The sequence below is a fragment of the Lycorma delicatula genome, chromosome 1 (genome assembly GCF_047948215.1).
Source record: "Lycorma delicatula isolate Av1 chromosome 1, ASM4794821v1, whole genome shotgun sequence".
NCBI lineage: Eukaryota > Metazoa > Arthropoda > Insecta > Hemiptera > Fulgoridae > Lycorma > Lycorma delicatula.
Window position 1 is genome coordinate 65,286,791 of NC_134455.1, and position 72,089 is coordinate 65,358,879.

Here is a 72,089-nt window from a genome sequence, read left to right on the forward strand (position 1 = left end):
AGAAAGGAAGGAACAACATAGTTGACAATGAAGGACAGTTGGTAGAAAAGCAATCAGCCAGAATTAACTATTAAACGTGATCTTACAGTGGCCCCGGTGGCGAGAGAAAAAAAGTACAACTTTAAAATTATTTTTCTAATCTGTAATGTGATTATTGCTTCTGTAAGTTATTAGCTTCTTTCAAGTTAACAGGTGTTGTTATTTAAAAAAATATTAATTCAATATTGAAAATTCGAATACTTTTCGTAAAACCTCTCATAAGAATTTTTGTGATACTCATTATTCATTTTAGTAAAAAAAGTCAATAACGATAATTCATATTAACAACAATTTTTGTAGGGACTGATTTTTTTTTTTACAAATTTTGAAAGCTTCTCCTCCCTGAAGGAGATAAGAAACAGATAACAGATCATTAAGTAATTAATCTAGTTTACTATATGTTTTTAATATATCATTTACTTAATTAAATATAAACTTACATAAAGAAAAGTTATGTAAAATACCTAGGAATACTTTACAAGTATAATGTAATAGGGTTATGAATTTACTTTTATTTTGATTTTCAGGCATTACAGAGTGTGACTGATAACATTATATAAGGAGTGTTATATGGTTACAAACAATTTATAAAAAAGTAGAATTAAAATAACAATTTTCTGAAACGTAATTTGATTTAAGGCAACTAATAATATACAGTACGGACACTGAATTTAATTGCCAGTATATCACCCAAGCAATTCCAGATGCAAACTGGATGGGCAAATTGGATTTAAATTTCCCGCAAGTAGTTTTATTTCAGGTAAAAAAAAACCGTCACATTTTATCTAGTTGTTCATTCTAAAATAAATATTTCAACTGATACTAAATTCTCCTAGTTATATACTTAAATTTACCTAAATTTTAACAAGTACGATATAAAGAGGAGTTTGCAAAAAATAAATTAATGTTAAAATATGAAAACACTTTTAACAATAATAATCATTTTGTTAAATTGAATAATTTTGCAGCTACATCTGAGAAATCTACTACAAAAATTTTAAGTTTTAGTGTATAATGACACATTTTATATTTACATTATTTTTACATAATATTTTATGCTAAATCACTGTAAATATTATTTGAATTAAATAATGAAGTAATATATCATTTATATACGTATATATTTCTCGTTACTTTCTCCAATCAATTTGCCAGCTTCTGCCAGGTGTGGATGCGTGTGAAGAGGCAAAAGCAGTTACCGTTACCGACTTGCCAGGCCTAACGTACCGGCAAAGATATTGCAATGAAAGTGTAAATGTACAGGTAAACATGTAGTCTGGTCGACCACTCCTAAGAAGTGTGATTAATTGAAACTCAACCTCCAAAAAACACCGGTATCCACACCGTAGCATTCAAATACATATGAAAGCATCTGTATTTTCAAGGACTGGAACCTTAGAACTCTCGATTTCAAAAATCAGCTGATTTTGCGATGACGAATTTAGCCACTAAACTAACCCAGCGGGTTATATGTGTTGTAACTGGACCAGTATAACAGACCAGGGTAACGGATATTTTCCAATTAAGAAGAAACAATGAAAAAATAATAATAAAAAGAAGAAACTAAAAGGGATTCTTTTGTCAGAGAAACAGATCAACAGATTTAACAATATGTTTTTTTGCGAAACAGACAATGGTACCTCCAATAGCTGATGATTGACCAGAAGGGTTACCAGACAGGAATAAGAATTTATAGAGAAAACGTAAGGGCGCATACGACGAAAATTATTACGTTTCAACAATTAAAGTAATGAGGCAGGTACTGGTTCTGCAGGCCAGCGGATAGTACGGCTCGTAGCTAAAATTAGTGGGGGTGTGCTCCAGTAAATGTTTTTCTGAGCCTCTTCAAGACCACGGCTAAAGTTTACTGTAAAATAAAAGAACCGAAAAAATTAATCAAATAGAATAGCTGGAAGCAGGATGATAATCTAATTCTACAATTTATCACATTCAAGAATATGGTACACGGTTTTTACGCACTCGGTTTAATCGAATAAATAATAAAATGTTAATACAGATAATATTTTTTAGTATTATTACATAAGAATGAAATTATCCGCTTAAAAAAGCTATAATACAACGGTGCTTAATTTAATTTTTATGAACACAGAAACAAACACCTAATTAGTTGTTAATAATTACCTTCTCTTTCACCCTTCCAGCGTGTTTTCGGACGGATTTAGCAGTCAAAGAGCCCTTGATTTCCACCATCTTTTAATCATTACTGAAAAAACAACTAAAGCACTTTCATATTCCTTTCATCGACTAAACTAGAAAAGGGAACGAACAAGAAACGTTCCATACACACGCAGAGTAAAAAAAACTACCTGCCACCAGCGCGGCAGGGTCAGCACTGACCCTGCGGGAGCGTCAGTGATCTCTCTCCCTCGCAGCCTCGCGTACAGCTTCCAACATATGGCACAACATCCAAACACCACGCTGCTGGAACTGTGAAGCGCACAATTCCACACAAAGATTTTTGTATCTTTATCATAAACTGGGGTACGGCTACTTACATTATGCCATTGATTATATATTTTACAAGTATAACGAAACAATTAAAGAAAAAGGGATCCATCATATTAAATGTTATCGATAATATCAATTGGAAATAGTGAATGCTGCAGTTCCACAGTGCCTAGCCGCCCCTAGCAGTGGTAAATAAATACCGCCCGGAACCAGCAATTGCAGTCAGCAGTTCTGCTAGGCCGTGTTCGGCAAAGTAGTCATAACAAACGATGTCAGAATAGTTTCAAAAGCTCGAGGTCAAAGCCGTTGCGGTGACAGCGATATCAGTAAGCGTGTGGTAACAACGAGTGAAGCTTACGTCACAATCATTTCATTGCGGACATTTCGTGAATCCAAGAAGTTGTTCGATGGATTGCTAGTAAACAGTAGCGAAATTTTTAGTACTATTCATACACAAAGTGTAGAGTAGTTCTACTGTAAACAGTTAATTAATAATATTTGCAGAAAATTGAAATGTATTAACTTTAGACTTTTTAGAGTAGTCGTCTTCTTGAAAAAAAACAATATCAGGTTCTAGCGGTCATTATAACGTTTTTAGTAAATCAAACTATTCTGGTTTTTATAATTTAACTGCTAATAAACAGAGTTTTTCCTTTTTCTGAATTACTATTTTGTAAGTAATATACTCATTATTATTATTTATTTGTTTTATATTCTATATTTTTAATGTAATAAATGGTATTAAAAAGAAATTTTTAATTTGTTAGTTTGTCAATATCCTGGTCGAGCCGTGCCCATGCGAATATATATATATATATATATACTCTGACATGATTTGTTCTGAATTGTCAAAAATATTAAAATATCGGAATTTTAACTGTCTTTAATTTTCCCATATCTCTAAATGTCAATAACCAGAATTACCACCAGACTAATCTGTTTCAGTAATGATACAGATGACAAGTTGCTAGAATATATTTTTCAAACAGTTGAGTAATTTAGTCACTTGTCAAAACAATCAATTTTTTTTTATCCTAATAATTATTTAATACTTTAAGTAAGGAAATTTAAATTTTATACGATGGCATACCAGAGAACACTGTAAACAGAATGGAATAAAATTTTGCTGTATATTTAAAACTATAAACTGACATATCTCGAATAACTTTTAACAGAAGCTGCTCTATTAAAAATACTAAAAATTAATCATTTTTAGCTACAGCCTGTAGGTTTAAAACATGTTCATTTTTTTTTTTTAATGTTAATATGATTATGAACATGTCTGCTTAAAAATCCAATTTTAAGTGTCGTAAATAATCAAATACATCAGTTAATACTGATCAATGACCATTTTAAATTTTCTAATTACTATGCAAGCTGCGTACTCATTTACTTTCTTTGATACTTATGCCTAAATGGGGCTATTATCACCAAAGAACTTTTTTCGCATGTGTAGAGCTGTGAATACAAATTAGTTTGATTTTACTTTAATTCTAATTTATAATTTATTTGTAATTCATAAAATTTATTTACTTAGATATCGGATTTCGAAAATATAAATGAATTAACTTTTTTCACAGAATAATAAGTAATTTCGAAATTATTATTATATATGCATGAAGGAACCTTTTCAAAAATTTTAAACGTGATACAGGTGAAAATCTGTTACGCTATTTATATGATTTTTATCTAATTTTAGTTGAATTAATACTGTGTTCTAATCTAGAAAATCTTCAAAATGATTATTTAATATTTAGATATATAGAACCATTTTGTCCTTTTAAAAAGACAGTAAAGTAGGAAATTACAGGAAAAATTTATAACTAAACAATTTTTAATTTTAATTTTTAAAATTATTTGTTTTTCCCTGGTGTATTTATTAATTAAAAGGCATTATTTTAATTATATGTACAGATTAATTCAGTATATATATATATATGAAGGAATTGAAGATCATTTCAAGATAAGACAACACCTGAAATTCCAATTATGACCTGATTAGTACATGTGCTCTTAAATTGTATACAGTATAATTGTATAAGTATAACTGATAGTAACTGACAGTATAACTGATGGTAACCCACCGAGTTGGTCTAGTTGTGAACTCATCATCGAAAATCAGCTAGTCAGTTCTAAGGTTCAAATGCTCAAATCCTAGTAAAGGCTTTTATACGGATTATAGTACTATACCGGTGTTCTTTGGTAGTTGAGTTATAATTAACCACACATCTCAGGAATGGTCAATCTGAGACTGTAAAAGACTACAGTTCATTTACATTCAAACACGTCATCCTCTTTCATCCTCTAAACATATACCTTACGGTGGTAGTTGAGGCTACCGCAGGAAAAAGAGAAAGTATAAAGTATACAGTATAGTTTACTTACAATGTATGTAATTTAAAAAAAATATCATTTTAGAAATTAAAAAAATTGTAACTTTTTTGAAGTATGATATCTGTAGAAAATGAAAAAATGAGTACACTTTTTTTAATGTTTTTTATATGTATATATATATATATATATATATATATATATATATAAAACATTTTATAAAACTGAAATTGTTAAAATAATTGTTTAATATATAAAAAAAAGAAGGGGATATTTCATTATTGAAGGATTTTAAATATTTCAATTGCTATAAATGAAAAAAAAAGGTTTCTTCTTAACTGTTTGTCTTTCTCTTTAAAAAAAACGAAGATATAAAAATGATAGATGAGAATATAAAATGTAGAATTAAGACAATGATTAAGGTTACTACGAACTAACGACCGTTCTGCGTGGGTTAATATAATCTAAAATCAAATATTCTGTTTTAAATCAAAGGGCTGCGTTTATTTTTCAGTTGATAACTGTGTTTACATAACTCACCATTTTCTTTTTTTTTTGTCTTCAGTCATTTAACTGGTTTGATGTAGCTCTCCAAGATTCACTATCTAGTGCTAGTCGTTTCATTTCAGTATACCCCCAACATCCTAGATCCCTAACAATTTGTTTTACATATTCCAAACGATGCCTGCCTGCATAATTTTTTCCTTCTACCTGACCCTCGAATATTAAAACGACTATTCCAGGATGCCTTAATATGTGGCCTCTCTCTTCATTTAACTATATTTTTCCAAATGCTTCTTTGCTCATCAATTTGCCCCAACACCTCTTCATTTGTCACTTTATCCACCCATCTGATTTTTAACATTCTTCAATAGCACCACATTTCAAAAGGTTCTAATCTTTTCTTCTCAGGTACTCCGATCGTCCAAGTTTCACTTCCATATAAAGCGACGCTCCAAAAAAATACTTTCAAAAATCTTTTCCTGAAGTTTCAATTAATTTTTCATGTAAACAAATTATATTTCTGACTTAAAGCTCGTTTCGCCTGTGCTATTCAGCATTTTATATCACTCCTGCTTCGTTCATCTTTAGTAATTCTACATCTCAAATAACAAAATTCTTCTACTTCCATAATGTTTTCTCTTCCTATTTTCACATTCAGTGGTCCATCTTCTTTCTACTACATTTCATTACTTTCGTTTTGTTCTTGTTAATTTTAATACGGTAGTTCTTGCGTAGGAGTTCATCCATGCCGTTCATTGTTTGTTCAAAATCCTTTTTACTCTCAGCTAGAATTACTATATCATCAGCAAATCGTAGCATCTTTATCTTTTCACCTTGCACTTTTACTCGGGATCTAAACTGTTATTTAACATCATTAACTGCTAGTTCTATGTAAAGATTAACAAAGTAACGGGTATAGGGAACATTCTTGTCAGACTCCCGTTCTTATTACGGCTTTTTTCTTATGTTCTTCAATTATTATATCTGTTTGGTTCCTGCAACTCTTAGGAATCGTTCTTCTATCTTTGTATTTGAACCGGAATTTTTTTAAATGCTGAACATTTTATTCCAGTCTACGTTATCAAATGCCTATTCTAGGTCTATAAATGCCAAGTATGTGGGTTTGTTTTCCTTGTACTATTAATTTGAGGCCTATAATTGTTTCCCTTCTTCCTATACTTTTCCTGAAACCAAATTGGTCTTCCTCTAACAATTGTTCCATTGTCCTCTCAATTCTTCTGTACAGAATTGTAGTTAGATTTTTGATGCATGGCTATTTAAACTAATTGTTCTGTATTTGTCACATTTATCTGCTCCTGCTTTCTTTGATATCATGACTATACACTCTTTTTGAAGTCTGACGGAACATCCCCTTTTTCATAAATATTACACACCTGTTTGTATAATCTATCAATCGCTTCCTCGCCTGCACTGCGCAGTAATTCTAAAGGTATTCCGTCTAGTCCAGGAACCTTTCTGACATTGAAATCTTTTAATGCTCTCTTAAATTCAGATCTCAGTATTGTTTCTCCCCTTTCATCCTCTTCGACTTCCTCTTCTTCCTCTATATCACCATTTTGTAATTCATTTCCACCGTATAACTCTTCAATATATTTCACCCACCAATCGACTTTGCCTTTCGTATTATAAATCGGTGTACCATCTTTGTTTAACACATTATTTGATTTTAATTTATGTACCCCAAAATATTCCTTAACTTTCCTGTATGTTCCGTCTATTTTACCAATGTTCATTTCTCTTTCCACTTCTGAACACTTTTCTTTAATCCACTCTTCTTTCGCTAGTTTGCACTTCCTGCTTATAGTATTTCATAATTGTCTATAGTTTCTTTTACTTTATTCATCAGTAGCATTCTTATATTTTCTATGTTCATCCATTAGGTGCAATATATCATCTGAAATCTAAGGTTTCTACCAGTTCTCTTTGTTCCGCCTTAGTTCGCTTCTGCTGATTTAAGAATTTCCTTTTTAACATTTTCCTGTTCTTCTTCTACATTTTAACACACCATTAAAAATGAATAATAATCTACAATTACAAAAAGTTCATTACGTGATTTGACAACGATTGTACCATTCTATAGATTGGTTTTAGAAATTGAAACGCTGATAGTAAATAATGTTAATACTGTGTTTTAGCTGGAGATTAGCGTATCGTAGAATTTGCCTGATTATATAAGATAATTTGATTAACATTTCATTAAACAATACCTTAACAAAATTAACGTTTGACATGATACGGCGTTTACACATCGGTTGAGTACATAAAATCGGTTAGTGTGTTGCGGTCTCATTATACAAGCAGGTGATCATGAAGCAAGTAGTGTGTATATTTGTTTAATCCCTGTTATCTCCAAGTACATATACAAACACATACACACACAAATACGTACTTCAATCAATTCTAACACTGTTGTGAATAATTTTCTCTTATTAATGATAATGATAATGATCATTACAAACTAATCAAAATTACTAGAATATTTTTGAACGGTAATAAAAATTTTTACTATTAAGCAGAACTTGCTGTGTCAGTAGTATATGTAATAGTATTTCAATAATGAACAAAATTCATTATATTAATAACAAATTAACGTTTAAAACAAAACTTATCATTAAAGTTACCATTTTTAACGAAAATTCTACTGAAGCTTTTTCAAATATTGACTCATTTTAAAGTTACATACAATTAGTTTAATAACAGATTAATCTTAAAATAACTAAAATGAATTATAAAACTTAAAATAATTCAGATACGCCTGTGAAACACTGTTCAACTAAACACCCAGTCATTCATCGAAAAACTTAAACAAAAAAAATGGACAGTAGAATATTAAGAACAGCATTAAATTCTAATACCAAGTTCATGGTAAATGGTGGATAATACCTAACAGCATAGTTTACAAGGAAAACGAGTCGATTATAGAAACAATGCGAATAAGGAGAGACGACGTCACCTCTACAGAATATATGATAAATATTTACTAAACAGCTCCTAAAGTATGAACTCAAGAACAAGACTCAAAATAAATGGATCCAGGAAATAAAGTCGATGTGAAGAGCTTACTGTAAATGAAGAAATGATCAAAAAACGAGAAGGAAAGAATGTCTTAAAAGAAAATAAGCTAACACAACTTCTCTTCAGTAAAAGAAAACAACCGAACATAATCACAATAGAAAAAATGCGGGCTGTCAGATCGAAAAATATGAAACTGATGTGCGAACGGAAGAGACAGCAGCAGCAAGTTAAATACTTATCTCGTTCTTTGAAGACTTAATGGACATGCAACGACTTAAGTGCTCTAATTGAGGCGAAGAAAAAAATAATAATAATTGAAATTAATTAATAAAAAAAAAATTAAAAAAAGATATAGCACTTTTACAAGATGAGTGATTTCCTTTACAAAACATGAGGTGTGATAAGTAACAGGAATCTTAGTTTTTATCAAAAAAATTCTTTTAATTTTTGTTTTGCCTGTCTCTACTCTGAACTATATTTTTTTCAAATGCTTCTTCCTTCATCAGTTTTCCCCAGCACCTCTTCCTTTGTCACTTTATCCACCCATCTGAGTATTAACATTTTCCTGCAGCACCACATTTCTAAAGCATCCATCTTTCCTTCTCAGGTACTCCGATCGTACAAGTTTCACTTCCATATAAAGCGACGCTCCGAGCATATACTTTCAAAAACGTTTTCCTGACGTTTAAATTAATATTTGATGTAAGCAAATTATATTTATTACTGAAAGCTCGTTTTTCCTGTGCTATTCATCATTTTATATCACTATTGCTTCGTCAATCATTAGTAATCCTGCTTCCCAAGTAACAAAGTTTTTCTACCTCCTTTCTTTGTTCCTCCTATTTTTATATTCAGTGGTATATCTACATTATTTTTACTACATTTCATTACTTTTCTTTTGTTCTTTTTTATTTTCATGAGGTAGTTCTTGCGTAGGACTTCCTCCTTGCCATTCATTGTTTCTTCGAAATCATTTGAGCAAATCGAAGCCTCATTACCTTTTCCCCTTGCACTGTTACTCTGGATCTAAACTGTTCTTTACCATCAATAACTGCTAGTTCTATATAAAGATTAAAAAGGAACGGCGATAGGGAACATCCTTGTTTGACTCCCTTTTATATTATTGCTTCTTTCTTATACTCTTCGATTGCAGATATTATATTGTTACAGTTTGGTTCCTGTAAATGTTCTTCTATCTCTATACTTTGACCCTAAATTTTTTAAAATGCTTAACAATTTATTCCAGTCTACGTTATCAAATGCCTTTTCTATGTCTATAAATGCCATCTATATTTGTATGCTTTTCTTTAATCTTCCTCCTGAAAACAAACTGTTCATCTACCACTTCTTCCACTCACTTCTCAATTCTTCTGTACAGAATTCTAGTTAAAATTTTTGATGCTTGACTGGTTAAGGTAATTGTTCTGTATTCTTTACATTTATCTGCGCCAGATTTTTTTGATATTATAATAATAACACTCTTTTTGAAGTCTGACGGTGCTTCCCGTCTTTCGTAAATATTAGACATCTGTTTGTATAATCGGTCTATCCATTCCTTACCTGCACTGTGCGGTAATTCTTCAAGTATCCTGTGATTTAAGAATTTCCTTTTTAACATTTTCCCATTCTTCTTCTATATTTTCTTCGTTATCTTTTTTACTCAGCCTCTTCCGATCTCCTCCTCAAAAATTTTCTTTACCTCCTCTTCCACAAGCTTTTATAAATTCTACTGATTCATCTGGCACATTTTCTTCAGGTTTTTAAACCCAAATCTATATTTAATTTTCACTACATAATGGTCACTATTAATATCTACTACTTGATATGCTTTTCACTCGACGAGTTGATGTCTAAATATTGTCTTTACCATGATACAATCTACCTGATATATTGCAGTATTTCCCGGCTTTTCCCATGTGTGTATTCTTCTCTTATGATCTTTAAACTGGGTGTTGGCAATTACTAAATAATTTTTCGTGCGGAACTTAATTAGTCGGTCCCCTCGTTCATTCCTTTTGCCATACCCGTATTCACTTACAATATTTCCCTCCTTGCCTTTTCCTATTATTGTATTCCAATCTCCAACTATTGTTATATTTTATGTTTTTAATTGAATCATCAATTTCTTCGTGTACACACTCTACCTCATCATCGTGGGCACTTGTAAGCAAATAGACATTAACAATCGTTGTCGGCTTAGGTTTTGATTTTATCCTGATTACAATGATTTTATCGTTATGTTTTTGAAATACTCTACCCTCTTCCCAATCTTCTTGTTCATTACGAAACCTACTCCTGCCTGCCCTTTATTTGACGCTGAGTTAATTATTCTTAAATCAGCTGACCAAAAGTCGTTTTCCTCTTTCCACCGAACCTCGCTAATTCCTACCACATCTACATTTAACCTATCCATTTCCCTCTTTAAATTTTATAATCTACCAACCGTTTTTAGACCTGTAACATTCCACGATCTGACTCGAAGAATGTTTTTTTTTTAATTTTCTGGTGACCCCTTTCTTGGTAATACCTACCTGGAAATCCGAATGGGGGACTCGTTTACCTCCGGAGTGATTTAACAAGGAAGACACCTCCATCTTTGTTACATGAATTTATTATTTTATAGTGATATTCATCCTTTCAAAGTAGTCTCCCATAGATGCGACTCCGTTAAGCTAGCGTTTTTCCAGATCCTTAAAACATTTGTTGAATTTAGAGCTATACTAAAAGAAGGAAAGTATGTTAATCAGTCAAGAAATGGAGTATGGATTTCATGCGTTTTTCAACATTTTATTAGTCAAGGACAGATATAAGCAAAAAAATAAATTCGTTTGCTGGCGTGTTTGAAGGTTAATAATTTTTGACTGGTAAACCGAATTTCATGAAATTTGGTACAGAAAATCGTTTATGTTGAGCAATACATTGGTAAACATTTGGGGTCAATATCTTGAGAAGGTGATTTAGTATATAGTTTTATGTGGTCAATTTTCTCAAAATTTTGCAAGCATAAGCGCACTTTATATTAAACAGACTACATGCGTAATTTTTGATTTAACAATTTAAATAATGTTACCCCAAAATTCTCCTCTTCCCTACAAATCGATAAAGTTACTTTTTTATTTATTGTAAATTTTTTACTCAAATTTTTTTATGTCTTTTTAGGCATAGTAGTAGTGCAAGTGGCCCCCAAAAAATACTTTGGGACAATGTTGTGGGAGTGAGCCGACCGAAGTTTAAATATATAGATTTTTTAAATTTTTAACATTTTTTCATACATCGCATTATTTTTCCACTATATAAGAATAAATGTCAGGAAAGTATAACAATTTTGTTGTTAGATATTTTTAGTATAAACTTAACCTCACTTGGAAAGTTTTTTTAACTTTATCTATCGTCTCAAACCGCCTTTATATACAATCTTTATTTGCGGGAAAAAGAAAAAGATCACTATATTTGTAAAATACGAAGGCTGTGGTATCACTTAAATATAATTTTTGGCTACATAATCACCAATTTTCTGCGGATTGCCTCACGTAAACGTTGCAACCTTGTGGTAATAATTCATAATGAAATATATTACTGTGATAGAAAAAAAAATAGTTAGGAGAACGTTAACATTCGATTGAAATTATCGTGCTTGTTTCAGGGTGCGTTGTTCTGGTTTCTCACGAAACTTCCATTAGGATAATCGAAAGGATCAATCCTTCGTTTTAGTTTCATAACCATACACCCTACTTCGTCGCTTGGCACATTTGAGTAGTTCTGAGTCATAAGCTATGTCAGTAAAATAAGTATTCTTCGATGGGTTTTTTAAATTCAACAGTTTGGAACATATTTTGCTACTACCCATTTCATAAAAAAAATGTAAGTCAAAATCGTTTCACACGAATCAATTAACCACAAATTTTAGGGACAGTCCGACTTAGTCTGTATAAGAATACAACTTATTTACATACCATACAAAATATCATCCTCATTACTTCTGCTGTGGTGGGAGGGGGGTTGACTTATTTTTCACTAATTAAACAGATTGCAACGTACACATTAGGAGTAACATTAATATTTGATCACAGCTAGTATTACAGCTATGAAACAGAAAGGAAAGTAAACTAGATTATTACAGTTAAACTAGTTTAATTATTGAAAGTGCCAAATTAAATTCCTAGATAGAAATTTGGAAATATTTTTGATTTCTAGAAGGATAAAATATTTAAAAATATTTTTAGGAATATTTAAAAAATCAGTCCTAAAGTAAATAAATTAATACAAAAATTAAATATTATTTAAAAAAAAAAAATAATATTATTATTTAATTATTTTTAATTATTATTTTAAATAATCACATATTTTGTTTGATTTTTTATTAAATATTTATGATTTGATAGAATTTTTTTATTAGTAAAGTTCCATTGTGGTTTTTTATCAGAAAAACAGGAAACAATCAGCCATTTAATGTTAATATCTACTAAATTGCATAGGAATAACGAATCTATTGAACGCGTAAAGTAATTATTTTCCTTATTAACTAACAGGTAGAAGGTACCATATGATTTCTGATATTAAAGTTATCTAACTAGGGTAAATTTACCCATCAAAGATGGGTAAATGTTTTACTGAAATTTTAATATTTTCGTTTTTATACAAATAATATTCAAACCATATTTATTAATTTAATATAAGGGTCTTTTTACTTTTACTATTTTTTCAGTATTCATTTTGAAATTGTTTCTCAAGAATTTAGAGTTTAATTGAAATTAAATTTAATAAAAAATTACATTCACTTTCTTACTGGGGTCATTTGGAAAGTTCTCTATCTGACAGAAAAATAATCAAATACACTCATGAATAATCAAAAGATTAAGATAATTTATCAAAATACCCCTTTAGGTGGCGTCGTGAGAAGTTTTTTACATGGCTTTGTTTAATCTTGTAAACAGGGAGATTGCTAAAACCGTTTGTGGCAATCGAGTGAAGCACATTCCTAATAAATGTAAAAAACTGAAGTTCAAGGTGTTATAAACTACTTTGGTTTAAAAGTATTAAGCCTTTTTGACACACAAAAAAAAGTTAGATTGCACTTTGAAGGATTCTTTTCCTTCATTTTCATGGTAAAAGAAATGAGCTGCTGGATTTAAACAAGGTTGTACATTCATTCAAGAAAATGAACGATTGAAATGCCAAAAAACGGCTTCCACTGGCTAAACCGCTCAAAAATCCACAATATCGTATTCAGTGATCATCAGCTGAAGGTAAGTTAGCTTTTTGATATCAAAATATCTCGAGTGGACGCAGTAGACACTTTCGCTGGTCATCAACGGATTTATTAACACACATATATGACTATTCTGATCGTCATTACTTCATTCAGAAGTCGTACTTACTAAAACTGAAGCCAAAAAGAAACTGAATTAATGCATTAATACCATGGATTCGCAGTATAATACGAAGACTAATAAAAACCTATGTTGTATGAGATTGTTGACTTTGTTATTGACTCTGTTATGAGAAATGTAATTTTTTCATGAATATTCAGAGCACTAAAAAATTGAACTAAACCTCTTTTCTCCTATACACGTCGTTTATTATTCACTTTTCTATAGTTAAATTTTTAAAGAAAATGATTGTAAAGAACATGCTTAAAATTATCTTTTAGTGGACCAAATAGTCTCAGGTATAGAGGTTAATCACAAATTCTACTTATCAGTTTCAAGTATTTATGTACATAAAAAAATTCTCGTAAAAGAGTAAAAAGGATTTTTTTTACGGTGCACCACTGTAGAATAAAACAATTTTTTTATGAGGAGGTATAAAATCAGTTGGGCTAGTATTTCTTACACAAACCCACCGGGTTGGTATAGTGGTGAACTCAAATCAAGTCATCGCAAATCAGCTGATTTCGGAGCTCGAAAGTTCTAAGGTTCAAATCCTAGTAAAGATAGATAGTAAAGATACTTTTATATGGATTTGAATATTAGATCGTGGATACCGGTGTTCTTTGGTTGGTTGGATTTCAATTAATCACACATCTCAATAATGGTCGACCTGAGACTCTACAAGACTACAGTTCAATTACACTCATACATATCATCCTCATTCATCCTCTGAAGTACCACAATATAAGAACCACTTTATGGTGGTTCCGGAGGCTAAACAGAAAAAGAGAGTATTTCTTATTTAATAAAAAAAAAAATGTACAGCGCAGAGTTCTACTTTTTAAAAATGAAACCTACACCAGCTACAAAAAGAAACAGACACAAAATGAAAAAAAAAAAAAACATATTTCGTTACAAAGCAACGAATAACAATGTTAAACTTTTGTATTAAAACAACACTGTAAACACTCAGCATGAAAGCGGATGTAAACCATCATTATTCGTAGAACATTTAAAAACAATTAATATACCATTTTAAAAAAATGAAATTTACTAAAAAGAAAAAAATAACAAAATCGTTAATTCTAATGCAAAATACTATGTTTTTACACATTAAATAAATCCATATAACGTTTGTAAATCATCAAAACCATAAAAAAACACACCTAAAATATTACTTTGTGACATAGTTTTAATTAAAATTTAATGCATTTATTTTTTATTAAATAATTGTATATAGAAAAATTTTTATTCACAATTTGATAATACGTATTTAAACAACATAGAAAATTATTTATAGCTCTTCTTCAAATTGATAATTGGATTATAAAAACAAAACTCTATAATTAATGTTATAGTATTAGGGTGAGAACATCATGGATTATGAGGTAAAATGAGGAATGTAGTAGTTTCGTTGTCTTTTTCACTGAGCCAAATATACGGCATGATATCAGCGTGCAAATGATCTAATAAGTGATACCTTCATTTTCTTCAATAAAAGGATTGGATGAACAATTAACAACATTAATCTCATGGGTTTGTCTAACAAATAATATCCCAACTTATCAACAATACCTCCTTATCAAGTAGTAGTTAACATTAATCTGAAGAAAGCATCTCTTACTGGTGTTTTTTGTTCCTTAGGTACTTTCTGTGAGTCCCAGTCGTAAGAATAACTGTGGAAAACAGTCTGAAGCAGCAGATTAATGCACCATTTTTTATTGTAAAATAATGTGATATACGTATACAGTGATGTACAACTAAGCAGAAAAATAATATTATTTTCATAAAAATCATTATATAAATTATAGAATTCTAAAGGGTACAATATTTTTCAGTATCCTTTATTTTTTAATTCTAGTTATTTGTTTGCCTATGACAAACTGACAATTTTTGGCATATAAATATATTGTAAATAATCTTTTACAGAAGCTAATACAAACCCAAATCTTGAAACTATCTCTTACATGTATTATTGAATGAACACAAAAAGGATGCATACAGTTTAGTAGGATTTAAGTCGAAATTTATCTTATAGTCTTAATACAAAGCATTACCAAACAACGTATGAAATATATTCACCGTTAATTTGGAATGCCCTAAACTCAATGTAAACGGAACTGAAATTAAATGATTTGTTTATTTAGTGAAAAATGTTAAGAGTAGAAGACAGTCATTTATGTAATTAGGCCATACTCAATTCTTTCCCATAAAAACTATGATGTGGACACCACATGACTTGTACGACTTACGGAGAATATTGTCCGACAATATCAGAGCACTAATGAACAAAAAGATAAGAATTTTTTGCAATTTATTACAAATCGGCCATATATGCCTCAGTGTATATGTTGTTCTTGTGAGAGTCTATTTTTGAGTCCCTCTGTAGTTAACTTTAACGTAGATAAAATTAAACAGAAATTGTAGAATAATTAAATAAAATTAAAAAGAAATTAAACTAGAAAATCCAATAATATTACGAAAATTATAATCTAAAAATAATAAATAATCAGAGGTTTCACCAACTCTATTACATATGCACATATGTAATAATGCCTATTAAATTATATATTCAAGTTTTTAAAAGTACATAAAATTTTATTTCACTAATAACTTCTGATTTTTTCATACATTTTTTTATTGTTATTATTGATTATGTATTTATTATAAAGATTTTATTTTAAAATCACGGGTAAAAATTGTTAATAAATCAATGTATATAATAAAAAAAAAACAAATTAAAAAATGTTAAAAAATAAAATAGAAGTCTGATTCGATCCGATGTGCCTTCCCCTTATAAATCCAAATATTTCATTAATTACAATTTTGTTAGACTATTACTGTGGATCCAATGAAAATAAGTACAACTTATAATACACCTTTGAAAACTTCTCAATGAGGACTTGCAGTTAAAAAAAGTTCACAATCCAATTTTTTTTTTGACTTTTGGAGATTTTTGGTTCAGTCGATCGCAATCAAAAGAGACGGTACACAACTAGATGTTACAACAGTCCTAAACCCAATATTTCAGCTTACTACTGCTAATCGTTTTTGAGTTATGCGAATACGTACATACAGACGTCACGCTGAAACTAGTCAAAATGGATATTTCCGTTGAAATCTGAAAACCTAATTAGCCGATCACAATACTTCCTCTATTTCGTCCAAGGAAGTAAAAAGGACGGTGCGTGGCTTTAAATCGTGACTAATTTCAAGCTTTTGAATTAAATGAGGAGATTTCTTATTAGATATAGAAAGAAATTCGTCAACATCCTCTGCATCATCTTTTTCATTTCCAGATTGTTCTTGTGGCAATGTCGGATTAGATGGTGGTGCAGGTACACAGGTAGCTCCTCTTCGTGTGGTACCGGCTTTAAAGCTGAAGATAAATTTGCATATTTTATGAACTTTCTATTTTTGAATGAAAATCCAAATATATTTGCCATACAAAAGTAGCAATCGGTGAAGTGCTCCTTAGGTTCACGCCAAACCATCGGTACAGGAATTGGCATGGCTCGCCGTTTTCTCTTCACCTATTTGGTGAGAGTTACTGGGCACGATGTGCAAATAACATGAGGCGCCCAGATTCAGTTTTATAGCAAAACACTAATAACTCTGTGAAACGTAACACACAGTATAGACAAGTGAAGCTAGACTGAATAAGATTTAAAGCTCTGTAGTAGGCAACTACAGATATCTTAATTTTTTATCATATAGACATGTTTGTACGTGTCTACTCCTCACGATACAGTGCATATATATTTTTTCTTTATTAAGCATGTATGCAAATTGTTTAAAACTAAAAATGCAGCAACTATTCTTAATTGTAACCAGTAGTTGATCAAAATGAGTTTATTATAAAAAACATTTACGAGTTTACGATTTACGTAAAACCTTTACCTGGTAACATAATTTCAGTAACACATTTGAAATCAGCATCCAATTTACAGTGATAAAAGGTGTGTAACATGTAGAAACAAATTTTGTGTTGACAAACGTTATTAAAAGTTTAAATAATTTTTAATAACGCAATTAAATTTCATCATAATTCATTCCCAACCCCGAATAGGAAATCTTAGGTAACTTTTTATTGGTGGTACATTTTTCAATAGATATATTTTTTTAATCTTCCATTGAACACAGTAAATGTACGGAAATCAAAAAACTTTCTTGGAAGCTGATTTTGGTGGAGGAAGAGCTGAAAAAAATAACGGAATTTTTAAATTTTTTAAACTTTTTGGTTTATTTAAATATATAATGATAATTTCCCATTAACGTTTTATCGTAAATTATTACCAACCTAAACCGGAAAACTTAGGTAAACTTTTTTATGTATCAGTATTTTTCCACCATATCAGAATAATCAACCAATGCTAGGAAAATATTACAACTTTGTTGTCAACTTTTATTTATTTTTACATATGTTATTAGAAGCATGGCTAGAGCTTCTTGGTTGTAGATAACAAAACTGATGAGAACACTATTTTTTATAGTTCTCCTTCAGTAGAAGCTATATTTATCTGCGTATATAATAGCCTACAAATCTTTAGAGCGATTTTTAACTGTTCTTTAGTAGACGTCATCATTCGTAGTTTGTGTTTATAAAAACCCACCTTAAAGAACTAGATTTTAATATTTGGCGTAATAATCCGTATCAAACCTTTAGATCCTGCTTAACTGTCTAAGTTATGTAAAATGCGATTAAAATATTTCAAACCGTCAGATTATGTTTCATTTTACGGTAAAAAGGCTAATTTTAAGAGAAAATTGGTAAATAACTTAAATTCTTGTAATCGGATTAGGTTGAAATTTGAAGTTTATTTTGTTACAAAGATAAAGGCATTTCTAATTTTTGGCCAGCAAGTATTCAGCGGTCATTTCTACATAACCTTTTTCCAGTCTATTTTATTGAAAATGTATTATATTTGCATTTGTATATAATAAATTTACAGAATAGGCTGTAAAAAGAAATGTTCTTTATTTTCTTCTTTTACTCATTAATTTCTACGTCATAAAACAGTGAATGATTATATCTATTTAGGTCTCGTTTTATGCAACCACCGGATTGGTCTAGTGGTGAACGCGTCCTCGCAAATCAGCTGATTTCGAAGTGAAGAGTTTTAAGTTTCAAATCCTAGTAAATCCGTACTTTTATACGGATTTGAATACTAGATCGTGGATACCGGTGTTCTTTGGCAGTTGGATTTCAATTAATCTCAGTACATTAATCATTTATATTAATCTGTAGTGGTCGACCTGAGACTGTACAAGACTACACTTTACTTATTCTCATACATAGCATCCTCAGTCATCCTCTGAAGTAATACCTGATTGTGATTGTGTCTAAACAGGAGAAAAAAAGTTCTCGTTATATGTAAACAAATATTCAGTTTGTCAGGTAACATTAAACAGATTTCACACTTTGGAAAAAATTAATCGAATATATTTACTGATTAATTAGAACAAAGTAATTTAATCTTGAATATTGCTTAGGTTTTGATCTGAGAGCTTTTCTGTAACTGTATTAAACCGGGGTCGATATAAATCATATGTGCCTGATTTCTGTTTTTAAATATTTTTAGAAGATAAGTTAATATGTAACTCTATATCCATAAATTATAAGTTTGAACAGGTAATACATATAGAATGAGAAAATGGATTTAACCCCTTAACGGTTTCTTTTTTTACATAAATGAATGTCATCTTAACCCACTGGATTATTTTAGTGAAGAATTTGTCATCGCAAATCAGCTGATTTCGAAGTCGAGAGCTCTAACGTTCAAATCCTAGTAAAGGCAGTTACTTTTATATGGATTTGAATACTAGATTGGGAATACCGCGGTGCTCTTTGGTGGTTTGTTTTCATTTAACCACCCATTTAAGGAATGGTGGATCTGAGACTGTAAAAGACTACACTTCACTTACACACATACATAGCATCCTCATTCATCCTGTGAAGTAATACCTTACGGTGGTTCCTGAGGCTAAACAGAAAAAGAAAGAATGCTATTTTGCTCTATTATTATTATTATTATTATTTATTTTTTTGGTTTAATATGTAATAATATTATATAATATTTAATAAAAATCTATGTATTTTTATTAATAATTACCTAATACGTAATTTAAAAACAATCTTTTTTGCACGCAAAATGTATTTTATTACACACACACACAACATACGCAAAATTGACAGAATTTTAGTCACACGTATATACAATATATTTACGAAGTTAGTTTTATAATTTTATCTACACACAAAATATTTACGTAATTACACACTAATATGCCGATATATTTATAGAATTTCCGATATAATAAGAAATATAATGCTCACTGTCTTGACTACACAGAACACCACAAACAAACAACTCGCTATAACAGCGGATCATTTGATTACGGTCAAATAGGAATGAAAATTCCTCACTTCACACTTTATTAAAACTAACAACTAGCGTTACCTACCACTGCAGAATAATATTAAAAGAAAACTTCGTAAACGACAGTATATTATGACAGAGAACGAATTAAAACCGGGCAAAAAGTTGACGTCGGAATATTCCGTCAAAGACTGGTAAGGGGTTGTTAACCATCTATAACAATTGTATAAAATTAGAATATCCATCTACGGTGCAAGATGATAGTTTCTTACTAAATAAACCGAATAAAGCATTCACAAGTTATGTAAATATTGCGGGAACCAGAAGCAAAATAAAAAGTAAGCAAATAAAAAATAAAAGTATTTTCAATCCAAATCATAGAATAAATAAGTACAGGTAAACATTGGGTGAATCACATGAAAAAAGATTATGAATAAAAATCTAAGCTAATATAAGAGAACAATAAAAACCAATCAGAAGAAGAGATTTATGTAATCCACAAAGGTGAGGTGTAATCCAAGAGGGAAAGATCACCTTGTTAAAGATCAGTAAGCCAAATCATATAAAACAAGAAAGAAAAGAAAGAAGAAGAAAGAAAGAGAAGAAAAAATGATGAGTAAAAGGTGACAACAGAGTGGTAGGACAATCCCGTCACATGGTTATTTTCTGATGCACAGTTTACACACACACACACACACACACACACACACACACACACACATACACACCCAAATTAATTTAATATATTTAACATTTTATTTAAATGTAATTACAATAATCTTATACAATTTTACACTTTAAATATTATTCATTTATTTAATTCTACCGCTCATCTGTGACGTTACAACATTGCAGACCAACTACAGCTGCTGTACGTTAGTGATACACTAGTGCTCCTTGTGCTGTGAGGGGGTATCAATGACGCACTAATACACCCAATTAGCCACTAGTTAATTTAGAGAATATTTTAGTGTTGGGCTGCGATTTTGCAAAAACTTTTTTAAAAAATATTATTCCTAATTTTTAATAAATGCGCCTAAAAAAATAAGATCTTAATTAGGTGAAATTTCGAGATAAGGAGGGTGACATTGCTTTATAGCCTTACCTCCTTGACCTATAAAATTGAAAATTTAATGGCATCAATGCCCCGTATAGAAGTAGTCTGGCAAAGTTTGGTCAAAATCGGTCGAGTGGGTTAACATATAAAGTGTGAAATAGAATACATATACACACACATACACTCGTATATGAGAACATTTCCATCTGGTTTTTGGGTTTTTTAGGATCCTTAGGTGTCAAAATGTAAAGATCCATTGAAAACCGCATATGCCCAAATTGGACCGATAACAATACTTTTCTTTCTAAAGATACATCTCTGCTACAGCGCTGGACGGAAAAGTAAAATATTTATATAGGTATACTTAATTAAATAAGGTATACTTAGATTTTAAAATAATAATAACTGAAATTTTATCATTTGTAAACAGACTGAAATGGAATTTTAAACAATTCAATATTAACGACGGATGGTAATTACCAAGTACAGACTGGTTATATATTGTAGAGCAGACTACCGAGATTATTATTTATTACAGATTATTTATTTACATTTACTGATTGATATCAGCAAAAAATATTTATTACATCAATGTTGGTCTTGTGAGAAAAAAATGTAAACAACAACAATATCGGTATCATGTTATGATCTATAATATAAATAATGTATTGAAGAGTTATACTTAAATATTTCTTCTAAACATTCTTTTTTATATTTGCATCCTTATAAATAAAAGATTCTTTGATCAAAGATAAAAATAATTTATTCAGAAGTATTTTAAATCAGAGCAGGAGAATATGCTAATGAAATCAATGGTTATTATTAAACTAATTTATAAGTGATATGCACATTTCTATGGTTTAACATAGATTTAAATGTGAAAAATTCTATTGATTGACGATACATTAAAGAATATATAAATTTCAGTAAAGCGAGCAAATAATTAGTAGGATCGAAATATTCAGATTTTTTTTTGTTACCGGTAGTCGGACAGAATTAATGACTGTTTAATGTTCCTTCTTTCTACGTGCAAGATAGAATTAGCACGTGTAAATTCAAATTTAGTTTTTAAGGAAAGAGGTTTTTCTTATCTGTATAGGTACTAAAAAGTATAATCTATATATTTTTATTCATTTAGTTATATCTGCTTAGGACAATTATTTTCAAGCGTGCAATTAATTATATGTAGCTATAACGCAATGGAATAGTATTAAAATTATTGTAATACAAAGTATAATTTTAAAATAAGTTTTACATTATGTATAATGTAATTGTAATGCAAAAATAAAAGAAGAACAAATGTAAATATAAACAATATACCTGAGAATAACAGTGTTTCAAAAAAGGAAATATACCAAGAAAATACGAAGCTTTATTTTCTATTCTTTTTCTTTTATATCACGCTCAAATGCTTTAAAATCCCTTAGGAAGATCTGTCGCCCTTTCTCTAGTTTGATGTTTATATAAAGAAGATTCTTTCCATATCTAAAACCTCGTAAAACCTTAATATACGTCAACTATAAAACATCTAACCAAAATCCTTAAAGCTTATTAAGGAACAACAAAAAAAAATACGTTCAAAGTTTTTATTTTTAAGTCACTTAATCTGATTTCTCTACCTTTTTTTATCAAAATTGAATTGATAGATTTTGTTTTAGACTTAAATTTTTAATAATTCCATAATATAAACTATTTTATTGTACAGTAATAAAACTATGTAAATTAAATGAATAAATGTTTTATGTTTTCTCTTTTGTTTTCTTATAAATGTAGAACTTTTTGCAAATAACAATTGTAAAAGTTTAAACGGATGGTAGATTACGATATTTCACTTTTTTAAACTTTTATATTTCACTAATGTAACTTAGTCGATACAATAGAACTATATAAAAGTGTTAATCATCAGCACGAGATAGCTGCAACAACGCCATAAAAATAGTTATAATTAGTTAAATGGAACTTTCGATTTCAAAAATCAGTTGTTAAAGAGCTGATTTGCGTCGATGACCACTAATTCACCACTAGACCAGCCCGGTGGGATTATGATAATCGAAATCTGAAGAAAAAATATTTGAAATGAAAAAAGCTGACAACGACGTTGCAATACTTTTCAGGCGTTAGTTATTTATTGTTGTATAGAGAAAATATCTGATGTGGAAATCACGGGACTTCCTTGTACTTCTTTTAAATTACATAAACACATTTTTTGCTGCACTTCATTTAAATTTATTTCATTTGAAAGTGAGATACGATCCTCCAATTCTATAAAGTAGACAGCTGCACAATTGCTGAAATACTAAGATAAAGTATAAGTCCCTTTATTACTTTTTAAATAATTATTTTATCAACTAATCCAATAATAAAAACTGATTATTCTACACCGAAGGTCAAAATTAATATTTATAACCAGCATACCGGAATTCACTAAACGATATAATTATTAAATTTTATTTATACGACGCACTAGAAATCTTGTGCTAATTACGTACAAGTGAAAAAAATTTTCAACACTCACTTTAAATTGAATGCAGTTCAATACTTTTTTTGATTTTCCTACGTGTTCTATACTAAATGGAGGAAACTAAAAAAAATCCCACTGAAAAATATTCAAACAATTACTAAAAATTTCTTTTTTGTGGGTAATGGGTGAATTATGATGAAATTTTATTACGAAAATTATATTAATTAAATTTTAAATAAAAAAATTTTCAAAAATCAATATTTTTAAACTTTGATTGGATACTCCTCAATATTGCTCGAAAAGTATTCTTTGGGGGTCACTCCATTAGGACAGTGCCTACGAACATAAAAAAAATCTTCGGTTAAAAAATATCCATTAAACTTTTTAGATGTTTGGGAAATGAGGAATTTTGAGGCAAACGGTTTTTTTAATAATGGTAAGATAAGCAAGCGTACCTATACTGAGTTTAATATAAGTGGAATTTGCAAAATTTTGAGAAAATTAATTCTACAAATCTATCTACTCCACCACTTGGAGATATTGACCCCAAAACTTTATCAATAATATGCCGTTTGTAAATGAGACTCAAAAAAATAAATAAATAATTGGAGTAATGTTCGTGCAAACGTACGTATGAATATTACCCCCAAATTCTTTTGTGGTCTGTGAGTAATGAAACGTTGAGAAATACAACAAATAATGTTTCTTAAACGAAAACACAAATTTTTTTCTTCAAGTTTCATTATAACTCATATTTTCTTCAAAGATTAAGGTACTTGAAGTCATATTTAAACAAATATGGTGTAATATAGTTCATAATAAAATTGTTGTTTTATTAGAAGCTATTCAGTAAAAATATGAAACCCCTAAAAGTTTTTAACGTGTTTAGTCTAAACATGTGCAACAGCAAAAGTTGAAAATTAACACTTCCTATTAAGCTTTAATAGCGATTACAAAACTGGTTTATTTTAATTTTATTATGTGGTTATATACGTATTATTGAATCAAACTACGTATCGATCGATATTTTGTGATAGTGGAGTTCTCTATATTTATTACAGGGAACATAGCCAAATTTAACACAAATAGAAGAAGAGCAATGAGATTTTGAAATCAGTTTTAAAACTCATTATTTCGATTTATATCACAATTTCATGTATACACTGACATAACAAATTACCACTGAAATAAAAACAATTAATGCAATTGTTAATTAAATCCTTCTTTAATGATTTCAAGAATCCTGTTAAAAGAGTTCCTCTCTGAATATTAATAGGTAAATATAATTATTCAGTGAGTAAATTCCAAATAATTCGTTACGGTAATACTGTTATTTAACCCCTCAATACGAGATGTGTATATTTTATGAGGGAAAATATTTCTTAATTTAGTAGGAAAAATATAAATTTGTCTAAATGGCGTCATACTTATGCATTATTGCTAACTAATCCACTTAATGGCTGTTATACTTTTACGGATGGAGAAGCTTCCAGAATAAGAGAAAGAGAGAACAAAATAAAGAACAGAATTCTAAAAACAGATTGAAAAAGAAAATTCCAGACGAAAAAACAAAATTATTCTTTTAAGAAAGAATTTATCGAAAAATGTTGAAAGTGTGGACAATAGAAAGCATTACGCTTGAACAACAATGGGGGTTCGGCTGCTGTAACTACGGGTTAATCCCTAAACCGGGAAGTACAGATTATGCAAGGACTAGTAAACTTTATTTTCAGCTCAGTGTTCGATAAACACCAGTTCAGTGTTCGATAAATAAGGGTACCGTTTGCGATAAATGCGAGAGCATTCGGAGTAATGTGGGTAACAAACAAGCGAAGAGCCCGTCAGGAGTATTCCATTTTGAGACAGTGCTGTTGTCTGCGATTAGTACCAGAATATGTTTGGTGAGTTCTTTGTGAACAGGGGAAAAAATAACATGATTAATTGATAAAAGGGTAAACTAATAAAAATAAAAGTGTAAGCTAGTTCCGTATATAAACATGAAAAAAATTATTCTTTCACCAATATGCAGGGAATTATTGATTTTTTAATTGGTACTTTATTTGTTATCGTAATGTAATTTAACTTTTAATGTGTCTTAATCAGAATTGTATTTTGTGATCTATAATTGTCTTATTTTGTGCATAATACTAGTTAAAGAATAAATTAATTGTATTTATAAGAATTTTCACATATTCCATTTCTCAATTATCCTTGTAAAACCACGAACATCTGAAAACATTATAAAGATTGGCGTATAATTTGAGAAGTTGCTATCTTATGAATGTTTTTTTTTTTGTTTCATAATTGTATTCACATTAGGTTTGAGTAAGAAACCACAAGAAAATTGGGTTACAAAAAGTACTTGAGTTGTTTTCAGCAAACACCTAAATAAAACCTTCATATATAAAGATATAAATAAGCTACATATGTAGAATACAAAAAAGTGTGTAAGTCCCCAATTATGTCCTAAGTCCCCTATTATGTCTAATATGTAAACAAACCAAAAAAGAATTCATACAATTATTAAACAATAGACAGATAAAATCAGAATAGGAACATAACAAGTTCATGGGTATAAATAGAAGGAACTATCCTCTTATGGTATCGTAAAAATGTTCATACGTGTCTGATAACTGCGTTTCAGTTAAGGGACATCTTCACAGTTGTCTACCAGATTAACTGCTACAAAGTTTACAAGATTGTCTAATCGCTGTCTGTAACTTGAACTGAACCGTTTGATCTCATTACCATCATAAGAAAATCCAAAGTCATGAATTCCTCCTTCGGAACGAACCAACGTGCCTCAGACAATCAAACTGTCAGACACAACACGGAAGTGCGTGTTCCTACCTAACAACCAATATATTATATTTGATTTTAAGTTTATCTTTTTATCTTGCACGATCATGTTGGAGGCCAAGGTACCAAAACCGGTAAGAGTGCTAGATGAAGATGCTATCCAGATGGACTCGGGCACACTCACCCCTCCTTATTTCAAATTGTTGTGACTACAACAATTTGAAACTACAACAATCTTGATTTATTGGGACTACAGTATTACTTCCCCCTCAACGGCACTGCAAGGGAGTCCCCGATCATCGAAGGTGAGACGCCGGAGCCTCCACCCCTCCCGGATGAGGCTGTCTCTTGCAGATACTACAGCTATGTACATATTCATGATGTTGGCGCAGCTGGGACAAAGTTACATCCTCGACCTCCGGGTGGATGTCCGTGCGATCTACATGACAGACAGCAAAGTTCCTGTGTGCAGTCCCTCCACACGAGGCCGGCCATACGACAGGAAAAACAATGACTACTTTGGTCTGAACCAAGACAAAACTTGGCCCTACGCTCTGCACCCCAACACCGAAAGCAAAGGTCATTTGAGGCACGTCGAGTCACCCGGCAGGCCACCCAGAGAATGGAGATACGCCTGTCGGATAGTAGTTTCTCCGCAAGAACAGGTGGCACGGCCAAAGTGACCGCCTGTGTTGACCCGGATCCACTGGGCCTTGCAATAAATCTACATATGTCACGAGTGATCGACGCAAGCAGCCACATCCAAAATCCATGACGACCCCCCCCCCTCCCACCACAAATTAATATCCTGTACTAGAGTAGAGGATTGGAAAACGTCTTCCGGCCAGCCTCTCAAGATTAGCCGCTCACCATCCGCGTCCGCCACCCTACTGTCAACCGTCCGGCAAGGGTCATCAAGTGTCCAAGACACGAAATGCCCTAAGCCTCCGTCCGGGGTCTGTGACGCCCCATCGCTGATTATATGGTACTGATTATATGAGTAGCCTTCTCCGTTATCATCAGCCGGGTAGAAAGTCTCGCTTGTGATTCCACAGGTACCGCATCCAAAACACCCTAAAAAAAAGTTCTACATACGAGCACTCTTTTTCGGTCGGTAAGAGCACTCTTTTATTTCTACCTTGGTAGTGTTGCTTATCAAAAGTGCTCAACACAAGGAAGAGAAGTATTAGATTATGTTAAAAGAATCTCTTCCGTGACGAAGTCGTTCCTGCGGGTCCTACAGCACCAATTTAAAATTTCAAACAGCACCAAGTTGGAGTGGTTTCCCCTTCTGTACCAGAAGGGGAAACCACTCCAACCACCATGATTAGATTTTTTCATCTCTTTACCAGTAGGCAGGGAGCAACACAGCTGGCGCTTCTCCGAGGTTGTAAAGGAAGGTCGCTCTTCACCGGCACTGCCATGGGGCGTAGTCGGGTGAGAAATTAACCTTCCCCAAGTTCTCAACTGTTAGAGACTACCGGATTGACAGTCTTCCTCCACCGCCGAATCGACTTATCCCCGCCTTCTACCAAGAATACCTGGAGATTAAACGGTCCGCACGCCATAACTCTTCCACAATCATGTCAGCAAAACTCTCAGCTGCACTGCTACCAGAGATTGCAGTGAGCCCCTCCTCTTCCGATGAGGCCATCTCCTTCTATCGATGCGGGTCGGCCAGCTTGACAACAGTAAAATTTTCTATGCACAAATGTAAATAAGCCGATGTAAACAAACTTGCAAATGTAAAGAGCCTTACAGCCAGTACCAACGCAATCAAAGTTCAAAATTGCAAAAAAATTATTCTAGCAAAACAGAACAGGTAAACTAAAACAACTTAACACAAACATAAATTCCCAAACAAAAAACTCAGGAAATCAAAAACCACAAATGACAACAAAAAATACCAAAATACAACCTATAATCACAGAGCTGCTATACAGACAACCTATTCCGTCGACGCCAGCTGTGGTTCTCCCATTTTATACGTTTAGCTTAGCTTAATAATCATGTTGTCTTTATCTTGAGATAAACTTAGTGTATCTACCAACCTATCTTAGAAATGAGGCTTCTAATAAATCGCTGTGGACAGTCTGAATTTGAGATTTAAAAGGTGTAGATGTTTTAAAAGTAAATTAATTTCTTCTGACGTCACTGCCTGTTTGCCAACAGATATTTGTATCTGTATATTTATTTACATAATTTTCTTTTAACTATTCTAAAAAACGGGGGTAAGAAAGTATTTTTCTAATGTTTTATAAGTAACATTATTAATTTATCAATTAATATATTTCCTACTGGAAATTAATTAAACACGTACAATATTTTTGTATTTCTGGGTTATCCAACCTATTTTTAACTGTTTTCCTCCTACATAAAATGAGTGTTATTTACAAAACCTTTGAGAGTTTAGTTTATCGTTGAGAAAGTGCCCAGCTTTCTTCTTCTTGTTACATTTTCATATTATTAGCTATTTATATGTTTCTGTATATTTCCTGTGCGATTATAGAATTCTTAATAATGGATTTCCAAGATGATGCATGTTTGATAATCTTTGTTAGGCAAGCTTCCAAAACATAAGTTTGACCTTCACAAAGATCTTCCAGAGTTGAATTCAATGTACATAACTCAACGCTTCGTTGGACATTGTTGGAAATTGGTTAGGCAGATAAGTAGACTTTATACGGATTTGAATACTAGATTGTGGATACCGGTGTTCTTTGGTGGTTGGGTTTCAATTAACCACACATCTTAGGAATGATCGAACTGAGACTGTACAAGACTACACTTCATTTACACTCATACATATCATCCTCATTCATTCTCTGCAGTAATACCTTAATGGTAATTCCCGGAGGCTAAACAGATTGCTGGAGTGGAATGTGATATTAGAATTTAAAAAAACTTCAGTCTACTGGATCTGCCTTATTTTATTAAGAGCTCACACGAAACCAGGTATCCATAATATAACCATATGATATAGGGATTTTTCCATGATATAGGGATAAAAGTACTCGACTATTCTGGAAATTTATTGGTCGTAATCCGATTGAAAAGTTTTAGTAGATTTCTAAGGACATACTCAGGAAAATAAATTACAGGAAAAAAATATGATTTTTCACTTATACGGACGTGGTTTCACGAGATAGAGATTTGCCTTTAAACTAACTAAAGTCTAAGTACTAAAAATTATTTTAATGAAATTTATTTTAATTTTTTTGTCAATAAAGAAAACAACTATTATATTTTTAAATAATTTTTTTTCAATTAATTTCCACAAGAGTATATGTATAATTTTCATTTATTTATTTATTTAAATATTATTATATATAAATCTTCCTTAGTGTCTATAATGATTATTAACGATCAAAATGGCAATTTACGTTTACATTATAAGTAAAACCTTTTTAAACGGTTTTGAAGTGAAATTTTTTTTTTTAAAGAAATAAATTCTAATAACATGTAGGTCGCGGACCATCGTTAAAAAATTTTATATTTTAATAATTAAATAAATACATGAAGAGTAAACAGGAAAATATAACTGGTAAACACAGCAATTTAATCGAAAATTGTACATTCAGTTTGTTGTTCTGCAAAGAATATGAAGGGAAATAAAATAAAACCTAGAAATTCTAATTAAAAATAAACGTAATATATAGAATATATTGTGGTTGAAGAAACGATACTGTTACAAAATCGACAACTCCCTCTTCGTTGATAACATTTCATACTTTTATTGAAAGTAAATTTACTATGTATTTATTTGTTTATTTAAAAATATATTCTATCCATAGTAAATGTAATTCAAATAATATTTTAATATACTAATAGTTCTAATAAAAGTGCGTCCTCTGATTATATAAAAAAAAAATGTGGTAGTGATATATTGTTATTTAGAATATAAAGTAAGCAAAATTTTTGATGATCTGACCTTGTAGTTTTGAAATACTTGTACAGCCTTTCATGTAGCTGATTATGTAAAGTTTTACCAAACATAAAAATCTACATACTCGAAATTTATAATTAGAACTATAGAATGAGTAAAATTATATTTTTTTAAATTATCATTTTTACTTACCAGTCTAGATAGCGCTATAACTCTAGAAGGGAAAGTATAGTAATCGTTGCCATTTGGGCATATGTCGTATTAATCGGATCTTGATGACACCTAAGGGACCCAAAAATTAAAAAAAAAACCGGATGGAAATTGTCCGGATATTAATGTTCATATGTACGTGTGCGAGTGTGTGTGCTCGGTGTTGTCCTTAAATCACTTTCTATCCTCAAAACGACTGAACCGATTTTGACCAAACTTGGTGAGATTATTTCTATACATGGGTTATTGATGCCATGATGTGAATGGTATAAATTAAAAAAATGAATAACATTTAAAGTGTGAAAAAGTAACTCGGTTTGGCTGGGTCTCAAACTCGATCGCCCGGATGACTCGATTCCTGGTGCATTAAGCCTACGGCTACACCAGTCTGCCCCGACCGAACAAACACAATTTGTTCAATGTAAGTTGTGAAATTACGTTAGTTTAGTTGGAGCTGACTGTCGCCGCTAGTACCGCCACACTCGCGGCAATTAAATACGGTATGTGTGCGCGCTTTAATTGGAATCATTGAATTAAATAAAATGATAAATATTTTAAATTTTGTTGTGTGTGCATGTGTGTGTAAGCCGTGCATCAGAAAAACCCTACGGTTGTAGCACTAACTGTAAGACTTTTGTAGGAGGGAAAATCTTACAACTTTGTCAGCTTTTTTTTTATAAACAGAATATTATTTTGATAGCCGAGTAAGAAACTATTTACACGTATTGTAATCTCAACTAATATTACATAATATTGAACACGCGTATAATTTAAAAAAATATTCAAATAAACTGCTTTTATTGATTCTTTTATTGTTATAAACTAAAATAATATATTTATTGTGATTATTTTGGTAATAAATTATGACCAAACTCAAATGTAATCTTACAGTTTTAAAGAACAATCTTTCTATCTTTAAAGGTCGAACCAAGGTAATATATAGGCTTTTGCAACACCTAAGAAGAATTACAGTCCTAAATCTCCAACCTCACTTACCCCATTAAGTTGATCCGTGGATTAACTTGTTCCTTACAACTGTTCCATTTAACTGTCGTGTTAAATGGAATTATACCTTTAGCACCCCCATATGTTTTGTCAGATCATAACAAACCTGGATCTGGCACTACTTCAAAATAATGTAATTAAGTTTCAGTATATTATTGTATAATATCCTGCACCATTTCTATAATTCATTTCACAAGAATAATAATTACTGAAGACATCTTTAGAACATTAAAAAGAAGAAAATGTTCCTATATAGCGGTTTTCAAAATTTTATTCTCTTATATTTTTATTGCTTAAAAACTTTCTATATCACTATACAAGAGGGAAAATCACAAGAAAACAATTGCTGTTTTTTGATGATCTATCAATATAAAAATTTTAGTAGTATTTTCAAGGAAAACTGGCACATTAAGTTTATTAATTGTTTACTATTTCTATTATTACTCAATCAATACCCGTTGGTGCAGAGCGGAACAAAAAATTAAATTATCAATATTTTAAAACGCAACAAAGTTTATTTGATTATTTTTTTGATCCAAAAAAGTATTTCATCCTTAAAGTTATTCGTATAAACGTTACTTTTAAATATTTAAATGGGTGTATGTAATATTTCAATTGATTACCTGTAACTAGATAAAATCTACTTTTAGAAAGTGGCCCAAAAAAGTTTTGTTAACAATTTGATCTAATTTTTCAAGAAAAGAAAAAGAAGATTACCCATCATTTATTGTTTTCGATTTATTCATGAAAATACATTTTTTGACCTACCTACCCAAAATAAAATAAAACCATGTGGAGCTCGGGATTCTTTAGTATTTTTAATTTGCATTCCGAAATAAATACTTTTTTGTCTCAAAATATAATATCACTTCTCAGTAAGGAACCATTTGTAAATCGTGTTATCAGAAGCAGATGTTGAGGAATTTTCAATGGACACCCTCAAAAAAACGTACATATACATAAAGATATCTGCACCTACAACGCAATTTATCCTACTGATTGATTTAAAAACGCCCAGCAAAAACTACTTAAGATAAAATTTAATGAAACTTTTTATACATATTCTTCTTACGGTAAAGTGCGCACTAAGAAAGGGTATTTCAAATTCCGAGTTTAAAGGGTTAAAATGAAGTAACAATGAAATATATTTTTTTTTATTACCTTCTAGAAACAAGTGAAGATATAAACTTGATTTTTGGTTTGTGTAATCTTCATTTGAATATGTAGAAGGCAATTTCTAGAATTCTTCAAATTCTGTGTTTAAAGGATTAAAACTGATTTTGAACTTTTTGAATTTCTTCATCATTGTTCTTTTTGAACAATGATTGCAAATTTTCCCCATTTCCGACTATAGTAAACGAGATATTCACTAGATTGGAGCTTGCAAATACTCTTCATATTAATATCTGAAAACCGTTATTTTTGGTTGTTTGATTTCGATTTCTAAGGGATGCGACGGTATAAGGAGTGCGTGGTGGCTCAACCAACATAGCTTCTGTTACTGTATGTATGACGTGACTAGCTGCAACTACCTCCGGATACTTAAGTAAAAAACATTAAGTAAAAGTAATTAAACGTTTTTTTAGAAATGAGAAACGAAGTTCGGTACTACCTTATGGTGTTTGTTGGGTATCTTTAAGAACCGGGCAAAATACATTTTTTTCCGGTTCATAGCGTTAATACTTATTGTCCATTAGAAAGACAAGTCCTGCGCAGGTTTACCTGGTTTCAAAATCGTCACTTCTTAAAACACCTTCCACTCTGATACAAGGCACGATGTTTGAAGGATGTCATTGAAAATGTGTGTTGTATGGATAGTCCTTCCTCCCCACTCATATTTCTTTTTAGACGTTAATTGCTATGTCCCCTCCTATATATACAGATTAAATAGTACATATATAGTCGATATCTTCAGAACATTTCATTAGGACCGCTTCAATCAGATCTTCTTCAATCCATTCGCGATATGAGTCCTAGTCCGCCCAGTTATGAAGGATTGGAGACTTCCTCTTTCTTTTTACCATCGTACATAAGGTGAGTAGGGCAGTGGAGTGGCCCGATGTTGATTCGTAACTATTTTAAACCAAGGGATATAGAGACGACATATTTGAAGTGACGTAGAAGTTCTTTCAAGCCCTGTATTTTAGCGGTGACTATAGGGCAGTATGTAGGCTATAAACCTGTGAACGCAATGAGATGTATATTGAGAATACATCGTTTTAACGTTCTTCTTCGAGTTGTTACAAGCCGAGACCTTTTGAGAATGTTTCGCGTTTCAGTTTTATCCGACGATAAACCGGAAACCTCTGGTTCAAAGAATTCAGAAGATAACTCACTTAATATCGCATGGCGTGGTGGACAGTATTATTGCAGATAATCTTATAAGCCTCCTGAAAATCCAAAATGTCGACAGAAGTTACTTGAATCTGATTTGTGCAGAATTCAGGAACTTGGTGATGCCTCAATGAACTGGTAAATAACCAATGCAGAACCCTCATGTGCTCTGCCATCCGGATGATTTGTCATATATACAAAGAATCCCCAAAGCTGAAGATAATTCCGGTCAGTGATATGTGTTTCTGAGATAAGAATGACGTTAAAAAATCCGGTAATTGCCAAGAATTCCTATTTTTCTTGCCGACCAACTAGACCACTGATGATGTTTCAATTACAATATTAAAAAAATCTCGCCATCAGCAGATTTTTGCTGAAATAAACATTTGAAATTATGAAATTCAAAATTTCCTTACACCCTCATTCCTAAATTTATATTTTTACAAAAAATGTAACATGAGCGTGATCAAAATCGGCTTACGAAATAATATTTCATAAACAAAAAATAAAATAAAAATGTATCTTTATAAACTTTAAGTTTCTAAATCTTCTAGGTTTATAATCTTCGATTACATATTTAATCATGAAGAACGTCATAAATTGTATTGAAGAAATAGTAAAATCATTTTGCAATAAATACTTTATTGGAAACGTAAAAATAGTGTATTCCTTTTAATATCAGAAACATATATTCATATATATTACCAGTAAATACACTGAGTATATACTTACACTGTTTTAAAACTATAATTTCTTAATGTATTTTCATTAATAACCAAGGCAAAAAATGTCATTTTTTTATGAAGTGTAATATATGTTTGCTTAAATATATTGAAAAGAAGGAATCACGTGAATCTACAAAAATTACTTAACTGTGTATGCATATATATATATATGTGTGTGTTGAGTTACAGCATGGTTTAGAAATTCAGATTCTTTAATGAAATACTTGGGTATTTTGTTGAAATCTGATTGATAAAAATGACAACAGGTTAAGAGGAGTAGTAGAAAAGATTGTAGAGAAGAATATTTGGATAAAATTAATTCGAGAACAGCGTTCGGTCTAGTAAAAATTATTTTAGTTGATTTTCGGGCAGGTTAAGATTAGAACGAAGCTACCGCAAACTATCGAAGAATTTATTAATATGTTTATAAAAACCCCCGTTATAAAAACCGTCAAGTGAGAACTACGAACGAGATACGCTGACAAGAGTCGACATTTTTAAAAATAGATATAGTAAATCAGACACATTTACATCTAACTTTCACTTATACCTAAAATTTCTATTTATTCAATGCTATTTTTAAAAAGGTTTTATAAAATATATATGCTTTGGATGTTTATAATCTAAAGATAATAAAATGAGGAATGAATTCTTAAGGAAGAAGGTATTCAGGTTACAACGTGAGAGATGATTACATCAATTTTTTGATCTTAAAAAGATTATATATAAAAAAAAAATATTACGGTGTACCTTGCGTAAGTATTTATATTTTATAGATTAACAGACTAAGCGTATGAATTAAAGACTTTTATTTAAAAAAAAAACACAAAAATATTACTCTTAATTTTTTTTTTTGTAATAACCATCAGTCTCTTAATTTCAATAAATAGTATCGTACGTCTTTATAGATAACTTGATATAAGAAATAAAACAATCGTCTGCCATAAAACATATTTTCAACGTCAATATTATACTTATAACATTATATTTTCAATAACGTATGACATCTTAGTGACTGAAAATGATGAAGTGATTTAATATTTCTCACCATCCATTTTCCTAACTACCTCTTTTAATCAGTACTTCATATACCTACTACCACACACAACCAACGTTAATTAAAAGTTTAGTAACACCCACCCACCCATTTTAGCTGAGGCTAGAATCGATCACCTCTATTTAGAGGACAGCAAAATAAAAGACAATAGTGAAACAACCATTGTACTGTATACAGTAATCTAATTATATTCAGCTCCACTTCTGTGTATTTTTATAAATTATATGTTGCTCATAAAGACGGATAAATTTCGGTGGTGAAATGTGCAGCAATCATTCAACGATAAAAGTGTTTTTCGGGCAATCTGTAACTCTGTATTTTTTCCGATGCGTCTGAGGAACCCCCATTTACGGGCGGAGCAAGGTGTCGATCTCACTAACAGGTTCCGCTAGATGTTATTAAGAGAACTATGTGTGCCTGCTCCCTACCTACCAAACCTCATATCTTACCGATCCTTCTCTCTCATGGAATATGATTCACAAATCGGTAGGTGAGATTCGGGTTCACAATTAAGCTTTGCACGTACCTGGGGGTTACAGGTACCGTAACAGCCTGGGGATAACAATACACAAAGATAATTCTGTGTATTGTTAGCGTTTCGGCCTGGGGTTTCAAATCCTGGTCAGGCATGGCCTTTTTACACGCTACAAAAATTATCATGCATCTCATTCTCTGAAGAAATTAAGGAGAGGGGTCGCTTCACGCTGATGGACCGAGAAACGACTCCCTGCAATATTACAGCCTCAATCCATTTGTATATATTGGTGTGTAGGCCGGTGATGCTGGTTATAACGATTAGAAGAAATAAATTAAAGTATTGGAAATTAAGAATTAAGTTACAAACAGGTATTAAACGGCAGATGATTTCATACAATGAGAAAACTGTAAAACTGCTAGTCTAGCTTATATAACATATTATTTACTAAAATAAAGAATAATCTCTTAATAAATTTATAAAAAAAAGCTAGTTTCTCAATAGAAATTAACCAATCGAAATATTTAGGGAATTTAAATGAACTTAGGGAATTTTTGTGAATGATCTTCTTCACAAAGTCACAACAGTTCTTATATTTGAAGATATTACTACATATATCAAGGATTTTATAACGATTTTCTTATTTGCACTATACCATCATACGTAAAACTGCGTTTTTAAGCTACTGAATATTATATTTAAGTCAGAGGGTATAAAAAAAGCTTTAAGGAATGGTACTACATGAATTGTTTCAACGTTTTCAGCTAAAACACGTTTGAAAATCTTCATTGGTGTTCTGTATTATGTCAAAAGATAAATATTAAACGATATTAAAATTGTAACGATAAAATTATGAAATACCCTAATCGTGAGAATACGGCTAACCGGCAGATTAACTGAAAATCATTCAAGGTACTAAGAATAATTTTACGTTTTCGTTATTATTGATACTAAATTTTTACCATTAATTTCAAATTTTTAAATTATTGTAGAAAAAAGATTTAAAATAAATAGATTGATTTACTAATATTCTTCACAATTTTCCATTTCAAAATATATCTGCTTTACATGCTTGAAGATAACCAAAGTATTTGAAATAGTTTAACTTAATAATAAATAAGGTACAATTAAATTTATGATGATTTTTATGGTTCTGGATAAAAAATGTAATGTGTAAAAATATAAAAATCCCTCGGTTTATTCCTTCTAAAATGCTACCTTATTTGCATATAAAATAACATAATAAAGACGAGCCGGCTAGTATGCCATAAAACTGAATGATAAATATTATATACAGTAATTCGGTGAGATGTTTCGTTCCACGTCGAGCCGTCCGGTGCTGCGATCTACTGGGTGTTAGCGCTCACCGGCGAGTTAAGCCGTACGATTATTCTACGTCAGAATCCCGCGCAATGCGGTCGTGTTTTCACTTCAGTCAAAGGGGACTCATAGTTTCTTGATAATTTTCAAATTCAATTATGATTAAAGTGTCATACATTCTTAAGTTTAATGTAACTATTGTAATTCAATCAAAATGTCAAGGGTGACAAGAAATTAATATAACGATTCAAGAAGAACATATAGCATTGCTTCATTTCATCATGTGTCATCTCATCAAAAATACAGTCCACACTAGATCTAAATTCTATCAGTGAGGTTATACTTATATTTAAGCTTATATTAAGAAATCGGGGGGCCCACAAGTGCTATATGTCTGAATACTTATATGATGTACAGCAGTGGTAAATGTCGCTCGTTGTTATATGCATATTTTTTTTTCCTAACTGCTTTTCCGTGACGGGTTTACAGTGAAGCAAGTTGGGTCACATCAGGAGAGGTGTCTTTCTGACTAACGGGCCTCCCCACCTGCCGGCTGTACGTCCCGCATGGCAGGTCAGCCCGTATCCTAGGGACGCATTATTTTCTGTCATTCCATTCTTTTCTGGCATGTGGAAAGGGAAAACCGAGCCTTTCAACGTTGTCCTGGGTGCCTTATCCGTATGTTTAGATGTTCGCTATTCTGTATTATTGAACTTCACAGCGGTTGTTCGTGAGCTCCAATATTTATTTCTGCCACCTCCGGTCTGCGTCTATCAGTCGAACCAATCCCGACTTTCTTCTTCTTTAATTTTGAGGATCTGTGTCATATATTGCTGTAATGTTAGTCAATTTTCCAAGTTTCTTACCATGTGTGAGAACACGTTTGGTGGCGTTAAATGATGTATATTCAAGGCTGTCCGAAGTTCTGCGCACCGTGGACAATCGAAAAATGTGTGTTCTGGGCGTCTAGCTCTTCACAGTATATACAACTAGGAAATGGACGTCGTGTGATCCGGTGGAGATAAATGCCGAACTCTCCGTGTCCTGTTAGGGCACGGAGAGTTCACACATTACATGATAATTGTATCATGTAATACAATTCGCCGTGTCGTCTGTCCAGCTACGTGCCCAGTCGAGGTATCAGGGTATGTTTCTATGGTTCCTTCGTCGATACCGACCACTCCTCTTGCCATTCTTGTCTGCTTAAGCTCTTTGCTGCTACCCTGTCCATACCTTCATATACGCGTTTGCGGTATCTCGCATGTAGGTGTTCGGGTGGGGTGTTTGCCCCCACGTTTGCCGCCTCTTTCTGAAATTTTTCTGTATCCAGGTATATGGATGTGTTATAAATATAACAATTATTATTTACTATTACTATATTTATTCCACTACTTTATTTCGAATTTAATTTTCAGAATTTAATTTATAATTTATTTATATTTACTGAATTATAACAAATTTATCTTCACTAATTTATTAAAGAATCTTATAGTAAAAAAACATCCATCTAGTGATAAATATATCACTAACGCTAAATGTAGTTAAATATTCTTTACTTTGGAATAAACAATTTTTATTCCATAGTAAAATTTCCTAATGCAGTTTTTCTTTTTAAATTTATTTTTAAGTAGTACTTTTTCTTAATACATCATTTTCAAATATTTTTTATTTATTTTGAATTTATAGAAGGGGTAAATAAGACGTATGTACAAGAATCATGATAGTTTATCTACAACTTGCTTTTTTTTCTTTTAGTTTTCTTTCATTTTTCATGGTAGCAAATTGTTATTTATTAAAATTCTATTAACCTAGAAGTTATGTTTATTTTTTAAAAAAATGTCTGGGCACTGATATCGGTAAGGAAGGATTAATACTGTTATATCATGTAGCCATGTAAGTTTACATAATACTTCAAGATGAATATTTAGGCTTGAATATTTAGGGCACTGATATCGGTAAGGAAGGATTAATACTGTTATATCATGTAGCCATGTAAGTTTACATAATACTTCAAGATGAATATTTAGGCTTGTATTACTAGATAAAAGAATAAATGTATTATCCTCTATCAGAATTGGATTAATTTTTTCTTATGAAAAGGTAAATTTTATCTCTTTTTACTCTTTTATATCTTTCAAGCAAAATACTATATATTTCATTAAATTAATGTAGTCGTTATTTACAGGTGTTTATTCCCGGCTTGGCTTTTTGTGTAGAGAAGTTTCTTATAAAGAAATAAAGAAATTTTTTTATTGAATTAAATTTTGTGAAATTATCTTATTTTTGTTTTTAGCTACCACAGTATCTTTTTTATTGTAGGTTTTTTTCTCTTATTGGCAGAAATAATAAAATAGGACTTCCTGAATCTTTAGACGTTGCAAATTAATATACTAAGCATTAATCTGATATAATTTAAGCCAAGACTAACCATTCCAAGTTTTGCTATAAACCGTTCACTAGTGTTTAAATAAAATAATATTTCCAAATATTATATTAAAAAATATCATTACAAAAAACTGTTATTAAAAAAAAATTGTACAAATAAAACCTCAAATATCAGTAAAAAATATATGTCTAAACATAGTATCGGATTTCGATTGTTAAAATATCGACCAAATTATACAAAAAGTACATACAGCCACTAGTTTAAAAACAATCGGTTTGATTTAGTCGTAATCAACAGTGCCGCAATAATAATATTTCTTAGTCATTTTCTACTGAAGATGATTGCTAAAAAAACAAAATTAGTTTCTAGTTGAAGGATTTTATTTATGTAAAAACAGTTTCTTAACAACTTCTCTTTATGATTTTATATATTTATTCATAAAAAGTAAATATATTCTAATGTTAATTTAAAAAGTAATCAAAGATTACTTTGTTATATCATGTACTTTTGACAAGTTATCTTTTTCTAACCACGCTATTTTCCCCAAAGGTTTTACAAGAGCCAAATACATAATAATGAAACATCAGGGTAGTATATATGGTAGACCATATTACTCCAAACTAATATTGGTTAAGTGAAGAGACATGTTAGCTTAAATAAGGGTTTCCCTACTTAGTTTACGTTCAAAACAGTTCGTTTTAATTGAGTTTAATTTAAACTACATAACATCTGTTATTATTCTATATTATAGATTTAATTAATTTTTAGATTAATAAACTAATATTTTTGTTGATAATTTGAAGTTTTTTCGATAAATTTAGTAAACAAATTTTGAAAACAATTAAGAGATAAACAAGAGGAAAAAAGGATGAAAAAAGTCAATCAGTAAAAAACCGGAAATATTTTTTAAATAAGGCACCTAGATATGTGGATGACAATAATATAAAAATAAAGATATCTAATTGGAAGATATGTAGGCACTTCCGGGTGTTCATTACACAGCCGCTATGAAGAAAAATTCCAGATAAGTTGAAGTTCCAATTAATCATGTTTCATTTACATAGAAAATTCCTTAATGTATCTATCTACGTATAAATAAATAAATAAATAAATATATATATATATATATATATATATATATATATATATATATACATATATATTTTAGTTCATCTTTTTTATTTATTTATCTACCAGATATATTCGGACTTACACCTAGGAAATTATCAACAGATCATTCATTATTAATAAAAACCCTAAAGATTGGGTTGAATTGAGAATAATGATAAGGGTTTTCCTAATGTGTTTACTTTTAATACATTTATTATTTTATAAATCTAACCTCAGGTGGGTTTTACCGAAGGTAATTTCTTCCCAAATAGTATTATTAATAGGGAAGAAGGCTATATAATCTAGCTATTTAATCTGAAAATTAGTTTTCATATAATAATTTATTAAAAAAAAAAACATTATTTAAAAAATAAAGCAAAATAATCTTATGAAAAAGTCAAACAAATACTTTAAAATAAAACATTCTTCCGTTTTCAGGGACAAAAAATCTGAAAGCAATATTAAACGAGTACTAAAAATTTCCGTTGACAAAATGAAAAGGATAGAGAACTGTAAAAAATTATATTATACACCTTATTAATAACTCTAGACCACTAATAATGACTTTAAAGTCATTAAACAGTCGTATAAAATTTTATTTTTTGTATTAATCATTTATCGAGGAAATGAAGATAAATAGCTAGCATAAATAAGTAAAAATTTATCATAACATAATAAAAATGAAAATAATAATAATAAACATAAAAAGTATTACAATTCGAACCTCTTCGATAACAAGTTATAAAAGTAATTTAATCTCCTTTATTTGACGTTATAGTTTGGTGAAACTGTGATTACTTATACGCTACATTGTTAACTACCTTCATTGCCTAATGTTATTAGATTTTGTTTTACTTTTCAAAATTAAAACTGCCCTAAAAGTAGCATTATAACTTGTATAACACAATAGTAATCCAATTACTAGGAATCAAGATTATTATTTTTTATTACATTTAACATTTCTTTAATAGTAACTTATTGTGTGTGTGTGTTTACACATTTTTCCTTATAACTACATTTACGAAATTAACGATAAACGAATGATATATTACTAAAAAGTTAAATAGACTATATTAATTAACATAGTGTTTGCAACTTAGCAACTTGCTTCAAATAACGGTAATATTGTTAATAAATGAAATTAAATTTAATTTTTGTTTGCTTCTTATTTCGTATTATGAAAGCGTGAAATGCACAGTAACTTTCTAAAACAACTTTCCCTTACTAACTAATCTTTTTTACATGCTTTTCATTAGCTCACTTTCGTTCCACGGTTAACGGTTCTACGGTTATCGGATAGTACACATGCCCAGAAGAATGAGAGTAGTACACATGCGCAGTGGGTTTTGGGATGAACATCGATGTTGTAGATGTTCAACTAATAGCCGATCAATCAACGTAACGCATCGAACACCCTTGTACAAGGGTATGTTATAAGATATCGAAAACACCTGTATGGTATATTTACTCCCGTAAATACTTAAACATCGTTTTAATAAAAAGTACAACATAAAAAAAAATGTTTAAAACGTGCTTTTAAACAGATCTAAAAAGTGGTTAATCAGTAAATATAAATAGAAGATAATTCTGTTTTCGACAAAATTATATGTATAAAGTTTTTAAAATATATTTTATTTTATATGGTAAAATGAGAATGGCGAATGGTTTTTCAGTTGTCTGCAGCTTTTTCACTTAACAGTTATTTTAATCGTGAATTGTAATTTTTAGAAAAAAAAGTTTGGTTTGTTGTTATAATCTGAATAAGAAAAAAATATTTATTAATAAAAAATAGTAATATTTAAGGCTGAAGTGATATTTAAAAATAATTGAGTGATTATTTTTTGCTCTAGTACGGTTTATGTTCAGAATCATCACAAAAAAATAACATCAAAAAGGCTTTGTCTTATAAGCAGTCGCCTAAAACATAACACCAAACCTAAAACATTTAACCATGCTTCTTGTAGTTTTTTCTTTTACGAAAGAGTTAATGAAACAATTATTTTTTTTCCAAATATCACTTAATGTCTATACTTTAATTATTCTGGGTTCCTCTACCTATCATTATACTAACGGTAATCTTTACACGACATACAGATCGAATAAATACAACACCATCATAATGTTTCATAAAGTAATATTCTGGCACAAATATTTTGAACATACCATTTCATTACACCAAACAACACAAAAAAAGTGATCAACTACAAACAAATACATCAAAATTTTATTTCAAAGCCAAATACAAACAGAACATACAATACATTTTGTAGACTTGCCTATCACAAAAAAAAAAAATTCTTTCAAACTATTCCAAAACGAACACGGAAAGAAACTTTCAACAATCCATAAACTACCATTCACTACTAGATTTATAATCCATAGACTACTCAATACACCTTTGCCACTTCAAAAACACATAAAATAACTAAATAATTTTAAATAAGAACACAGTTGGATAGGATATGTTTTTCGATTGTCCCAAAAACTCTAAAGTTTCAAATAATCATGATTATGACCGCAGTTACGTAATTTAGATTTTGTTTGAACAAATTCTCTTGTCATCAATGATATTAAAATCTTACCCTTCGTATCAAATTAAATTGTCTCATATTGTTTCTGATATTTTTTTTTATATTGCATATCATTTTGATTTACTTCCGTTTACTTGTTCTACGGATGCTGCAGAAATACAATGTCCTTGTTTGAAATTGATTAGAAAGTTAGCTCAAAAGAGAATGCAGTAGCAGTAAATTCAGCAATGCAGAATTCCATATCGAGAAGTGACAAATAGTTATATCATTAAGTGGACGGTCCAGTTGTTGGCGATGCAATACAATAAAGTAAAGAAATGAAATTTATTCTAAATAATGGACGTGGTTAGAGAATTCTATGTTACAGTTTCATAAAATTACATTGTTTATTTAAAAAATATCCTATGAACAAATTAAGGACCGAAGAACTCGGCCTAGCCACGTAACCGTTCATAGATTTGAAGTATTATCAGCGAGAGGTTTCTGCTCATTATCTAATTATTAACGAAGTAAGGATCGGTAGGCTTAGGCTCACAATAAAAATCGATGAATCGTGGTTCTCTAAGTAGAAATATTAATTAGGCTGGATTTTTCCTATTCAGTGGGTGTTGGTAGATGTTTGGAATGAATAAAGTGAGTGTTTCTTACATGTTATTCGTAATCGGTCTGCGAAAACACATACAGAGGTGGCTACAGCCGCTTTTTACTCGGCACAACCATATCTGACAGATGGAGGGCGTACGAGGGCATCCAAAATATCTCTGAATAGCGGTACGAACACTACAGTATCAATTTCTCAAACAATTTCTTTGATCCTATTACAGGTGCACATAATCAAAGGGCTGGGTCACTGTGGGGTGCTGTAAAACACAGGAATACTGAAGAATGCGGGACAGGCAAGGCAATGGTAGATTCAGATTTTCGTCAATATTTTTCAGGAACTCGTAAAGAAAACTTGAATTTGCATGAGCAAATAGACGATGTAGTCGCTTATATCTTTCCTAACAGGAGAGTGGTATGTTTGGTTCGGTATTAGTAAGAGTTTTACAAGTTGTAGGGACATTCCAAAAAAAAACCATTGGGTAAAACATTAAAGTCGTTAGTATTCCTACTAAAAAAAAACAAAAAAAAACAAAAGTAGGCCAAACTAATCGTACATCACATTAACATACAAAAAGAAAAGAAAAGATGACAAGGCAGTTGTAGTAATTTCCCGTCACCGGCTTTTTCTGATGCACGGCATTCACACACATACAAACATAATTTAACATATTTATCATCTTATTTAAATAGTGTATAATTTTTTGTTTATTTAATTAAATCATTCCAACTAAAGCATGTGCGCATGTCGTATATCATTTGCGCGGGGGTGGCAGTACTAACTGCACATTTAAATACTTTTTTAAATTTTAAATAGTATTCATTTGTTTAATTCTACCGCTCACCCGTGTCGTCACAACATAGCGGCCGACTATAGCAGCTGTATTGCAGTACTACACTAGTGCTCGTTGTGGTGGGAAGCGGTGCTAATGACGCAGTGTACTCATTAGCCACTATTTTATTTAGAGTATTTTTAGGGTGTGAGGCGATTTTGTAAAATATTTATTGCAAATGTTATTTTTTAATTGTTAACAAATGTTCCTAAGAAAGATAAGATCTTAATTAGACGAAATATGATGATTCTTGCAGCACAGCCTCACCCTTATGATTTTTTAAGTTGAAAAGGTAACGGCAACGTCTCATATACAAGTAATCTGTCCATGATTGGACAAAATCGGCCCAGTAGTTCTGAAGATTTAAGGTGATTTAGAGGGCGACACCGAAAATACACACGTACATATGAACATCCGGAAAATTTCAAACCGATTTGTTTGGTTTTTTGGGCTCTTTAGGTGTCAAAATGTCAAGATCCGGTGAAAACCACATATACCCAAATTCGACCGGTTACAATACTTTTTCTTCTAAACTATAGAGTTTAGAAGGAAAAGTATTGTCTGCTGTAGCGCTAGAACGGAAGTAATAAGGAAAATATTTTTACTATATAAGTATTTCATACTTTTACTACATTTTATTTGCTAAAAATATGTTGGTCTTCTGCGTAAAAAATGTTTTCTGTCAATGTACTTTTTCTGACTTAATTTCACGTTTTTAGATATTATTTTTATATACTGTAAATTTTTCTAATAGTATGATATTCCATTTCAATTTTTTTTTATTCCTTCATTTTCTATAACATTTAAGGGATTATTTTTTCTAAATATGTAAATTTTTAAAGTATTGATTGATTGGTCTTTCTTTTAAAATTTTCATTATTTGAATTCTACTTTTTCAATCCAATAAAAAAGGATGGTGGATTGGTTTGTTTCTTTGTTGCATGTGCTCACTTTTTTTATTTTAGCTGCTATTGGCGCAAAATGGATTAATGATGGCGTGCGGGGCGGCTGCGCGCAGCACACGAGCAATTCATTCGTTGTTACAATTTATCTAAATTTATATTTCGTTTTGTGGATAAAAAAGAAAAAAATTGGTGTTAGAGCTGTGTTAAATATCGCAACTGAAGTAACAGCTAAAAATGTTCAGGATTTTGAAGGTTTCGTTGTAAAACTTTTGTTATTAATATCTAAATTTATGAACATTATTTAGTTGCAACTGGCAAAAACATTAAATAAATTTATGTGTAATGAAACAAACCATGTAACATTTTCTTGTCGGGCCATAACGCCTTTTTTTCTAGGATTTTTGAAAACCGATTTTTTTTTATATAAGAAACTTGTAGGCTAATTTTGTTTTACTTTTTTTTAATTCTTGAAGTTTTATTTTCATTTCTTTAATGTTCTATGCCAAATAATATCACCATTTTAAAATATATTCTTTATACAATTTGGTTTACTGCAATATAAAGTAAAAATATAACTTTTTCGTAGTCATTATCTCTTATTCTGCTTATTTAAACAACATATATTTTTTCAACTTCTGTGTGAAATTGCTATTATTTTCAAAAAAATGGGTGATATCAAGATAACTTAATTTAAATATTGTTTAATTGCTTGTTAGTTTTCATACAACTTTAATTTTGTGATCAATTTACACATTTTTAATTTCAAATACGTTGGCAATATATATAATGGATATTGGTTTACGAATTGAAATTTCTCAGTAGTTTGTAAAATGTATAATTCCTTACTAAATTAATAGAAAAAAGTTACATTTAATAGCAAATAACTTAGCATTCTAAAATGTAATCTAATTATTATGGAAATTTTTTTTATTTTCAAATGTTTCTTTTTGTTTTACTTTTTTTAACTTCAATAACCGTACCATTTGACTAGCTAATTTATTTATCTTTCTTTACTATGAACAATCAACTTTCATTAACTGTTTAAATATTCATTTTATGCAGAACAATAAAGTTTTCTATGAATTTATTTTATTCATTAGCTGAATATTTATCATGTTTTACTAGGCCTAGTATTTCTTGACTAAGAACCATTTAATTCTCTGTTAACAAAGTTGGGTCTTTTTTCGTTATTATTTTATTCTTTATTAAATATTAAATTTACTTCAAATTTTCTTGTTTATTGCTTTTTATTTAATATTAAGCAGTTTTTATTATAATAGCTATTCTTTGGTTTATTTTCAATGAAAGAATATCTTTTTGAAGATTTTTTATTATTCCTGAATACTAATCCAATGTTCGTGCACTCCTTTTTAACATGAAAAATGTTAAAATAAATTAGTTACATAATATATACAAAAAAAAATTACCAGTTATCAGACCATTTATGAAATCTATATTTTAAAAGTTAAGCTAAAAGGTGAAACAAATCAAATGCTATTTACGGATAATAAAACCTTTCTTACGATATTTAAAAATTTCGCACAAATTTTGAAACCCTTCAAGTAAGTCTTATATCACAATTTTTATTTACATGGTTCTATGAAGAAAGTCAGTATCAATTTACATCCAATCATTAACTGTAGATTAAGATTAATTAGTGGCTGAAAAATTATTAATATAGCAGGCGATAGATTGTTATTTTTTTATGAAAATATTCAGTTTCTCTTTTGTTGATTTTTTCCCGTAACTTTTCTCCCTTTCTTCGTTCCATCTGCTGTATTTCCTTCTCGATTCTTTGGAAATTTAGATTCACCCACTAGTTTTCTAAAGGATAGTCTGTTGAAAATTATTTCTTTTAAATTATTTTATAATTTTGAATCCTTTTTCAATTTCTTTAACCAACTTATTTTGGTTTTCCTTTTTTCGAAAACAATTGAATATTTTTTTTTGTTACTCTAATTTATACATTTTATTTTAAAATGAATATAAAATTTCTGTCTAATTTTTCTCAATGTACGATCTATGTTTCTCAAAATTTTGACGAACTTCTTCCGAGTATCTTAATTTATAAATATTAGAATCGAGTTTTGGCTTGTGTATTTTTTTAGTAAATTTCTTTTTAAACATATATAGTACTAGATTTTCTTCAAACTTCTGCAGGCCCACCCTACTAGAAAACTCTGTCGATGAAACTACGGGTTAACAGTGTCTTAATTTCGTGTTTTATAATCGATGTTTTATTGTAAACCTTTCTTGTAAGATGATAAGCCACTTGCATCTTTTATTCCTTCTTTTTATAAAATATTCCAAGTTAATAATGTAATGAGAGGTTTACATTATGGAATTTTTTGATTATTTCTCTTCTAAAATTTTCATTATTATAATTCTTCTTTTACTATTGGAAAACATATTATATTTTTGTACGAACGACCATTTTGTTTATACATTTTTCTAATTTTAAAATTTTTATTTTCACCTATCTAATGTGTTTTCTCAAAATTATTACATCGTCCACAAATACGAACATTTATTTTATAACTTTTTTTCTACCTTCCCATAGCCAAAATATTTTAATTTTGTTTTTCTACAAATTAATGTATGAAAGTAAATTTCTATTCTTTAATTTGAGTGGTGTTAATTTATTGCTGAAAAAATTTTCTTTATTAGATAACATGTTGGGTAAAGTTAACAGAAAACATACAGCTCGTATTTGCCAAAAGAAATTGGACTTTGATTGGAAATAAAACAAATGAACTTATGTTAAAATCATAACCTTAAAACATAAAAAGAAATTATTAAATTAACATGACTTAATGATACTTAAAATATCAGCTGAATCAACATATGAACAATGATGTTAAATGAAAAAGTACATGAATATACATTTTTTAAATACACAATATAACAAAGCCTGAAAACAAGAGAACATAAAACACCTTATATTCAATTAGATATTTAAAACATAACATCAATAGAAAAGTGTAACTGGAAAACAGTTGCACTACTGACATATAGTGTAATATGAAAATTAACAAAGAACAGATGTCCTTAACTTAGAAAAATAAATTGCAATAATTTCAGTATAAAAAAGAGTTAATTACAATATAATCACATTAAGATAAGTAATAATATATAAATAGAGTTCATTTTGGTAAATAAGCATTCTTGAAAATATAAAATTACAAAGTCCTAAAACATAACTGCACATCAGGAGTAATTTGCTTTAGGTTAATTTACGAGAAGTATTATGAATACAGTTCATGAGTAGAAAAGGATTATCTCGGCGATTAACAAGTTACAAGATTAAATTTAGAGTTAATTACAATGACAGCAAATTGCAATAATAAAGCACGTAAAATAGGTTGCAGCTGAACAATGACACAACCTTATATAAGTCACCTTTCGTGATTGTACTTAAGTGAGTAAATGGTTTTTTAAACTAAACTTGAAATTGAAATTGAAACTTGAAAGGCATAAGGTATGATGAACTGAATGTTCCATAAATTTTAATGATAAAATAACTGTTTAACGTAATAAATAATGAAAATTGAACTTGCCTGTAGCACACAAATATTAACAAGAGACGAACTCGTGAATGAAGGTAAATGAATACATACAGTAATCCTGGGCGTAGCCTGCAGAGGTGTATCACGAATGCAAGGATGAGACGTTGTTTAGAGGTTGAGCAGGACGTGGCGTCTCAAAAATGTAGCAACGAGTTTGGAGAGATTCTGCATCGATGCAAATGTAATCAGCAGCTCGAAAAGATTCGGCGTCGATAGAATTGGCAGTTTGTAGTGATTGAAACACTTTCCACAGACACGTAATATAGAATTTGAAGAATAACTTAACGAAGAAACGAGACAAAACAAAACATGGAGATCGGTGAAATTACGAGACACTGCCTAGTAGAGCTAGAGAATATTTCGACAGAGAAATACCGCAACGTTTATGCGGGTATGAATGCGATGAAAATATTATCACAAAGTTTGAGAGAGAATGGCCATAGGCGACTGTACAGAATGAATGTTGGATCTACTCTAGAAGAGAGAGCGAAAGAGAGAGAGAGAACGATCCACAAATGGTGATTTGTGGATTAATTTTGAATTAAATTTTTTTTGGTTTATTTAAACTTTTTTTTATAAATTTTTCTACTGTATAAGAATAAAAACCCAATGCCAGGAAAGTATAACCACTTTGCTGTCATTTGTTTTATTTGATTTGGAATGTTAAATTTTAGAATACGCTCATCAAAATTATTAAATTAATAAAAATTTTACTATAAATGAAAACAATTAAATCAACAGGTAAATAAAAATCAATGTTTAGGTCCCAGGATTTCTAGAGTTATAAAGCAAGTAGTTTTTCTTTTCTTGTTTATTTTGAAAATATACACAGAGGCCTATTAGGTAAACATTTAGGTTATTACGCAGCATAACACACGCAGCAACTTTGTGTTATTTATAATATAGCTATTTATAATTATTTCATTTTACAATAGAGTAACTTTTAATGTAATCGGATCAAAAGCTACTCTAACCATTTGTAGAAAACTGGATGCTGTGGATAACTAAGCTTAATTTAAAACTCTCTTATTCTTAAATTTTATTTTTGAGTTTTATTTGATTTAAAAAGCAGTAGTCTTAAAAAATAAATATTAAATGATATATATATATATATATATATATACTATCAAAGTATAAGATAATAGCAATAGCAATTGCTTTTTTCATTAGTCGAATTTGATTGACAATTTTAATTTAATATTCGGTGTTAAATTATTATTAATCCTTAAATTATTCAATTAAATTAATTAGAATTAATGATAATTCCAGATAAAAAAATGTCTGTAAATATCGTATTAGGTTTACCTTATTTTATCTGCCTCGGTGTGAAAACACACACACTCCGTATATTCACAAAAGTAAAATAATCCTGTGAAATAGTCGTAGGAGTAATGACTCTCACGTAAAATAAATCATAATACGGAATTTAAAATATATCGAATAATGTTCAAATTCTCAAACCAAATCATGAATTTCTATAGGATTTAACAAATTAAACATATGTTAAACCTTTACACAAGTGTTCTTATATTAAGAGCATATTACAGGCTTACCGAAATATATAATCAGAAGTATTTAAACCCCAAATTAGCTAATGAAAGTCAAATCTAGAAATCCAGTAAAAGTTTACTAAGAAGTCAGTATTTGACTTCATTGCTATTCATATAAATTCACGGGAATCTCATATCACTATAATTTCTTCAGAGTATCTTTTATGAATAAGAGCAATAAATGATAAGTGTTCAGGTAACAGTTAATGAATTGATTTGACACACCAGTTTTTAACTGAAAAATTACAAAGTACAACACCGTATAAACAAGCCATACGATCGTTGAAATTCGTTTATCTATATGTTTTTACGGCGATTAAAAAAAGTCATTATTGCATAGTTAGGAATCTCCTAAAATCTACGAGATATGTTACGGTTACAAAAGGCTGAGATAAACTGCAATGTATTGGTAATATCGATTGAATTTGAAATATATCGACTAATGTCTGAATTCACAAATCAAATCATGGTAAATAAATAAATGTTTATTTAAGATACCAGCATGAAATTTAACAAGCTTTATTTTAATTATTATGTTCAAATTGTGTTATGTCATCTATTACAAAGCTTTTTTCTTGTTATAGTTAACAAATTGCTAAATTTTGTATTGCTGAAACAGAAGACAGCTTTAATGATTTAAATGGCGCTAAGTTTACTCACTTTATGGACTCATACATGCTGTAATTTTAATTGAATAATAATTTTCTTATTACTTAATACCGAGAAACAACACTAAACTGTTATATACTTTTGTAAATGTTTTCAAGCTACGGCTGAAAAATTAAGCAAATGTTCGTTATTTTACTTCCTTTGGTATATAGTGGTAAAAATTATTTTCGCTTAGTGTAATTTATTTCTTGAAAAAAATTTGTTTCTTTTCATTTATTTATAAAAACCTTTTAAATTTAAACAATAATAGGCTGAAGAAAATGATTAAATACAATATTTATCGAAGCATAACAACTAACAAAAAAAAAAGAAAAAAGTTCACTATAGCGAAAAAACGAATATTTATGATGAAGTTGGTAGAAAAGTTTGTAAAATCGCTAAGTGAATAAACAATAAATTATACAAACAGTGAAGGGAAACTGGCAGCAAAAGACGATAATATGCACAAGAGACTGAAGATTTTCTATTTGTTATCATTCCCTCAATATTTCTACTTTGTTCAGAAAAAAGTAAATAGGGTTATATCTTTTTTACGCTACCTGCATTTTAGCATTTTTAGTACATAAATTCCTTTATAACATATTTTTATATTTTTGCTTTTCCGCTTCCAAGGTTTCTTAAATTACTGATTTCCTTATAAATTAATGCCACATATAATTTATAAATAAAATCTGAGTTTATGTTAACTACACTATACGTTATATATATTCGTATAGAAAAATATGTTTACATTAAATTTTACGTTCATTGTTATCATTGTGTTCTATTTTATCGTAAATTTTTTTATTTAGTATACCATAAATTACACTGCAAATTTTTATTGCAATATATACGAATAATATTATCTACTATACACATAAAATACTGGGTTACCGTGTGATATGAAAGGTAGCTGAACACTGGTATTAGGTCAGCATATTCCATACGTAGAAATCTTAAAATAAGAAGAAATTTTCTAACATAATGATGAAGTGATTAAATTGGATAATTAATACATTTCTTAAGAAAAAAAATTGTCAATCGTAATATGTAGAATGAATGAAATTAAACTCATGTTTAAATATTTTTCATCTCATTAACAGTAAAAAAAAAACAAAAAAACATAAGCGATTGTATATAAAAATACTTGAATCTATAACTACTTTTAACATTTCATAACACAAGTTTTTATGAAATGAAATTGCTTATTTCTTCCAAAGAAACAATCTATGTAAAATAAATTAAATATCTTGGACTTTTATTAGATTATAATGTGAAATATATTTCACAATATTCTCCCCTAACTAGTGTTCTTAGAACAATAACTTATATTTTCTACAGACTATCTGATAATCGTCCTATAAATGAAAATAATTACGTACTAAAAAATACTTCAAAAAGGATTATATACTACATGGAAAAGGATTATATACTTCACGTTGTTCAAAAGTATAAATCAGGTAAAATATAATGACGCACTGGGTGACGGCAAGTTATACTACAGCACCATTAAAAATAAATATCACGAATTCTTAATATGGTCTTTGATTCTCTAAAAAGAATATCCTGCTATTCAATTGTTATTGTAACTAAAATCTAAGTACATAATAACAAGTGAGTTACAATTCAAGTGACTCTGGATAAGTTCTCGATGGAGAATATGAAGTACAGTACGGTATGTGCAAACCAATTTCAATTATCATTATGACAAAATTACTGAATTCATCGTTACCAGAACTAAAGTAAAGTCGTCACAAAAATAAATTATAAAAAAAAAAAATTAAAAAAAGGAGTACATCAATTAAAACAGACGAAAGTGCGACACTTGTCTCTACTCTGAATAGTTGTAGTCTTGTACAGAGTTAAGCAGACCATTTTTGAGATGTGTGGGTTATTTAACCTCTATCACCAAAACATACTGGTATCCACTGCATTTATTTAAATTTGAAAGAAAGAACTTATCTTTACCAGGATTGGAACCAAAGAACACAATTTCGGAAATCAGCTGCTAAAAATAGACGAAAAATTAATCCGATGAATAAATTCTGTAATAATTTTTTTAATCAGTTATTTTACTATGAAGTTTAGGTTTTTGATTTTCATTTTCCCCACGGGCGTAAAACGAAGTGTGGTCATCAGCACCCGAATACTTACTTATACAGTAAACAAACAAATATGAAAAAAATAACTATTAACAATTAACTTAAAATCTAAACAGTAATATAAAAACACAGAATAGATGAAAAACGCCGACGACGCATGGGAAAAGCGAAATAAAACCACAATGAAATATAACATTAAAAGTGCAATTTAAAAGAACAAAATTATCATTTGAAATTTCCAGATGGCATAAATAAATGAAAAAAAATGGATACACGAAAAAAATATGAATAATTAAATTTTGGAATCCACGGTCTTAAGAAATCTTAAAATATTCGATAACTTCGATTCATTGTTGTCAAAGATATTTTGCACGTTTGCCTCTAGTTTGAACTTCCAACGCAATGCCGCATAATGCACACAGTCCACAATTACGTAATATAATGTTAGTTGGCAGTCGCTGGGACCACAGACGCGTGCATTGATTTGATTCATGAGTACGTTTAGTTGCTCTATTTGCAAACTGCAAATAATTAACTCCGCACGACGATTATTCCTGCATAAGAAACTGTTAACTTACCAGTTAAGAAGATGTTCTTAACTGGACGAAGTTTATTTCTAATGGTAGCATTCCATTTACTTTGTCAGTCACAATTGTCTTCAGAAAACATAAAACATCGTTAGAAATCGGCGATTAATGAAAGGAGGCTGAGAACAAGCCTCTTTTACCACATGATCAGCGCGCTCATTGCCTGAAATTCCAGGATGACTAGGGATCCAAAAGAAGCTCACAGTTGTTGTACGCTGATTTATTTCAAAGATAACAGACCCTATATCATAGACAACTTTATGTATGGAATACATGACAATAATCGCCTGCAAAGCACTCATGGAATCTGAATAGAAAGGTACGTGTCGGAATGTTGGGTAAGTATATTTAAATATACTTATACTTTACTATGTACTTATACTTATACTGTATGCTACTAACAAGACCTTAAGACCTTGTTCGTAGCATACAGCTCTGCACAAAAATATGGCGAAAGGAAGATTTAATATGTATATTATTTTGCCAACCACAAAAGCACAACCAACAGAGGTATCGTCTCTAGAGCTGTCTCTATAAAATATATTATCAGGATTCACCCAATATTTAAAATATTAAGAAATCTTTTCGTAAGATAACCGAATTCATGTCCTTTTTTTCATATCGATCAAGACTAAAGCAATAATTCACGCGAGAAAGCCAGAAAGGGGGATAATAATGTTAGTAACAAGCGGTATTGAAGGTGATATTTAGAGATAAGAAACGTCAATGAGCTCTGATGGCTAGAGGAGTAATATATATTGACTGTTCCACAACATCAACATGCTAGTTGGTGAATGTTGCATCAAAGGTAAAATAATTTGCACTTTAATGCAAGCCACACAAGAGTTTATGATTTGGTTTCATCTATTCTAAAAAGATGCCTCCCAGCTAATAGACTAATAGACTTACCACGGTGTTTTTGGTTTGCTTGGCATTTTTCCCGCCACCACCCCATTCAGTCGCCCTAAAGTATAAGGCCGAATATCTGTGCCACAAATTGCTACTGAGCCACGAAACAGTTTAGCGACTAGTGACCTAAATAGCTCCTAGAGCTTACGTAACAGCGTGAGTGGACTAAGCGCGGTGCCAAATACCACCGGCTTACGTGTCCCAACCGCTCACTTGTCATATATTTAATAAAATAGGTAGGCCCAGCCGGTCAACATCCATAAATTAAAATTTACTTCGTATAGACAGCCAATCGCTGCCACGCCTAGGTTGCTGAATGCCAGCAAGTACCTGTCCACCATATTAAGTGCTTAAGTGCTTGGAGCCTTAATTGACTGGCAGTCAGCCATATATCTCAAGATTAGCTTCCGACGGCGGTGCGGTAGGAGTCTTTCCCTTAAGTAAACTACTGACGTCAGTTGAACATAGCAGCCGCAGCAAGGAAACAATGCGGCTCTCGCCACATTGACTCGCCGTTTGTAACTGGCCAATTTTCCCTTCATCTCTAAGTTCCAAGGTGGCTTGGCTCTAAGCTGGGAAGTCAAACATTAGGTGTTCATTTGACTGGACCTCCCCGCAGACGCACAGCTCATCAGCTGCAAGGCGGAACTGAAACAGATTTTGGTTCAAATTAACATGGTTGGTCAGCATCTGAACCCCCGTTGCCATTAAAAACGATCTCGAGGCATACCGTACTCCCAGATCCCGTATAAACTTGTACAGGGATCTTCCCATTGTCGTGGTGTCCCATTCCAGCTGCCATGCTTCTATCGCGAGGCTCTCGAGTCTGCTTCTGCAAGCGACAGATGGTCAACTGAACGACATTTAAATCCGGTACATTGTGATCACCGTTCCGTTTCGGTACTGGCCCGGCCCGAAACCGTATCCCAAATACCTCGGCATCCCTGCCTCTTCGCAATATCCAAATGGCTGCCCGAACTTTCACCATTTAATCGATTGGGAGACCATTTACCAATACGGTGGAAGCCTCGTAGGAGGTTGTTTTAAAAACACCAGTGCATACAATTAAGGCTCTGCGCTGGTCATTCTTTAAATATTGAACAAGTGCTCTATTCATATGCAACCTATGCGCCCAAACCGGCGCCGCTTAAGAGGTCATGATTTCGAATATATTTTCATTCACCATGTACATTTGATGGCCAGACAACCCATAGTCCTTCCAAGAAATCCTCCTAATTTTGTACATCACTGAGATGGCGTCCACCGCTACATGTCTAATGTGGTTGCTAAACAGCAACTTTTCATCAAACAAAACACCTAGGTGCTTATGAACTCTCTCTCGGCTGATTATATATCCTTTATACTCAATGTAGGGGTTTTCACTGCAAGGTGCATCCTTGAGAAGCAGAAACTTCCTCTTGGGCACAGAAATCATTAAATTTTGAATGTTCATCCAGCCCTCCGCGGTTGAAAAGGCCGCTTGAGCTCGATCTTCCAGCTGCGGTCGTGAATTAGCACGATCTAAAAGGAGACAGTCATCGGTGAAAGCTTGGGCCGTGACCCCTTCTAGGAATGTCAATCGCAGAATCCCGTCAAATACCATGTTCCACAGCAGGGTGACCGAGAACGGAAACCTGCGGGCTTCCCCTGGTGACGGAGTTTTCCACAACTACGTGCGCATCTTTAAACAGAGCTGTACGATTAGAAAAATAGTCACGTACTACGGCTAGCACGGCTACGGGAACATTGCAGCATTCCAACTCATAGAAGGCAGAACTCCAGCCCAAGGAACGAAATGCTGTAACTAAGTCTATAAAAATTGCCAATACATATCTACAGTTGGCAATTTTCACTTCGGCAACAGCATTTAAGAAGCAATCCTTGGTGCCTACCCCTTTCGTGAAGCCATACTGGCCTCAATTTAGGAAACCGTTCACCTCAATGGTTTCCCAGAGCCGTTCCATAACCAGCCTTTCAAGCAACTTGCCGATTACCAGCAAGAGGCTGATGGTTCGATAACTTCTAACCTCCCTAAGATCCTTTCCTGGTTTTAAGAGCATCCTCACCAAAGCCACTTTCCAACAAGTCGGGAAGCAGCCTCAGCCAAGGCACCCAGTATCACAGTGCTTTAACGAAATGCACCTTTAGCATGACGGATAAATGAATGATGGACTACATCTTTAGAGAAGACTACATCTTTACATCGCGTGACGGGAAGGTCCTACAACTGTGTTGTCAGTTTATATTTTGTTTAATATTCTAAGAAATGTTTTTTGGACATTCCCATTTCTGTGTAAACGACATTTTTAAATTACTTTAGAGTAAAATTTACTTCTACAAAAATGTCCATTAGGAGTAGAATAAGTTAAAGAATGTTAAAGCTTGAAATGAAAAGAATAACATTTGTTCGTTTTTTGATCTGTGTCAGTAGTTAGCAAAGTCTACATACTAAACACGAAAAAAAAATTTCTGCAATATATTTTTACAGTTAAGTACTACCCGTATTCTGACTAATTTAGAAGAGTAATGAGATAAAGTAGAACTTGGGTGACCATTCGTGCTGTTTTAAATAAATAAACCTATTGTAAAACCGGACTTTTATGATAATTAACACATTTTTATATATAATTTAATTTTAAGTCCTGGGTTTTTCTGCACTAGACATTGGTGAAATACCAACTGATCCAACTAAACTTCCATAATCCAGTTTGCTTAATTGACTCTAAAGAAATAGTTTTTTATAAATGTAAGTTTTATTCACATCAGTACTTAACCACATATTATTAATTTCGCATCATACAGATTATCAGAAACACTGAGTATTCTATGTTACTTCCTTATAAAAAGAAAGTATTACTTCGGGATTTTCTTGAAAGCTTAAGAAAAATCAATGGAAAACGATGATAAGAGAAAACATAATAATAATATAGATAAAGAATATATAAACAGTATAAATGTTATGTTATCAGAGAATTGAGTGCTATCACGATAAGCAGTCGTAAAGCAGTATAAAGAAAAGATTATTTTCTCTAGACTACATGAGTATAATCCATGAGTATAATAGGTTATTAAAGAAGGAAGGTATTCTAGATCCCAAAACCTCTCTACAGTAAGTATTCAGTGGTGCTGTTTGTTGACATGTGACGTCACAGCGTTACTTATCTCTGTCTTCATCTAAGTCTTTCCTACATCTCTAATTCATGGGTTAGATTGTGTTAGGTTCTATGAGATTATATACCTGTTTTTTTTTTTTAATATCATTTCCTCTTTATCACTTGTTATTCTTCAGTACTTGCTTTTACGTTACCTGTTATTCGTAAATTTACTAATTAAACAAAACTGATTGTAAAGCCAATTAATTTTTTCTACGTCCGGAAAATGTTGATAGTTACATATTTAAAAAAATATTTAAGTAAAGGCAAAAGACTATGACGCAACATACAATTCCTTTCTAAGGACCCCAAAATAAAAGGTGGGTTCATTTTTGTAAAAAAGCATGTTAATGGAATCTAGTTTTTTTCCAATTGTTCAAATGGTGTTGAATATTACGAATGTGATCTTAAGTTTAAACTCATTAATGTAACTCCAAAACGAAAGTTGAAAGTAAATTATAACTTCACCTAAGTCTGTAATGTTAAAGTAGATAACAAAAGTTCGAACTAATCTAACCAAGAGAAAAGAGAGAAAAAACAATAGTTAAAAAATTAATAAACTAGTGCAAGGTGAAGAGCCAATCTAAGAAATTACGTGTGTGCCAATCAGAAGTAGGTCTTGCAAAAACATTACAAAAACAAAACTTCTAAATATTTTTTCAATAAATTACTTTTAAAAATATTTTCAATTTATACGTTACTAAAAATAAAAGCGTGGCGCACTTTCATATAAAATGACTATATGATTGGAGCGCCAACCACGCTTTTCTTTTTAGCCATTCACAAATAGAAGACTTTTTTAAAACCAACTACCTAGAGAATAAATGTTTTTAAAGTAATTTTCTTGAAAAAAAAATTACAAACTACTTTTTTTATTTTTTAATATTTTAAAATTTTTGTTTGTATTTTTTTATTTTCTACTTCTTTGTGAAAATTAAATTAAATTGTTATCAAATTTTACATTATAAAACTTTTAAATCCTCCACAGAAGTTAGTTGTTTGGAAAATATTTGAACAAATTAAATTTTTATAAGTTATAAAATCTCTTCGTAAAATTTTAGTTTTTCGACTACTTTCTTCTTCTTCTTCTTTTTTAGTTGTATAAGTATTTAAACTGAGGACATTTTAACTATAGGACTGCACGGCTTACACTTTTTTTTTGGTTATGTTGATATTCGTACGATTATTCAGTATACGAACCAACATTATCTAATCATATACAGAGTCCGGCATATAAATCTGACGATTTTGTAATAATTATGTTGGCACCACTGAATGAGAGAAGGCGGGAGTGTTGTACATCGACAGGTATATTCATGCTATTTCAGTAGCTAGTATGTCGTGGTCGGGTGAACAACTAGCGTTTGTGATTGAAGCCTATTTTAAAAATAATGACTCGGTTGTTGTAACACAGCGTTTATTTCGCAGACATTCCAATTTAAATAGACACGCGTCTGTTGCTAGTTGTAATACGATATTGTTGTGGATGAAGAATATTAGGAACACATTGTCTGCTTTAAAAATGAAACCAACAGGACGGAAACGGACTGCGAAAACGCCTGAAAAATTAACGCTGTAAGGTTAGCTATTACGTGGTCTCCACGTTCAGCAGCGAGACATGCTGCTTCACTAGCCATTTCTGATCGAAGTGTACGACGAATTCTTCATGCCGACCTGAAATTCTATCCGTACAACATGATGTTAGTGCAGCAACTTAATGCAAATGATTGGGCGTCTAGCAAAGCAGCTTGCGAGTTCATCCTCGAAAATGTACACCAGGATGCCATTATTCTTTTAAGTGACGAGGCACATTTTCATCTGTCAGGATTTATGAATAAACAAAATTACCGTTATTAGGCTTCGCATAATCCACGGAAAATTCTTGAAAAACCACTTCATAGTCAATATGTTACAGTATGGTGTGCGGTTTCAAAGTTCGGCATAATTGGCCCATATTTTTTTGAGAAGTTAAATCGCAGAATTACAGTAACATCTCATCGATACGTAAAATCTCATCCATTCGTAAACATTTGAAATAATTATATATATTGAATGAATTTCTGCGACCGAAACTGAATGACATTTTCAAGGACATGAAATTTGGTTTCAACAGGATGGTACCACCGCCCCTACAGCGAGAATCGAAATGGATGTTCTGCGAGAAACCTTTCCTGGACGTTTGTTTTCTCGATTTGGCGACATTCCTTGGCCAGCGCGTTCACCTGATCTGGCTGTTTGTGATTTTTTCTGTAGGGGTATCTCAAACATAAAGTCTTCAGTAGTCGACCACAGTCAATTGCAGAACTTAAGGAGACCATTCAACGAGAAATTGAAGCAGTTCCACAAGTGATTGAGCGAGCAATGTCAAATTTTAGAATGAGGTTAAGTGAGTGTGTGAGGAGTAATGGTAAAAATATGGACGACATAATATTCAAATAAATAAAAAATCTATATAAGTAATTCACTATAAATTGCAAAAATTGATCTTAACTTGATATATTAAATGTTTTAATAGTACGAAACACAGTTTAATTATTATCCCTCAAAAATCATCAGGTTTATATGCCGGACCCTGTATAACCTACGCTCGCTAACCTCGTCTAATTAATGTTAAATATATAAATTATATAAAACTTATAATTATAAAACAAAAGTAAACTAAATTATTAACGGTAACTAAATACCAGCGCAATAGATTCATTAATTACTGCTTAAAGCCGAGTTATTTTAATATCTGAATTATACAGAAAGAAAATGCCATGCAGTTACAAGCGGAAAAGATTTTAAACGGAGAATTATGTTTTTACTTTTCAGTTACTTTAATTCTTAAGAAAAAAAAATGCTTCAGTTTTATTCTATATTATAACCTGAAGAATTAGTTTCGATTATTATAAATGATAGCAGTTATTTATAACTAAATCAGATGATTAGGCTACACAAATTCTACTCATACTGAATCGACCATCACAAATAATCGGATTGGTAGCTATATCTTATCGATTTACATCCCTTCCTCAAGATGTTCCCCTTGCGTTATATATGAAACTAGAAAAAAGGCAGGCCTATGGCCCGCCGCGAAAATGTTACATGGTTTATGTTTCCCTACACAAGATATTGTTAAATGTTTTAATTGTAACTAGATAAAGTTCATGAATTTAACATACTAAAAACAATGAAATCTTTTACAACGAAAGCTTCAAAATCCTGAATATTTTTAGCTGTTTCTTGAGGTATGATTTTTTTAACCCAGCTCTAACCACAATGATTTCCCTTTTTATCCCCAAACACAGATGTAATTGTAGATAAATTGTTCGTATAAAGAAGTATAAATCGTTTAAACGAAAGAATCGTTCGTGCGCTGCGGGTAACCACGCGGCGCAGCACGTGGACTGCTCTGCGCAATAGCAGCTAAATTAAAAATGTGGGCACCTACATCAAACAAACCCACGCACCATCCTTTCTCACGGGAAAGAAGATATTCATACATAATATAAAATAAAGAAAAATATGTAAGACGCCCGATATAAGTAACTGTGTAAAATTTCACCATTGTAGGACGTCGTGAAATAAGTTTAAGTTTACAAGATTTGGCACGGTTGAACCATTGTAAGTTAAGAAAAATCACGTAAAAATTAATTAAGAATCTGATTTGGATACCACATAACTTCCTTGTACGCCTATTAAATAATATATACACATTTCTTTTGCTGCAGTTCATTTAATCTTATTTGGTTTGAAAGTAAGATACGATCCTCCAATTCTTTAATAAAGTGGACAGTTGTACAATTGCTGAAATATAAGTTTTTATTAACATAAACTTTTTATACAATTATTAATCTAACAATCTTACACGAAATATTATGAAAAAGTAAAAGTCCTTTTTTATTACTCGTATTACTTACTTTATCTTCGTGAGTTGCTGATTAACATAGGTTTCAGATTTATGGTGTCTCCTATAAATAAAAGTTAATAATAATTAAAGTATTCCGTTAAGTGAACTTCTGTATACTGGTCACAAACGTTAATTTTGACCTTACGGTGTAAAATATTGAGTTTTATTATTGGATTATTCGGGAAATAATCAATCAAAAATGAAAAATAAACAATCATACAGAAAAAAGAAAGATAACGTGAAGAAATATAGTTAAAAAAAAACGACTAGAAGATGGATATCAAGAGGAAGAAAATGTTTAGAAAGAATAAAAGACCAAGGAAAGAATAAAAACATTAAGAGAGGATGATGAATATAAATAGAAAGAAAATTTGAAAACTGGAGGACGTGACACAAATTAAAATCAGAAGAATCAAGATCAAACCAAAGAGCGATTAAATGATTGGCAACAAAAACGAAATAAATGAAATGATGATCAACTCCGACTTAGGGAGAATATTATCTGACTCAGATCTGAATCAGAGGAGTAAATGAACTAACTAAAAGATAAGAATTTTTTGCAATTTATTAAAGATCAGGCATTTATAGGTGTATATGTTGTTCATGTGAGGGCCTATTTTTCAGTCACTCTGTAGATAACCTTAATGCAGATAGAATTAAACAGAAATTCTAGAATAGTTAAATAAAATTAAACAGAAATTAAACTAGAAAATCAAAAAAATAATACGACTGTAAATTATAATTTTCAATTAATATTATATAATCAGATGTTTCACTAAATTTATTACATATCACATATGTAGCAATGTATGTAGCAATGCCTATTAATTACATATACGCATTATTAAAAGTACAAAAAATTTTATTTCACTAATAACTTCAGATTATTTTAAATATTTTTTTAAAAATTATTATTGAATAATTATTATTTATTGTAAAAATCTTTTTACAGTCACGGTTAATTAATTATTAATAAACCAATATATTTAAATTAAAAAAAGTTAAAAAAAAATAAAAGGAAATGAAGTCTGATTCGAACCAATGGCGCCTTACCTTGTAAGACCCAAATTTTCATTAATTAAAATTTTATTTTGTTATAACTCTGGAACCGATAAAAATAAGTTAAATAAGTTGCAACTAAAAAATGTCAAAATTCATTTTTTTGGGGGCTTTTTCGGACGTTTTTAGTTCAGTCGATTGCAATCAAAATGGGAGGTCCACAACTAGATGTTACAGCAATCCGAAATCCAAAATTTCAACATACTACGGCTAATCGTTGTTGAATTATGCGAGGTACATATGCACATACGTACGTATAAACCTCACGCCGAAACTAATCAAAATGGATTCAGAATGGTGAAATGGATATTTCCGTTGACATCTGAAAACCGAAATTTTTCGCGATGACAATACTTCCTTTACTTCGTACGAGGAAGTAAAAAGGATAGCGACTGTCAGCCGCAATTTAATTCAATACAATTTCTAAGCGTAGTTTCTATATATATTTATACTTTTATTTACTTATTAATATTTATTAATAATATATATATATATATATAAAACATTTAGTAGTAATAGTGTAAAACTCCCTGTTTGCGTTCCCCAGTTCAAACGTTTGAGCGTTCCAGCTCCGTCTGCGCGCATCCGGACAGCGCATACGTGGTCCGCTCTGCGCCAATATCAGCAGTTGGACAGAAAACTAACATTAATACACAAGACTAAACGAAGAAGACGGCGCGGCGTCCCCAAGCCAACTTCTGTTATCAATATGGCTAGCGTTAAACGTTATATTTCTATTAAAAACTATTAAATTTTATGTCTACTCTCTCCTTATTTTAAATCACTGCAATGTTCGGAAAAATATTCTCTACACATTAATATGTCTTTTCTTAAAATATTTCTGTAAAATAATTAATGTTCTCACAAACATGAGGAAACAAACGCGTCGTGGGTTCAAGGGTAGACTCCTCTGGCTAGACGGTCAGGCAAGCGAATCAAGCCCTGACCTGATATTAAATCTAAAAACATCAGTATTGAATGTAAAGTTATAAAAATACAAATTAAAGAAGAATAACGTGGTCAAATAACGTAGAAAACAATAAAACAGATTTGAATATTAGTTGCAGTACTTACTTATAGATATTCGACCGTCTGAGAAATGCCAAAAATATTATAAAAAATTAAAATCAGAGAAAGAATGGTTACTTACAATATTAAGTACATTTCATTAGAAAAAAGAAATACAAACATTTATTTGGAAACGAATAACTAAATAATAAATTTTTATCTGTTGCTGTAATTATGTTATTAGGCCTTTTTTAGCCTCCGGGACCCCGTTAAGTATTCTTCAGATGATGAAATGAAATGACAATTTTGTATCGTGTGGTGAAAATCCCATGCCTGACTGGGATTACAACCTGGGACCTCTGGATGAAAAGTCAAGACGCTACTACACGCGCCACAGAGACTTGCTTTCAATTTCCTATTTAGAACAACAAAAACCACCCTTTAAAGGTAAAAAATGTAATAATACTTTTACTTAGAAATAAATAAAAAATAACTTGAACAATTAAAATAACCTAAACTTAATAGCGATGTTCTTATAATAAAATATCCCTGATTTGTTTGATCTCTTAAAACAACCCAGTTTATCCTTTGAAAATAAAAAACCAGTTTAAGTATGCAAATAATTATTAAAACTATTGTATGAATACGTAAACTGAATACAAAATTGAATAAATAAACTTAAAAATTTTTTTTTTAACATAGTTCTAAAACGAAAGATGAAGAAAACTACTGATCCCGACTTATTTAAAATTATAAAAAAAATTAATAATGTACTTAAAAGCGTAAAATAATTTATGGATTAATAACTAAGAACAAGGTTTCGAATTTTGTCGAATCAATTCTAAAAACTCATAAGATTTTAGAATCTCCCCAACTCTCGGAGCAGGATTTGCAATTACGCATCAACTCAGCTGTGAAGTGTGCCTTCACCTCAAACTACCTCGGCAGCGCGCTAGGCCCCACCCAGAGAGCCGGAACTCGGTCTTGTGTTATATGCCATGCCTCTAGCGTGGGAACCCCAAGGATTTCTATGCCGGGACTCCGATCTTGACGCCCACCCTCTAATGGAGAATCCCCGGAGAGATCCCCCAACGGGACTACGGTCTTGTATTCCACCTCAATGGCGTCTGCAAGGGAGTCCCCACCCGATCATTGGTGGTGGGACGCCAGAGCCTCCACTCCTCCCGGATGGGGCTGTCCCTTACAGACCCCGCAGCTCCGTTGTACAAACTCCAGCCGATTCATGACGCGGGCAAAGTCGCCTTACACCCACGGTCTCCAGGCGCATGTCCATGCAATTTCCATGTGAGACTCCGATACTCCTGCATGCAGTCTTTTCGCAAGTAGCCAGGCTCTCCAAAACCAGTGGCCGCTGCGATCTCGTCTAGGACAAAATTTGGCCCATGGCCTGGCTTCCAGCACTGAAAACATGTCATCAAAAGTGCGCCTTTAGACAGAAGCTTGGACAGTGTTCCCGCTCCAAATTTGCCCATCAGATAGAATGTCCGCCAAGATGGGCGTCACTGCCAAGGTGACCACATACGTCGCCACAAATGCCGGCCGTTTGGACAGTATATCTACTGAGACCGACTCCCTTGTAACGTGAAGTGGTTCCTTTAGGAAATCATCCTTTGTAGTACTTAGTGGATTTATTAACCATTTTATTTTGAAAAAATGACACCTCATTTGTAAAAATCCGTTGACAAACAACCCAGTTACTGTAGACAGTTAAACCGACAGTATACTTTCGCACCGAAATTAATAAAATTAATAAAAATTACTACTATCAGAATCTTGTTTATACAGGTGGATAATTACTTTTCCCACAGGCTGTTAGATTTTACTTTCCTTTCAGCTTACAATCGTAAAATTGTAAGCTTTAATTTTTCTGTCAACGACAAAGACATAACTGATTGCAGCATTTAAAAAGATATACGTTTAACGTTTTATTCATTAATATATTTTTTTGTCACCCGCTAAAAAATCTAACAACGCAGGGGACAGACCACATGATATGGACACAGCTCCTTACAATCATCCGGACGCTCTTGTTACCGTATTAGGACAGTTAGACCGACATCCCCAGGGGATCAATGGCGAACAAAGACTCCGAGGAGCCCCCATCGACAATCCCCTAAGGACAGCCGCCCACAGCCGTCCGGCATAGGTCGCTCCGCTTTAGGGTTTCGAATTATGGCAACACCGTAGTCGTTACCGGAACACTGATTAAAAGTTAATGAATATTATTATCACTGTCTACGATTAATAACTTTTTACACGTAGTGGTGTACGTATATATATATTATTTTATAATACGCCATATCACTTTTTTGTTTTCAGAATTCATCGTTTCAATAATTAAAGGAAAGCGCAGAGAGAACTATTAAAAAGCAAAATTAAAAGAATTTATGTTCTTTTGCAAGATTTAAATGATGTATTTTTTACTTTACCATTAAAATTTAAATAGCAAACATGAAATTTATTAATTTATTCATTTTTACGTAGAAATTACAAGATATTTAATTTATATTTGTGATAAATTTGTAATGAATAAAATTCATTCCATCGTTGTTTTTTTTTTCTAATTTTATGAAAGATACTATACACTACATTATCTCTTATTTTCACTAAGTTCGTATGACAGTGTTTAAATTAAAGACAATATTTTAGAGAAAACTAAACAAATTATTTTGCTACTTAAATGATATTAATGTAAAATTCTCATATATTTTATTAAGAATAATCTCTCTTGCACACATGCTTATTCACACACGCTTGAATATCACAATATTGAAGCGTGATATTCAACCTAGAAAGAGAGAAAAGAATCATTTGATACTACGATCTTCTACGTAAAAATAACACGAACTAAAGAAACTTGTAATATTAAAGCTGACTTCCAATATTTCGACTATTTTTAACACGATTCAAATTTACACCTATGATTCCAATGAATAAATAGCACAATACAAAATAACTATTCTTTTTACACTTTTCTGTTTTTTTATTGACAATCTCAAATTTATCCAATTTCTATCGATTTTTCTGAGCGTGAAATAAATCTCTCTCTCTCACTCTCTCTCTCTCTCTCTCTCTCTTTATTAACTTTGCTGTAGTTATTAGAGACAGCTATGAATGTCGAATGTAAAGAAGGAAAAGAGGACTTCAATTTTATGTTTTACAAAATTCTCTACGAAAGATTTGAGGTTTTTTAAAAAGATTTTCTTAACTAAAATTCTGTTGATGTATTTTAGAGATAGCACATTTCCTTAATAATTAATACTTCATAAATAACATTAATTTGGATCTTGTTTTATTCATTTATTAATTCATGGTGTTTTTAAATCTTTGCTTTTTTGTGTTCGGGGGTTTTTATTCAACAATTTTTTGACAATCAAGATATTCGATTAAATCTACTACAATTAGACGAAAAAGATACATATGGAATTTAGCTAAATGATTTTCATGAAATTTTCGTCCTGAAATTTCTATGTTTTTTAAATTTATTTTATGGTAATATAAAATAGTTGGTAAGATAAGGAATTAATTAAGTACTTTTAGCTAAGAGTAACGTGTTAGGAAACCATATGTAGATAGCCCATCTCAAATACAAGATAAATAATATGCATCACCTCCCATGACTTAAACAAAGAAGTAACAAAAACAATAATTACTGATAACAAATAATAAAGCCAGATAAATAATAGTGAAATAAATAAATAATAAATAAAAAGTGAAGTCACAAATATTAGTCAGATAAAAGCAATAGTCACAAAAGAGTAAAGTCATCGAATTCCCAGTAGACAATCAGATCGCCGACTCACAGTCAACCACCAGCTTCAACATATGTCAAACTCTAGTATGGATTCTTAAAGTGTACAATATCTTTGACTTAAAATCTACTGTATTATTCTACAGGTGCCGCACTCGCATGATCATCTATCCCTCAAAGACTAGCGAGGTCCATTAAAATCGTTGTACTTCCTCACCACTGTCAAGCAGATTCAGCGCCAAATGATTCATACGCTTGTCCAACTTAGATATGTAATCCCTACTGGTCCTCACGAACACGTAGACCCTAAGATACTCGTGGCTAGTGAACAATATAGCCCCTGCCTGATACCACTCTAAGCAACTTTTTTGAAATCGTTGATTGATTTCAACGTTACTAATACAAATAGTCCCGCGTATTTGTGCACCAAACCACTATATTGGTTTTAGAAAAACCAGCAATTAATTCGTCAAGAACAAAGGAGACCGTCTACCAAAGAGCCAGTGCATTCGTGCAAATTTAGCATTCAGTTGTCTCTTCTTCTCTCTGACGTGATCCTTCCAAGTCAACTGACGATCTACATATATCCCTAGATACTGTACCGTGTCCGCATCAGGGATGACAGTATTGTCCAGTTAAATCAGAGTGAAATTACTTCTTTTCATGACGAATTCTACATTACTCGATTTGGCAGGCTTTCACCCTACATCTATGCAATGGCGTAGATGTCTAATCAAGATCGTCTTATCAACGAATGGCGTTGATAAGATCGAGTGCATCCAAAATGAGGACCCTATGTAATGTTTTTTATTACTTTCATAATAGATACAGTTTTTAATTCTATTTTTTTTATTTTTTTTTTAGGGATCACTTATTTACAAATATTTTCCCAAACAAAGAATTGAAACTTCTAAAATAAATAAAAAATATTCCAAATTTTACAATTTTAATATTTAAATATTATTTGGGAATAATGACTTAACCGACGTAGCCGGAAAAGTCATGCAATAATTTGCTAGCATTTTTATTTTTATACATTACTACAAAAATAAATATTTTAACAGCTAGATTTTTATTAGTATAGTGCATTTAATAATTATTATAAAACATATACTTTCATTTTAGATCACACAATAATACAATAATCCTAATTTTTATTCCAATTCATCGTTGGCTACCTGACAATAATTTTGTTATTTTGCTAATTAAGTGTTTCATTCGTTTATTTAAATATTTGGTGTTCAATTATGCATTGAATGTATAGTAAACTAACTCTTGGCCCCATTCATTTTAGTTATGAAAATTAAAAAGATTTTGACTTTAAATTACAAGATAAGTTATTTATGGAATCCAGCACTTAAAATGAACTGGAAAATACAATCAAACAAATGTCAAATAAAGTGATACAAATTATCTTTTTTTTATAGAATGGTGGAAGAGTTTATTATTATACAAAATTTTCAGTGAATATGTAAAATAAAATGTATAAAGTATTTTCAGTGAATATATATTAAGTCATTCTTCAGTTTTAATTACTTGTAAAATCGAAAACATATTAATATAAGATATATTTTTCCCAAAAATTAATAAAAAATAATTACACCAATTTCTTTTCTTAGACGAGTCTGAAATTATTATAAATAAAATTATATAAAGTCTAATTGATACCGTATTTAGTAATTGCTAGTTTTATCAATATATTTTTTGATGATTCTGTTGAAATAAACTTCCTAGCATTAGGATATTCAAGAATATATTTATCTTCCTTACTGCGTTTATGTATTTCATAGTACACTTAAATTGTTTTATTACATTACATTTGCTTAGAACGTTTGTATAATTAGTTTCATCTTCATTCTAAAGCTGAAATAAATCACATTCTCTTTTCTTGGAGGAGGGGAAACCTTTTATAGGTACCAGGTGGTCTCATACCCTATAGTAGTGTGGGACTTTTCCTTACGGGCTTAAATCTCTCTCCCATTACAACATGGGATACTCCACCTTACGGTATTATTTTAGCACCCCATGTGTCTTGTCTTCATCCACGCTTTATTACTGGCCCCATGCCTCGAATTTGTTCGGGATCATAATTTTTTTTTAACTTCAACATCTTAGGGCCAGAGATCTACCGCGGATGAGACTCAGAGGTAGTTAATCACCCCTTGACATCTTCCGCCAACTTGGTTCGAATGACCTTAACCAGCATCTTGGATACTGCGTGCTATGATCGTTTGATCTATAGAATAATCCCAGTCATGTTCTCTGGGGTAAGCACGCTGAATTTTTTCCTGCATGCTGCAGGAACCGATCGCACACGAACACCGTGTCCTTCTCCTTCCATTAATTCCAATCCGCAGATTCAGCGTCTGCCCGAACAACTATGCCTTGAAATATCCGTGACGGATAAGTAACTGGGTCAACTCGTACCTTAGTTGGCCGTGATTTTGACACAGCCATCTCTGGAGGTCCAGAATCAGTCTGTACCCTCCGCTAACTTCATCGAGGAGGTCCACTACCTTTCATCGATGTCTTCGCATCATCCGCCTTACCCACTCCTTCGTACATCAACTCCCTCTTCCGAACAAGGAGATCCAGATGCGTAAGTCTGGTCAATACGCCGGCTGCATCGTCTGAGATGTTCCTGGTCTAGTTGCATACACGTAGGGAAACATACCAGTGCACCAAAATTCTGGTCCTGACAAATCACATTCTCGTACAAAACCTTTTCATTATTTTTTTTTTCTATTTACATATGTATTTTCTGTTGGCGAAGGATATTGTTTGGAATTTCTCCGTATATTATTATAATTTATTACTTTTTCAGCAATGTCCTACAAATGAGAATAAATTGCCTTAATTTGACAATAAAACAGTTTTACTAGAACTACACAAATAAATGTTGAAGTTAAATACCCTGTACGTTTCTAATTCAATAATACAGTAGAAAATTAGAATTAACATATTAGTTATTTCAACTTGTGTGAAAATTATAGGTAAAACAAATTAGAAATGTGATAAAAGTTTTGGTTTTTATCAAAACTTTTATCTAAAAAAAAGTTACACCTAAAAAACAAAGAAAAAAAATTATCTCTAATATAATAATAATCCTGATGAAATAAAATACAATTATTTTACAAATTTTATTTATATTATTTTTATAAAAGATATGTATGTAATTAATGTTAATAGTCAAACCGATCCCCATGGTAGACTGAAGCGTCTCGGCTTTCCCTCCGGAAGTCCGGGTTCGAATCCCGGCATGCACGGTATTTTTCATATGCTATAAATTTCCATTTATATAACAAAGATTTGTGGTTCTGTCGTTAATTGATTCATCAACCCAAAAAAAGGACGATAAGAATATTCACATCAAACGTGACTAGAATTCAAACCCTGTAAGTTTAAATGTGATTCTTACATAATAGGTTTCTGATATTAGGCTATGCGTAAAATATTTACAGAAAATATATTTTGGTTGAAATGCACGTATTAATTTTATTCTTTCCTCCTTAAACACATTATTTTATTTTCTATTGCTAATATGGAACGTTCCAATCTGATCAATTTGTGAATAATAAGCATGGTTCAATTAGATGAAAATGATATGTAAATGAGGTGTAGTCTTGTACAGACTATTCGACCATTCTTGAGATGTGTGGTTAATTGAGCCCCACCACCAAAGTATACTTTTATACTATTATAATTATATAATAGTATAATATAAAAAGTCTAGTAATCAACTTGTTAAAGTAACTTTCCTTTAAGAGAATTTGAATCTCAGAAACTTAGACTACGAAATTAGTTGGTATTGAACGAAAAATTTACCACTACCGGTGAGTGTCATATTTATCAGTCCTTTTTTTATAATTGCTACTGTGTCATTTATATTCTCAGATTTTGGACTACCTACATCAGTCATTAATCTAATATCGTGTGAAACTGTACACAATACATGCTTGAACAATTTTATATGAAACTGTTTTGCTTACTAAAACCTTTTTTCTATTTAAAAGTGTTTCAAA